Here is a 72,089-nt window from a genome sequence, read left to right on the forward strand (position 1 = left end):
ATAATCTAAACACTGGTGTGCTGCAGAACTACAGAAACATGAGTAGTAAGATCAGTATTGTTGATTCAACACAACCGACTCTCCGGTCAGACTCCTTCAATATCCTACAGAGTGGGTTAGATGACTCCTTGATAGGGGTTCAAACCTGGACTAACACTATTGTCATTCTGGAAAAGCGCATCGCCTCATCCGCTCAAAGAAGATTTCATGTAACCATCAGTCAAAAGACAGCTACCAGATGTTTAGGATCTGATTCAGATGTTCATTTAACTCAACTCAGCCTTGAGAGTTGTGGTTACCGCTGTGTCCATAACAAGGGTTGTCTGAGTTTTACATATTCACAGAGATCATGTGTGCTGCACTTCATTTTACAGCTCGCTGCCGGTTATGATGGTGAAGTGTGCTATATTATTATCTAAAACTTTTAGTTCCAATATCTATTGTTAGTAATATAGTAATATATGACTGTGATAACCTTTTCATAGTCTTTCTATAGTCTTATGCTCAAACAGTGATCAACAGTTTTGAGTTTTAGGACTGTCAATGACTCTCATCTCTTTGCTTTTCAAACTTTACATGGCAAATAAACAAGGGTTATAAATAACTTGAACTTTTGTTGGTTGTTCTCAAAGTTACTTAAAATAAATTATATTGTTTTTAAATATTTAATACAAATCACTAGTTTGTAGGGCAGTCAGTAAGCATAACTTGTTTAGACATGCAATGATTCAAAGCTTTAGATTGAAAAAACATTATGGTCAATCGATTATTGTCAATACTTTAATTAAATTTTACATATACAAAAATCACTGCATTTCTGTAATATATATCAGGCAAGACAGAATTTTTGCAACTTGGAGTTGTTTAAACACGTTGTCATCATAGGAATTGGTTCATGATCAATAGTAAGTATTATTTATTTGTAGTACAGATGAATTGTTATAAATGACTGTATTGTTGAAAAGATCTGGCTTCTGCCATTGCTTGTAATTCCTGTGTTGCTATTGACGTTTTAAACAATGTAAAATTTACCTAATAAGTGATAAAGCTTTGTCTACAAATATTTCTCACAATTTGGTAAAAAGTTCTACTTTTAGTAATCCAGTCTGTGTTCCTTATTCTCATGAGTTAATCTAGCAGCACAGAATCAACACATTATACTGTTATCTGTAGCTACTGTTATGGTTATATACTATATGGTTATATACTATACTATATGGTAGGAATTTACTGTACACAGAACAGATGTGATCAATATCATCATCATAAAGAGAAGACAACTGCTATACATAGCACTCAGGTCAAACCTACATGTTCATCCATAAAGAATGGTACAGAGCTGTTTACTTCCTTAAAGTACAATAGCTCTTATGATCAATAAGTTTCAAATCAAACTGTCTAAAATATAGAACATTTAATTATAGAACGACGGAACATAGAGATATTCATCTTATATCTGTCTAACATAGAACTGCCATATAAAGCTGTTATATTTAAAATGATAGAACATAGATCTATCAACCATAAAGGTTTCCAACATTAAACTGTTTAACATAAAGCTGTTCAACATAGAGCTATACAATATGAAGTTAGCCACTGTAGAATTGTGTAACATAGATTTGGCTGACATAGAGCAGCTAAATATTGAAGTGCTCAATTGAGAATGATAGAAAATTGAATCTATCAAGCGTAAAACTGTCAAACATAAAACGGTGTGAGTTAAAGCTGTTTAACGCAAAGTTGTACAGTATAAAGCTACTCAATATGGAGTTGTCTAACATAGAGTTACCCATTAGAGAGATGTTTGGTAACTTTGTAGGAATATGTTTGTTTCGTGAATGATTATTGTTCTCATTCAATATTTTTTATTTGGAATATATATTTAATTTAGTCTTAGTTGAACTTGCGACTCTCAAAAAAACGTAAAAAATAAAATGCATCACTTGTCTTTTGGTTCTTATATAATAATATACTGCATCAAAGATCATTACTGCTGGTATTCCTGTTACTATGTTTCTCAGCATCAAGGTAAAATATTCAAACAGTGCAGATCATTCGTATTCTTCCATCTTATTATTATACTAGTAAAAGTACCAGCTACAACATTATCTTCTAGATCTCTCACATTCAAAGTTTCTGCTTTTCAAACATTTGCAGCAAATAAACAAACGTGATAAACAGCTTGACAAATACCACATGTAACAAATACCAAAATGTAACTTTTATAGCTAATTTCTGAATGAGCTAACTGGCTGTTATTTTGATTGGTGATGACTGCTGTTACTCTTGGGTATCTGAATAGGGTAAATAGCTTATAATTAAAATATTTAAAAGTACCTGTTTGGAATCTGGTTGGTAAATAACTAGTGATCAACGAATAGGCTGATTCTAATGACAATGTCAAAGGAATAAATGTACAGAATTTAGATGCTCTCATAGAGATGCAGATAATAATCAAAGTGATAGTATATTTGTTTAATATACATAAGGGCTGTAGATGCGAGTTTGCTTAGTATATTAGATTGCTATACAAAAAGGCCTGAGTGCGTGTAAACTGTTTTGCCAATTTTTTTTGTTTTTTCCATCTAATATTTTTGTTTGTTGCTATTGTTGTGTTGGATGGGCCTATTGAGCATAAATTTATCTTTTGTGTCAAATATTAGTTGGTTAGAATATATATTGTTGTCATATTGGTCTGCACATGGTCTCTGATTGTCGCACAACGTATTCTAATTCGACACCTACAACAATTAATCACAAGTGTTACTGAGCCATTGATGAAAATACATAGTAGATGAATACAATCATATTTATATAATCAAGCTGGGTAAGACCAGACAACTTGTAATACTTGTATATCCAACATAGTAGTGTTTGTGAGTGCAGTAATCCACTATACTAGTGAGAAGCACATGCAGAGAATCACTACAAAATTATAGGACTGATGCATGAGACCTTTCAATGAATGTCAGTCAGGGATGGCTCGTGATCTGCTTGGGCAGCATTATGGCAGCACATTTAGATATGTTACTTACTTAATTATTACCTTACAGGCTAGGGGGTGCTATATTACAATAACATAGGGTGTAGAAGGTTATATTACAGAACGCTTTACAGTTGTAATGGACAAAAAATATGTTCATGTGCATGTTTTATTTTGGAATATAATAATTTCGAGCAACTTTTGATGAGAAAAAAATCCTCTTTAAAATATCCATATAAGCATTATAGTTTTTGTTGAGTCAGTGATGCAACAAATGTTAGTCATCACTCAAGGTCATTAATCAATATGCAGATTTCAAAACATAATCAGAAAATATAATATGAGAATATAATAAATATGATAAAAATAACTTTCAAATTAATAGTTCAAGCTGCCTCAAAAAACAATAAAAATGATTTTAAGTACATATATCAATAACATAACAATAGCAATAACCAATTAAGAACAAATTATGAGACTGCGAGCTCTCATCACTCTATACTATATATTATTAATGTCTATATTTATATACAGGTCAGCTAATATCTTGAGCTTTCATAGAATAGTAGACTATAAATAGAAGTACTATTTGATGACATCATATAACTGGCTGTGGAGTCACATGAAGATGCAACGTTATAACGTAATGCTACAGCACAGCCCAACAATAGAATTGTTGTGTCATATCTTAATGTGCAAGGATTTGGTGACATATTTAGCTGCGACTGTCAAAAGTTCAGCTTTGTTTTGCTCACTTAAACCAACAGATAATACTTGATAATGGAGAGTCTTCACTCTACACTAACAGTAAGTGTTGATCTATATTTTATGGTTATAGTCAGTGATGTAGATATCTATTATGAATCGTTTGTAAGCTGTCACTATCAATATTTCTTTATAAATAGAATCTTTGCTATCTACTATCAATAAAAAGCTAGCTTTAGTCAAAGTAGCATTGACAGCATTGCTTGGCTTGTTAGCTTCTTATCTTATTTCATAAAAACTTAACATATAAACAGTTTTAATTCTTTCGAGAGAAATAGAGACATTTATACCACATTTTAGATGCCCAATGCTTTGGCAATTATTGAGAAGACAATTGCTGGATACACCGGTCTCTTCTCAATACTGGTGAGTGTGTTATATCAAGTTGTCTAAATGCAAGATCTAGACTTTTTTCCATTCATCAGTAAAAATCATCATTATAATGTACCAACAAAGCACTGTTTTTTTTCCTTTTATATGACATACACATTATTGGTTCATACAATATTGCTCAAAATATTATAACTACAACTACACTTGTTATAGGAAACCAATAAAAAATGTTTACCTGCTGAAGCTATCCTTGAGGCTAAAAAAAGCAAGGAGTGTATTCTGCAGCTGGTACAACCCTGGTATAAAGCGATAGCTGAAACAGCTAAAGTCATGGCAACGGCTGCACAGGCTATAGAGGGTAAGTAAACTAACTATTTAAACTAGTAGTAGTAGATGCAGATAATTGTTATATTTTAAGTCATGTGTTATTTTTAATCTCTGAAATGGTCAGTACAAACCTGATAGAACCACACGATGTTAGTTTATTTATTTATAACCATCATGTTAGTCACTCTCATATTCTCACAGATGAATATTAATATTGAATCACTTAATCTGAAGCAAGCTTCAGAGCTTTTTGTTGCCGCTTGGCTTTATGGTCCACCAAAATTACGGGTCTGGTTTTGTTTTTTTGCACAGTCTCTAAAATGTTTACCATAAATTGTTACAGTTCAATTGTTACAAATTACGGCTCTGGATTTGTTTAAAAGCAGATTTAGTTTGTGTTTAATTGAGAGGTTCTTTCTAAATTATACGAATGATGGCACTTATTTTCACGCAATCACTAACTTGCTCACCTTCAATTGTTTCAGACTTGTTGCCTGAATGCTGCGAAGGCAGCGAGGTCAAGGGTAACAGAGAAATAGTTGATGTTGGAGATTCTCAAACAGCTCCTGTTGTAAGCTACGCTGAGACAAGCAAGTTCAAGCAAGAGCTCCCTAAAGTTACATGTGGTGAGAAAGATAACTCCTCAAAGTTAACAGTCATGGTAAACAGTGCTCACATACAGGATGATAGCAAAAGAGTGTTGAGTGGAGAACCAGACAAGTCAGTCATAGACAAGAAATACAGTGTGAGCCAAAATACAAATGGCCAGACAGAACACATGAGTAGCCAAGAATCTAACATAGAAGAAGGCACAAATCACCATCCCGTTGTTATGAAAAGAGAACCAGAAGTTGACTGTAAGTATTATATTAAACTTATAATATTACAGTAGCATGATGTACCCTATCTAATGTTTGTTTTAAAGAGAGAGAATAGACAATACTATTATTATTACTAGACTGCACATGAAATGGTCTCCTTTAACACTGCTCATAAGTTGTTAGTCGCTGATAGTAGATGTTTTTATAATTAGTATTTACTCATTTGTAGTTCTCCTTTACTAGATAGTGAACATATTTGATTTCCTTTTGATTTACGTTAGTCACTAGATTCCCTTTGTCTCACTTAACCTTCTCCTCCTCTGTAATTATTTTATATTGCTTGGCAGCCAATTATTGTTTGTTACGTTCAAGGTTAGCTATCGCTTTGATGCTAGCATCTTTTAGTCATAGCGTACATATTACTTTGTTACCATGAGAACTCCTTCGGTAGATCAATATATTAAATATATGATAAAACACAAAACTTTCATGCTTCTAAAAAAAATTTCTTATAACTATTGTGCCAGATCTGCTAACCAATCACTGCATAATAGGTTTGTTATATATCAATTGTTCTATACATGGAGTGCAGTCTACAGAGCCTTAGAAGAGATTAACTACTGCATCATCTGATGTCTATGGTTTCCCATCATACTAATAAAATAGCCAGCATTCTTAGTGCTAGACAAACCATGACAAAATATGGCAAGCAAACTTATATAAAGTTATAACATAGATAAAGTCTATGTTATATGAACAGGTGCTGTTGAGAAAGCTTTCTCATTTGGTTTCTTTATAATGAGGATTTGTCTTCTCCAACACCTGCATCATACATCAGCAATGAGTCTAATTCAGCACAAGCTGTTGAACTTGCTGACAAGAATTGTAATGACAGCTCTGGTAGGAGAAATAGCTACATGAAAGAAGAGTTAACACCTTTGAATGTTGAGAGAAACTCTATAGTAAAGTCTCAGACCTCAAGTATGTTATATTATTCTTTCATGCTGATCATTTACTTCCTTTTTTTCTTAAAACATTTTGGCATTTTGTAAAACTTATTTGTTTTAACTCAAACAATTTTAATAACCAAATTTTGTTTTTTGTTTAAAAACAAAAATTAATTTGTGTTTGTATATATTGTTTGTATACCGACTGGTATGTTTAATTTCAGGCGGTACAGACCTTGGCTTACGGTTTGGGTTCTTTGAAGGAAAAGAATCAAGTCTTCCAACATATGCTGATCACAAGTCAAAATTCTCTGCTGATATAGCATCTCAGGCAAAACCATATCAAGTCTCTGGTATGTTTGATTTTTTAATTTAAAGCTTGAACAGTTTAGTTGATTTTCAAGTTTAAAGCAAACCATCAGTGATGTTTTAAAAGAGAAGTTGGGAAAACATGGGAATACAAAGGTGAAGTTATATTGTCGTAGTTGTAGCTTAAATTAGTGTTTAGTAGATAGGGCTTAGCGCATAGATTGGCATGTAGTAGTCAGTGCTTGCAGCATAGCTTGGCATGTAGTGGGTAGTGGTTGTAGATTAAACTTGGCATGTTGTAAGTAGTAATCGCTGATTTGGTTGGCTGCAGTAGGCTGGTGCTTGCAGTTTAGATTGCCACACTATCGATAGCACTTGTTGCCAAGCAGATTACTTACATCATTTCGATTAATTGTCAACAGTGATATTTACTTGCAATAAACTACAAATTCTGTTAAAAAACAAGCAAATATTGACTACAACATTTAAAAGTGAAGCAATTTTTTGTTTTGCGTGATGACTAACATGCCTAAACTCTTAGCGTTAATTTACATTTTAGCTAGATGTTGAACAATGTTGTCTTATATATTGTACTCTAAAGCACAAGTTAAGATTTGACAATATGCTGGTTGTATATACACTTTAGAGATTGGTGAACTAGAGATAACATTTGGGTTTGATGTCCCTGTAACTCCCTCAGTCAGTGCCATAGCGATACATAACCCAAAGCGAACAACTCCATTTTCTAGTGGTGAGTTAAGTTTAACAAAAGATGTAATGCTTTGTGAACTAGTTCTTAAATTACTTCGCTGTGAGAACTCACTTGCCTCCTTTGACTAATACACAGATATGAACCACCTGCCTTAGATTGTCACTATAGTTCCGTTTATTAATATTTACACCATTACACTCGTTTACTATTGATGAGAGTAATAGAGAGCTGTTGTCAAGGTTACTAGTATTACATTTTACAGTGTTATTATATGTTAATGCATTGTTACTAGCATTACAGTGACTTTGATTGAGTTTCTGCTGAGTTTTTGATTGGCTGTGAGGTGTTGAGATATAAAAAACTGCTATATTTTAGATTGTGATGAGGTTGAATCTGAATGTACCACTGAGTCTGACATTTCTCTGATTTCAGATTTCTCAGATGATGAAGGTAAGAATAAATATTGTTTGATTTGTAATTTAATTCGACCATTTTTGTGTTTGCACTAGTAGTTAACAAACTTCATAAGGAATATGTATTGTGTTTTAGATGAGTTAACTGAGAGGAGACCATGGTTACCGGAATCGTCTAACCCTGATACTCTAGATGAATCTGACAAAGAGAATTACAATACAGTAGAGGATTACTCTGCCTATGGCTATGATGATAGTTGGGACGCGTATGTTGATGATGAGAGAGTGGAAGAGGCTATGATTTGTGCTCTAGCTAACATTGGCCATGGTTTACCACCAAATATAGACATTGAAGAACGTGAGGTAAAACCAGCATTACCTATTATAGGTCTACTTAAACGGGTTGGACTATCTCATCCTATGGATCCACCAAAAAGGTCAGAGGAGGCTGAACTAAGTCAGATGCCAAAGTTGAAAGCTCCACTCATGCCGAAGTGGGACTTGAAAGGTCTTACGTTACCCAAGCTGTCTTTTAAATTGTCATAGATGTTTTGGTCACAACAACTCTAATATACATACTTAACAAGTGTGTTTGAATGAAGTTTGTGAGGGTAACTCAAAAAAACAAGAAGTCTTTAGTTAGGATTGGTCACCAAAGGACAGTTATTATGTAATGCAGCTATGATGAATATTGTATTGCATTGGATACATTTGTATTGACAATGGAATTCTCTAGGTCAATTTTTGAACCTGGAAAATGTATTGAGTAATGCTGTAGTTGGTAATATTATTAGTATAGCAACGGAATAAGAGAGTAGAAATGATCTGCTCTGTTTGAATATTTTACCTTGATGCTTATAAATATAGTAACAGGTATACCAGCTTTATCAGTTGGTTTGTGATTTATTCTATTATTTTCTTGCAACAAACTGATGTTATATGTATTTATGTGCAGAATCAATGTTATAAGACAGCATTTACTCTTGATATCTCTTCATTTCATCTACTGATTCTCCTTTAGTTTTCTGACTATCTTATATCTGTTTATTATCCAAATTTATTCCTGTTTCTTCACTCAATCGTTATTATTACATTTCCCATTATCATAATCTTGTTTCTTCACTATTTTATTATTATATAATAGATTCATGATGTTTATTTTAAACTTGTCTTATTACTAAGGGTATTCTTAGTTTGAGCATTCAATGATTTACAAGGCGAAACAACTCTTGATCTTATGTTTTATATTCTTACAACTTCCTTAGTTACATAATCAAATTTCATCTCACAAATCGCTGCTAGTTTAGATTCAAACTGCAACCAATGTTCATCAGTATTATCATTTGCTATGTCGTACTAGCACAGATAATTTTTACATGTAAACCTCAAATCACTAATATACTTTATTAGCTGGTCTTTAGTAAGTATACTGAACAATCAACTGTCACTCACTTGACCGGCAGCATTCATCTTATCAATAATATAGATGATACGACGTTTTCTTTAAACATACGGCAGCACTGACACTTTTCTTATACCAAAAGTAAATTATTTGAAATAATTTAATTTTTGAACTAAATAAATAACTTATTTGAAGTAACTTAGTAATTGCATTGCAGAGTAGTAGTAGTGAAAGTATTGTTAGCAGGCAGTGCTAACTCAAGACTTAAGAGATGATAACTCCTACCTGCTAGCACTATTAGTACGAATTATGCTTGGTCTATTATCTTTATAACCCAGTGCACACGAAAGTTTCTACTAAGAGCTTATCTATGCTCCCTGTTTCACCTGTGTAGGCATTTACCTGTAATATTAACAGCTGAGGCGGAATCTAGTTCAGCAGCAATATTATCGGTCGCACCATTCTTTTTAGTAAATGCTTTGGTTAATTCATGTTTTTCCTTTGATTTATAAGGCTTTATACCCTATGATTCACTGCAGCTATCTAAAGTCATAAAATATGTCATAAAAATAATTGTTATATATTATATCAAACATGTGTTAGTCGTAAAAATAATCGTTATATATTATATCAAACACATGTTAGTCGTAAAAATAATTGTTATATATTATATCAAACACATGTTAGTCGTAAAAATAATTGTTATATATTATATCAAACATGTGTTAGTCATAAAAAGTGATGCAAAAAACTAACTTTTGACATCACCACAAAATTTTATTTTCATTCTTGTGGTTTTTCATGCACTAACTTAACCTGTTATTAAAAAGTTAGCCATGTGTGTTCACTAAAATATTAAGTCTGACAGGAATAGGGTCTGCTCAGCAATCGATACTTTCTGTTCGACTAACACTCTGCTTTTACTCTCTAGAGGTAAATACTTATTGAGTAACTAGCACTCTGTTTGTACTCTCCAGCGATTATAAGTTCATTTTATTTTACTATTAGCGTACACTGTAGGATAGTAATTTATGGTTCAGGTATAATTTTGTGTTTTTGTCTATTAAAAGCATCACTATAATTGGGTTTAATAAAAACCAAATCGAAACGACAGTTTTATTTCTATCCTCTCTCCGAAGCATTTGAACATAACTTGGACTACATTGAGAATCTTGGTCCAATTTTAAATACTTTTCATTATTAATAGTTTATTTATGTCTGACTTTCAGATTTTATTTTCTAATTTTATTTGTCTCCGATGTAAATTTTTTAGCCATATAGTTTCTCAAAACTTACCAAAGCTACCTATATTAAAAAGTGTAGCATATTCTAATGATGAATAAGTAAAGCATGGGAACTGACTAGAGGTTCAAAGACACACATCTATAGATAAGATATAGTAATGTGAGTAGAGAAACTCAGTGTATTGTAAAAGCCTTAGAACCTTGCTGTTGGTAGGGCTTTGATAAAGTATATCAGAGTGTTTTACTCTTTCAGCTTTTTATAATCACAACTTTTGTTGATTGGTTTCCCACCTGAACTAGTTGACCTCAAGGTCACAAACTAGAGCAGCATTATTATTGAGCTGGAGCAACCATCAAATCTTTCCACTTGCAAGTGATACTATTCAGTTTAGATGTCAACAAATATATACTTCGATTGACTCATTTGATAGTAACTATAGAATCATAATGAAGAGGCAGCAACTGTTAGGATACTCATGACAGCTCACACCAAAAATAAAACAGAACTTATATGTGGGAATAGCAGATAATGAAAATCTATCTGGGAGTGAAATTATCATCCCAGAGCAGCTGCTGGTCATGCCATTGGCTTCTCACAACAAAACACCTTCAAAGCAATCCTCTACATTACTAGCTGTGCTGCCACTTTCCTGCAGAAAGTGAAACATATTTTTGATAGAGTGCCGGGTACTTTGTGCAATAATTTCAGTTTGTAGGATTTGCCCGCATCTACTAATTTCAGATGTCTATGGATTTCTTAAAACCAAACCAATAATTAAATTTGTTTTCATAGCTTACTAAATAAAATCAACAAAGCGTAAAGTAATATGAAGGTTTCAGCTTAGATTTAAACATAGTAACAGAATACAAAACAGTTAGACTAGCTAAAAGAGTACATGTTATTAGTCAATCCGTAATGTAGAGCGTTACACTGTCTATAACTACGATGATGATGGAAACATCAGATGTGTTTCAGCAGCGTGTTTGATTTAAACATTTCAGTCTTTTATAAAATGTTACATAACCTAAGAAGTAGGTAGCAAGATGTTTTATTGGTATGTTTAATTTAGGTATCATTGAAAAAGTTTTTAATGTTTATCTGCTGTTCCATTTTGCTTTTTACTATTTAAAAACAAAGGCAATGAGCTGTTATCTAATAACTATAGACCTATTTCTATTCTGCAGGTTTTTTTCAAAAAATTTTGAGCGTTTTATTAACCAACAAATCAAGAACTAGACTATTAAATAAAACATTATTGCAAAAACTCAATCTGTATTTCAAAAAAGGAAAGGAATTCGTGAAGCATTGATAGAATTTACTAACAATACACTTGCAGCTTTAAACAATTTAGTCTATCTGTTTTAGGTATTTTCATCAACTTCTCAAAGGCTTTTGATACAATACATCACTCTATTTTGATTAATAAGCTTGAATAAATAATTTTTCTTATTCGAGTGTAGAATTAATCCAAAATTATCCATCAAACCGTCTTCAAAGTGTTATAATATCTCAAAAAATACCCCAACCATTAGTAATTAAATGTGGAGTAGGCCTACCATAAGGATCCATCCTTGGACCAACACTATTTTTGTTATATGTAAATGTTCTTGTAAAGAGTACTGATAATTTTAAAACTATTTTGTTTGCTGAAAATGCTAACTTATTATATACCGCTAAAAACTTCAATAAAGATAGCATAAAATTTTTAGGCGTTACAATAGATAGTACACTAAACTGGTCAAGACACATAGAACTATTGAAAAAACTACTGCAACAAAGCTTGGGACTTATTTACCAAGCCTCATTGATCTTACCAGAAATGCCTCTTTTGCTTTTATATAACACTCTAATTAACAGTAAAATAGTTTATTGCTTAGAAGCATGGGGAAAATGCTCCAATGAGCTACTTCAACAAATTTTAGTCATCCAGAAGCGATTGCTTAGAATAATATATCATAAAAACTCCTATTTTCCATCAACTCCTTTGTTTAAAAGATCTTGTGTTTTGCCTATACAACAACTATACCAACTAAGAATATGTATTTTAGCCTTCACACAATTTAAATCTCAAACTAACTTGTCAACACATTACAACAGTCGTCATTCGTTATTTTCATTACCTCTTCCACCCTCCTCCTCTACTGGTGGAGACGGGTGGCAATATGCGGTCCATAGACGGGTTACCTATCATGTGTCATCAGAATGGAACTCCTTGCCAATTTGGATAAGGAAAATTGGTAGTCACAATGGTTTTAGGGCTGCTTTGAAACAGTACTCGCTGAACTCTCTGGAATAGATTCGTTCTGATTTATTGGGCGTAGATTATCCATGTTTTCTTCATTAACAATCTCATCTGTCAACTCGGGCTCTGCGCCTCGAGTAGCCAAGCTACTGCGCATATCGGCCCTCATTCCATCTTACTTTTCCTGTCATCTTGTTTTGCTATGATTTAATGTAAAATCAAACAAACAAACAAACTTTTTCGCCTAATAGCCATTTGTCATTTGTACAAAAAAACAATTAAGTAGATGGTTGCAAATAAGAGTTTGTTAAAGTATGATCACAGCGGTGTGACGACTTCTAAATCTGGTAATTCGATTGTTTACGATCATCTTTCAACTCCGCAGTCAAATTTGTTCAGTGGTAAAATTTAAGAGCCTATAAACGTTTTCGCATTCAGCTGCTACGAATGTCTCTTACATTTTTTTCAACAGCCAAACACAACGGTTTGCTTATTTGTGTTTTTTCACCTCTCTTTCACCTTCCTTTGTCTCTTGTATCTAATGTCTAATTTGTCTCTAATGTATTACATAAAACCAACTGAGCGGACGACTCTTCATCTCATATTCTGGTTGTTTGCTATGGGAACTTTCATTACTAGTCATATGTTCCAAACAGCCTTCTACATCTCTCCAGTACTGCTAGCTGAAATCTACTACCTGTTTTGTGTAACAAGTATCATGTGCAGCCAAGGTAGTCGGTCTCCTTCCTTTCTCTGGAATAATTTTGACCCGCCTAGCGAAGCAGCTCTAAGTAGTTACAGCTTTACCTGTCTACCTACTGAAGAGACAGTATCTTGGAGTAATTCCTTTCTTATACCAGTCCATGGCTAATTAGTTCATTCAAGTACCTATCAGGTGCATGGGCACAGATCACTCCATATAACTGACTGAACATAGCCAATCAATTAACTAGACCTACTAGAAGAAATAAAATATATTTCACCAATTAAATGCAATTATAGATACTTTTGAAAAGTGTTTGTATAATTATGAATAACTTTGACAAATAGATGATACTGTTGCACAGACAATTATCAAAAGTAAAGTAAGTTTTTTTCTGAACTAATTGATAATAAAATTGTCTTTTTTTCGTGAAATGTTGAACCAATCATCATAGCCAGATAAACCCTTAGCCAATCTATTTAGCATCTGTGTCAGCGGCAAGGCAACAGGCAAGCTGTTACGCTGCTGTCGAAACACTCCAACCATAATAAAGAGACAACAGCTGCTAGGATATTTGTGTCAGCTCACTCTAAAAATAGAGCAGATTTATATGTCGGAATAGCGGATAGCAGAGGTTTTTCTAATAGTGAAATGGTCATCGCAGAGCAGCTGCCGGTCATGCCACTAGTTTTTCACAACAAAAGACCTCCAAAACAATCCGGTAAGTACATCGTATCAAAAATTAAACATTTCAGGTAGCCAACTCATTGTTTAGTAACAATCATGTTAGATGAATGAAAGGTTTATAGGTCATTTCAAATAGTTATGTCACTGAACTAAATGTTTTTAGTTGTAGAATAAATTTAAATTGTAGCTTTTAAAGTTGCTAGTCTTTGTTTGCTATGTTCTCAAGGTGCAGGCAATTATCTCAACTCGAACAGGTGAGATCAATAATAAAATGCATGATCTATCCATCACCATCTTGTCGAGTTTGTTATTTACCACAATTATTTACTACAAACTTTATGCCAAGCTTTTTTGATAGGAATAGAACCACCTGTTAGGTATGGTTCGTGTAGTTACAAGACATACATAACCTGACCATGGCTTCATAATATATTAGCAGCACCAGAAGCCAAACAAGAGCTGACAATTCTAATGTTATGATCGATAACTATTGTGATAAAACAAATGTCATGTCTGCTAGCAGTGTCAGGGGACAAAATTAAACACATAGCTTTTTATATTTCAACTATTGCTGGCCCTGCCAAGGAAATAAACTACTAGTTTTACTGAAATGGCTGTCACTAATATCTTAGAGAGAAAACTTTCGTGGTCTTAGATTTTTTGCTTAACAAATATTTTAGAGTTTTAATAGTGTTCAAAAATAATTTCAAAATGCGGCTTTGGAACTCATTTTTGACACGCTGGTTGCAACCGAAGTTTTAACTTTAATACGAAGAATGAAACTTATTTGTGGGAGGTCAAAAACATTTCAAAGGAACATTTTATATACGCACTCGTGAAAAATAATTGAAACTTTCATGTTAAATAGTGATTGTTTTTATTGACTGTTGGAATGGTGCTTCGAGCCTTGAACTGATATAAAATTATTTTATACAACTTCCTTTTGCTACTGTAATAGATTTCTAGATTATTCCTTTTGTGCTGATGCCATATGGCACTGGTGTTAGTAAGAGAGTTGAACGCTCTAAAGTTATAGACGTTCTCATTTTATTAAAGACTAGTACTCTAGAAGTATCGAGTACCATGAGAGATCTCCAGATGTACCAATAAAGTGTAAGAATAACTATATGAGTAATAACCATAAACCGTGGAAGGTGAATTATTGGTGCAGAGGTAGCATTCCAAGGGCTATATTGAATGTCAGAGGTTCCTATCCCACTTGGAGCAATCTTTTTCTCTGCATGTGGTCGTGGCTTCAAACAGACAGATGAACACGGCTTTTATAATTCTGAAAGGTGATTGGTCGATTGGCGGAGATGGTAGTGTTAGTCAACAAGCTGAATTTTCTGTGTTCAAATCCCATTGAAAGCAAATTTTTCTAACCTCTAGGAGTGGTGTCACATATGATGTAAACTCAACCCTAAATAATAACACATAACCACTGTTTATTAATTCTTTCGTGATAGCTGAAGATAAATTGATATTCACTCAAACCTCTACTTATAGTCACCTTCCTACATCAATGTAAAAAGCTTTTAATATACAATGTCAAAGTCAAAAACACGAGTTCGAATTCCATACTATGTAATTTTTTTCCAAACTTTCAGCTGTGGCTTAAAACAGACGAACAAACTTGACTCTGTACCAAAAGTGATTTCCAGTATGTGATATTCGAAGCTACTAGTCCACACTTTTGTTCCTATGTCTTCAATGTAAGCAAGGATAAAAACCTCATTTCAGTGATTGTTACTTCTATGTTTTTACATAATATAATCAAGTTTTTACACAGTTCTATATAATGCATTTGATGTGATGATAAGTGTAAATTACCTGCAGTATATAGGAATTATTGTAGTTTTTCAGGCTGTAAAATGAGTTACACAAATCACAGTATATTGTTATCAGACAAAAGCTTCAAAATACGACAACTTTATTATGGAAAGCAGATCTTAAAATGAATTGACTTCATATGCGGAGGTTTGACTGTATGATGTCAAAAAGCCATCTTTGTATACAACAGTATGCAATAATATTAACCAAAGGTTTGTGTGAACAGTCCAACACCAGACAACGCTTTTATTTCAATTTTGCGCCAGAATGTCCAACAAGGTTACAGTCAATGGAAGTCGACCGAGGCACAGCCATAGACCTCTCAGTGATCATTGCTGGATTCCCTTGTCCCAGTATCACCTGGTCTGTAGATGATGTCATTATTTCAGAGAAAAACAAACGATATATTTTTAAAAAAGACGAGACACAGAATAAGTACTCACTAATAATAACACACATTACAAGAGCTCAAGAAGGAGTCTACCGTTGTATAGCACGAAACTGTGAGGGATCATGCTCCACTATGGGATATATCACAGTCAAAGGTAACCACAGTATAACAGCATGAAAACCAAACTTTTTATCTTTCAAAGTGTGTCAGGGTAAAGCTAAATTTACTTGTATATTATGAGAAGATGAACAGTCATTGATCTGAATACAAGCTAGTTTTTATATTAGACTGGGGAAGATAACAACTTCAAACTTTTATTTCTCTTTTTAGTGGTCAGGAACTTGCGTGCAGTGCTACGATATTTTAGTTTACCAATTGTAACATTGTTTCCTTCAGCCTTAGTACTATCACAGCAAAGATTCTTATCTTCACTTTCTATCTATTTACTTCTGCGATATTCTACAGAGTGGGTTAGATGACTCCTTGATAGGGGTTCAAACCTCGACTAACACTATTGTCATTCTAAAAACTCGCACCAACTCATCCACTCAAAGAAATTTTCACGTAACCATCAGTGAAAAGCCAGCTACTAGATGCTTAGGATCTGATTCAAATGTTCATTTCACTCAACTCAGCCTTGATAGTTGTGGTTACCGCTGTTTCCGTAACAGAGGCTGCCTAAGTTTCACATATTCACAGGATCATGTGTGCTGCACTTCATTTTACAGCTCGCTGTCGGTTATAATAGTGAAGTGGGCTACATTATTTCATAAAATCTTTAGTTCCAATGTCTATTGTTGGTAACATAGTACTATATAACCTGTGGTAAGCTTTTTATAGTTTTTATGTTCAAAACAGTGATTAATAGTTTTGAGTTTGTAAGGTTATCGAATGTCATTTATCTTTCTGACTTTTATATAGCAAATAAACAAGGATTACAAAAGGCTTGAACTTTAATTGGCTGTTCTCACAGTTACATCAAATAGATTATATGGTTTTTAATTAATTAATACAAATTAGTTCGTTTTTAGTGCAGTCAGTGAATTTGAGTTTTTCAGGTCGATTATGTAATAAATGCCAAAATATAGCTTTTATAGTTGATTTCTGAAGGAGCTGTAACTCTATAGAGACGACTCCAAAAATAATGCAGGACTTATTGATATGGTACAATATTTTTTGGTATTCATTCATTCTGCTTTAGCCTTGATCCATACAAGCAGAGCACTAATGTTGAGAGGCGGTACACTAATCCCCAAAATTCAAGTATTACTAATGTTAATTAAGCTTTTATAACTTGTTCTGTTTATAAGTTATTACGTCTGCTATGATGCATTATAGGTAAATTACAGCAGACATGTAGGTTAATTTGTCTCTTGCTCATGTATTATCTAGTTGGCAGCATTAACATGATAATTCACATACATGTATGTATGTTTTGCCATAAAATGGCCTCTTCATGTTTCAACATGGAGCTTGTCTCGCAAGTTTCTTTGCTTACAAAACTGATTTTATGCCACTATCATTAAAATTATTGATAAAAATTAAATATCAGGGTTAAATTGCTATAAGTAAGTATAACTTTAAAATGCTGCCAGAAACTTTGAGCAGCTACTTGATGCTGTCCTCTTCTGTCAGTTTAACATTTTGTTTCAGATGTAGCTGCTCGCCTACCTTATATAATCACCATTATTGTAATTTCAGTATAGAAGGGAAATAACAAGGTGTTGTTGTAATGTCAGCAAACATGTTGTGCAGCTAAAAACAGTTTATTGTTGTCTACCATATTTAGTACTGGGTGAATATAGTAAAAGTAGTTATACTGTGAAGTATAATATATGACTGCTTTAGCAAAGAGTGTTGACCTCTGGTTATAGCTAGTAGTCAGATATCTAAAGTAGTTTAGAATTTGTGAGTTTCCCCAAAACTCTGTAGTCTGGGAACTTTATGCATTTTATGGTTCATTTTTCCAGCTACTAATGAAAATCATACTAAAATTACAAACAGATAGCTTGCTCGCCTTAACGCCTACGTTAGCAAGTATCTATGTTTTGAACTTCAGCAAATATTAACGGACTGTGTAGGTTAGCCTAAGTTCATATAAACTTGAAAGGTAGTAGATCTTTTAGCCTTAGTAAAAAAACCAAGCTTCACTAACAAGATTAATTAAATATTTATGATTTACTAAACAACTTAATTTAGAATCAATAAATTTATTAAACAGCGTAAAGTCTCAAAGTTTGCTTGTCTCCATGTAGACAAGTTAATCTGATGAATAATAGTTTAAGCCTCATTTTTGATATAGACTTCTAAAAAATATATAATTCATGAATATAGCCCAATATTCTATAAAAATATTAGCTAAAAACCGATTTTAATATTTTATAATAAAATAATATGAACAATATTGTAAATATTTACAGGAGTCGTTGACATACAAAACTTGCTGTCCGAGTAATCATCAGTTATTCCTAGATATTGAGTGCTTTTATACTCTGAATCATGAAACAAGGTAATTTCTGACTCTCTATATGTAGGGTGTATGCGTAGAGGTATATGCATGGTATTCCTATTTTAACCAAGTTACTACCATATGTATTATCTCACATATATTTTATTCGTACCTCAGAGATTAAAAAGTACAAAATTCTGAAGCTTAAAATCAGTGAGTTGATTCTAATGACAATATCAAAGGAATAAATGTACAGAATTTAGATGCACTCATAGAGGTGCTGATAATAATCAAAGTACTTGGCTACTTACATATATTCAAGTACATTTGAAAGAAGGTCAGTTTAAACACTTTGTTAAGAACCAACAAAATTAATAATTTTAATAAGAGTAGATAACTTCTGACAACAAAGTATTTGTTACAATTATAGGACTAATGTATGAGACCTTTAAAGGAATGTCAGTCAGATGTGACCCATGATCTGTGTCATCTGTCTGTTATTATTGTAATAATATTATTATGTAGACAACCTCCACTAGTAGGGTAAAATTCATTTTGGCAGCATAATATATTGTTATGCTATTGATTTTATTTTCGAAATTTCTTATTAATTAATAACCTATGGTATATTGAAATCCTAAAACCTAGAGCATGTTACGTACATACAACTCATCATACAACTCTTAATAATATTACAATCTCTCAGCTTGTACAAAGTTGTGGTCTATTGAAAAATAAGAAACATAAATATTCCTTTTAAAAATAAATCTAGCATTATTATATCTACATCTCACTTTACTAAACAAGACTAATTTGTTAAACATTTTGTTGTTACCAGAAAATGTGAAGAAGGTCTAATAATTGCATGGCTACTTTGACAGGTTCTACCAATGCTCTGACTTTTCTTCCAAACACAAAAAAATTGTTGAGCAAATGAATCCTTTTTAGGATTGTACACTTGAGTTGTTAGTTAACCAAACAACTTCTCATCTTTGTTACAAATCATAAGTAGCTGTCTCAAAACCAATATCCATTTATGGTTTTCTTTTTAGTGCAACGATCATCTTTTCACCTGGTGACTAACACGCCTAAACTGTTGGTGTTAATTTACATTTTAGCTAGATGTTGAACAATGCTGTCTTTTATATTGTAATCTAGAGCACAAGTTAGGATTTGACAATATGCTGGTTGTATATACACCTTAGAGATTGTTGAACTAGAGATAACATTTGGGTTTGATGTCCACGTAACTCCCTCAACCAGTGTCATACCAATAGATAGAGCGGAGAGAACAACTCCACTTTCAAGTACTAAGTTAAGTTAATGAAAAGTGCTCTGTGAACCAGGTCTTAAATTAATTTGCTGTGAGCATTTAATCTCATTCATCCTTTGACTAATACACAAAGATGAACCACCTGCCTTTGATTGTCATTATGATACTGTTTATTGATATCAACATCATTACACTTGTTTACTGTTGACAAGGGAAATTGAGAGCTGTTGTCAAGGTTACTACCATTACACTGAATTAAGTTGGACTTATGATTGGCTGTGAGATTTTGAGATATAAAAATATGCTATATTTTAGATTGTGATGAGATTGAAACTGAATGTAGTACAGAGTCTGACATTTCTCCGATTTCAGATTTCTCTGATTTCAGATTTCTCTGATGATGAAAATGAGTGCTAGTACTACGTCATTGTCAATTAAATTGTCATACAATGAAGTTTGGACTGTATTGTCACATTTCTTCCATAAATCTACAAGATAAGATGTGCTTGCCAATTCGTTGAACTCTATAACAACAACTATAAAACTAATATGGGACATATTATTATGATACAAACTTTTTAGGTATTTATACAATCTGCTGCAGCCTTGCTCCACATATGCAGAGAACTAATATCACAAGATGAACCACTAATCCTTTCAACTATAGACTGATAACAGTGCTAATAAGTTTTAGTAGCAAAAGTGTTACTTATCTTACTTACTTAATTCATAAGTTATTAAAGTGTATGTTAGGATGCATTATACAATGACATAAGTAACAGCAATCATAAGCTAATCTTGATGTTTTTAAGGATGGTCTAGTCAGAAGAATTGACAACGGTAATTCATGCATCTGTGCTTATTTATAAAATGGACACTTTATGTTTTTATATAGAGCTTGTCTCGCAAGTGTTTTTGTTTCTAAAACCAGTGTTTTATGCCACTAACATCAAAATCATAGATAGATATGAATACAGGCTTAAGTTAGCCAGCATCTATGTTCTTAACATCAGCAAATGTAAATAGGCTGTTTAAGTTAGCCTAAATTCATATAAACTTGAGAAGTGGGTGTTTTGATAGCCTGAGTAAAGGAAAGTTAAACCCTCACTAACAAAAGTCATTAAATATTCAGGATCTACTCCACAACTGATTTAAAATCAATAAATTTCTCAGACAGCGGTAAGTTTTGAAGTTTGCTTGTCTCAAAATAGACAAGTTAATCCAATGAATGATAGTTTTAGCCTTGTGTTTGGTGTAGATGTTTAACGAATATATAATTAATGATTGTAATTTAATATTCTATAAGTATACTAGCTAATAAAAACTGATTTTAATAATTAATAAAATTATAAATAATATAAATACTTACTAGAAGCGCAGACGATTTACTTGTTTTTAAAAGTTTGCTGTGAGTGTTTGACAGGATCCAAACAACAGGTAGTCAAAAATCAAACATGAACTGGACTAGCATCATCACCTTTATTTTAATTCTCTTTTTGACTACAGCAGCAGCTTCATCAATGAGTAAGTAACAATTTATAACTTCTCTATACAATCAATAAAAAACCATGAATACTTATGTTTTTTAACAAACTTTTACTTTAAAAAATAAAATTAACTGAAATAAAAAGCTAGCACAAATATAACAAAACAACACATGATGGTAAAGCTGATAAAACAAGCTGAATTTTTATGTAGTTACAAGACCATATTTTATACCTGAATAGCTGAAGTCATCATTGAAAACAAAATAAAGTTTTATTTGTCAATTATGCAATAATAGCACATCTCACATGTAGTTCTTGAGATGGAAGTTCCTCAATGTATATATTCTCATCACTCTTCATTTTCTTCTGCTGATGTTTGTGCTGCTAAAGAAAACAAGTGTATGTATGTAACATGCCGCTATATTTAACTAGTAAATATGACACGAATAACAGGTCGGTGAATTTAAACATATAATAAGTCATAACAACTCAGCCTTGATCAACATGAACTACCATACATCTATCAGTAGCAGATGGTCATTATAGTACATGAAAGTTTTTGTCCACATGACACAATTTTCCAAGTAACTGTGTTAGATGCAATGAGCAGATAACTCTTTAAGTAGCTGGGTTGCCTTACATGGTGACAATCTACAATCTGCCAGTGTTATAAGCTATAGATAGTTTTCTTATGACAGAAGTACGGAAATCTATGGTCACCTACATTCAGACTATCGACACCAACTCGTATCTCTTCTATGAACCACTTCCTGCAATGAATGAAATCACAGCCTGTTTCTGGTTCAATGGCTCACAAGAAAGAGATCTCTCAAGAAAACCAAATATAATCAGCATCTTTGGCTCAAATACAAGTATGTGTATATATTATTCAACTTGTAGGGTATGCTTCTGGCTGTCTTATTATAGTAGCAATTATTCTGGTAATCGCAGTAGATGAGTAGAATTTAAGCACTACTCAGTTTCTATGAATATACTTTGACTGATGATGAGTGACATAAACTTCATCTTAAGGTTCAAGATGGCTAACTTTAAGTTATTATGATAAAATCTTTAGAAAGTATTACAGTTCCTTAATATTGCTCATTTTTACTCAGCTTGAACTATTTGACAAAAAATTGCAAAAACATGATTTTAGGTCTAAATTTTAGTCGTTTCCAGAACATCATGTTGACATGTTTTCTTACTTATTTGTATGCTATTTCTAATCTGTTTATCTTACAGCTGGTAATGCCTTTACACTTCGATATCGGACATCCGGAATGTTGTATCTGGGTAGCCTCCTTCTCGAAGATTCTCAAAGTAAATCTATGTATCTATGGAATGAAAGACACCGACATTGTTTTACTTGGAGTTATGGGCGCCATCTAAAAGTAGGTAGCATATTTACATAATGCCTTTAGCATAAACTAGATCTAATCTTACTTGAACAACAATTTCTATGTGATGTGTCTACAAGAATTAGTCATTGGTTAGCTCTGGAGCAATCTTTAATAATTTATATCATTTTTAATACTTTTGGAATAAAATGTGTTGCTGAAATAACTTTTTGATAACAACTAATGTTAAAAACGTTGGATCAACTTTTATAATAAAATTTTGTTACAATAGTAAATCAAATTAAAATTGTTTTGTCACTTTTAAAGTGTGTGCTAATTGGTTAATTCGTGATTTTAAATTTATGATATAAAAAAAAGTAAACTAGATCATATTTTTAGTGGTACACTGAGAGCGGAATGCCAGGTGTGATGGAGCTCTTTTTAGAGCAGTCTCTACAAGATCAAAATGGGATAATTCCTGCCAATTCAGCCCTCACCCTCTTGACTGACCAAGATAGTTATCGTAAGTGAAGCTATGTATATTTTACCATGGGCACCCTCATAGCCTTCTTCTCCAAAGTTCATAGCTGCTGTACATTATTCAGCGTGTTTCTAAATCCATAGCTAGAGTTTGCACGCTAATGTCAGCTTGCCAAACCCATAGTCATGGTAGCGCAACTCTCATTCTTCAAGGCTAAAATTAAAGTAGGCAGAGCTTCAGTGGTCATTTGACATATGGACACAGGTGTCTTATTTTAAATGTCTAAATTATAACGACATGGCAACCTTGTATCATATAAAGTTCATGAATTTCCTAAACATTCATTTTTAGCTTTAATAAATAATAATTTCAATACAACACATTTGAGATAGCTGTGAATTGAGGCTTACGTTAGCAAGCATCTATTTCTTTAACCCCAGTAAATTTAAATGGGCAGATTAGGTTAGCCTGAGTTCATATAAACTTGAAAAGTAGCAGATCTCATAGCCTTAGTAAAAAAACTAAGCCTCACTAACGAGAGTCATTAAATATTTATGATTTACTGAACAACTAGTTTTAAAATCAATAAACTTCTTAGACAGCATAGTCTCAAAGTTTGCTTGTCTCAATGTAGACAAGGTAATCCAATGATTGATAGCTTAAGTCTTATGTTTGATATAAATTTTTAATAAACATATAATTCATAAATATATCTTTATTGAATATTCTATAAATATACTAGCCAATAAAAACTACATTTAATATATAATTTTAATATTTAATGATCTATTTGCTAGTTAAACTGGAGGAGACAACTACAAATTTAGATGTAAAACTTTATGCAAGCGATGAATACTTGTACCTAGTTTGGCTTTTTATAATTTTGACTTTTGAATTTATGTTTAGTTGCAAAGCTAAATGCAAAAATGATAATAGTATTTTAACTAAATCTTTTCTAATTGCTGTTTTGACGAATAAAGGTATTATTTTTCATGTTTTATTTGTGTATCAAATTGCTTAAATATAGATATTAGAGTATGCAACTATGTAAACAGACTAGCAATCAGGCAATATAGGTTTTTAAAAATTTACGAACCGTTGAAATTTGAAATTCTGCTTTCCATTTTTGGTCAAACTTTATCTTGCAGTAAATGATAGTAAGCCAGTTGCCTGTTAAAGTATTCAAACTGATTATTCAAAAAGTCTGATAGATATTACAAAAATAGGATAACTCCTTAGCACTTGAAGCATAGATGCCAACATGCCAACTAATATTTTTTTTAAAACATAAAATTAGGTTTAATATTAATTTTTTGATAATATCAATAAATATTTTGCTTTTTATCACAGGAACTTCTTTTAAGGTATTCACTTAAATTCACTTATGAAATAGCAGTAAGGTGAATACTGGCACAGACGTTTTAAGTGAGTTCAAATCTTTAGTTGTAGTTAAAGAAATTATTTTTTGTGGTTAGATTGCACCTTTGCACTGGCTATAGTAGGAATTAAGACCGGATCAATGATTGGTGATGTCATTGGAACCAGCCTATCAAAATTAGAAATAGTCGAAAATCAATGATTGGCAAATATTCTTAACTCTACTTCAAACTTATAAATATATAAGCATATACATGTATATGGTGAGTATAACATACCATTATACTCACCATATACATGTATATGGTGAGTATAATGTTCGTGTAACATACCATTATACTCATTGTTAACTATTACTGCAAGGTTAGTGTGGATGATAGATGCATGTTAAGTTCCTAGCATTGCTTATACTTTTTATTATATATCAATATCAGTTGATTAGATCAAACTCAATAATTTGGATCATCAAGAGTATTTTAATATCTGTTTTAGTTGGAGGCTTTGACATTGACCAAATAATGCCTGGAGACTTGGCTGATTTCAACCTATGGGACTATGAGTGGTCAGCAGAAGCAATACTTACAATGGGCTGTGATTCAGTAGCAGGGAATGTAGTGAATAGTACAGTCCTACAAATAGAAGGCTCACTCGCTGTTATCACTCAGAACTATCAGTGTGGACGTAAGTTTAGCCTTCTATACAACTTTGTAATACAATTATCATTATGTACCAGCAGAGTAACAACTGTAAATAAACCATCCAATTGCTGGAGTCCTATAGTAGTAAATTTGTAACATTTTGTTATGAAAATATAGCTTGCAACTCAGCATCGTAATATGCAAAGAGATAGTTGATGATTGTTTTTAAAGGTTTACTGGTACCTGTACTTAGTTGATCTGTTATGACTAAACCATACCCAATACCTGCTTGTATAATGTTTGCAGACCTTGGCAGCATAAATCACTGGCATAAATCAATGGCAATAAGTTAGTTCTGTGGCAGCACTTTGACAGCCTGTCTGCTTCATAATACTCAAACTGAGCCTAGGTCTAAGATATTAAATAGATGTTTTTATATTTTGTTTATTATCAATGAGTACATCATTATAGATCTCTCAAAGAAATAGTTAACTAGATCACAAACAGACCCATTTAGACGTCAAATATTCAGGCTTTTTTTGCTATAGATTAGTGCAATGTGTTGATGTTATTATAAATTTTTAGTTTTAGATTATACAACAGACTTTGAACTGTCTGTAGTATCAAAGATAATCTACCCGAGACATATCACACCCACAAAAGTTCTAAAGATTTCATCGTTTCCTCTCACAGTCATCGCCGTTTCCTCTAACGAAATCACTTCAGTTCAAGAGGATGGTAGTAGCATCACACTGCTGAGTAGTAACCAGATATTTAATAATGATGCATCTTGTTGGAGTCATGTATCCTCGAATCTTTCAAATATTAGGCAGTTGTTCCAAAGTGAATTTATACAAGACACTGTATATTTCCTTTTACCAACAATGATTTGGAGGCTAAATCTAACCAGCTGTGACTATAAGAAAGTTTATGAGTTTCCGAGTGGGTTTTATGGCCGACAAATTCAGCAATCGTGTGAAGACACGTCAGCTGTAGAAGTTCTATCCTTTGATTACTCAGAGTACCTGCTTGTTAATCTTCAGTCCAACAGTTCAATCAACAGAGTTTCAGTACCACAGTTTTTAGATAAGTACCGGTTTATAATGAACAGCCATGACTGCACTCAGCAATTAGAAGTGCCACTTACCAAGGTTCACTGGCTGCAGGAATTCTTTTGGATTGGCTCGATGCTTGTACAACATAATCTAAGTACTCTTGTACTACAGAACTACAGAAAAATGAGTAATAAGATCAGTATTGTTGATTCAACACAACCAACTCTCTGGTCAGACTCCTTCAATATCCTACAGAGTGGGTTAGATGACAGCTTAATAGGGGTTCAATTCTCGACTAACACTATTGTCATTCTCAAAAAGCGCATCACCTCATCCGCTCAAAGAAACTTTCATGTAACCATCAGTGAAAAGCCAGATACCAGGTGTTTAGGATCTGATTCAGATGTTCATTTTACTCGACTCAGCCTTGAAAGTTGTGGTTACCATTGTGCCCGTAACAGGGACTGTCTAAGTTTTACATATTCACAGCGATCATGTGTGCTGCACTTCATTTTACAGCTCGCTGCCAGTTATGATGGTGAAGTGTGCTATATTATTTTATAAAACTTTAGTTCTAATGTCTATTGTTAGTAATATAGTAATATATGACTTTGGTAACCTTTTCATAGTATTTCTATAGTTTTATGCTTAAACAGTGATTAACAGTTTTGCGTTTTTAGGTCTGTCAATGTCTCTCATCTTTCTGCTTTGCAAAACTTTACACTTCAACTTCAACTTTTCACGGCAAATAAACAAGAGTGATAAACAACTTGAACTTTTGTGGGCTGTTTTCAAAGTTACTTGAAATGGATTATATTGTAATTAATTAATTAAGACAAATCACTTATTTTAGTGCAGTCAGTAAGCAAAACTTCTTTTGACATACATTTGATTCAGATTAGATAGAAAAACTCGATAACCAATCAACAGTCAACATTTAAGTAAAGCTTGCATCGACTCAAATCAATGCATCTCTGTAATTTATATCAGAAAAAAACAGGTTTTTCATAATTTGGATTTTTTCTACGCCGTGTAATCATAGGAATTGGTTTATGGTCAATATTGAATATTCTTTATTTGTAGTACAGATGAATTGTTATAAATGACTGTTGAAGAGAACTGGCTTATACAATTACCCAAAATTCCTGTGTTGCTATTGACGATTAAACACTGTAAAAGTTAGCTAATAAGTGATAAAGCTTTGTCTACAAACATATCTCACAACTTAGTAAAAGGTTCTAGTCTTTAGTAATCTAGCCTGTGTTCTTTATTCTCATCATGAGTTAATTTAGCAGCATTGAATCAACACATTATGCGGTCATTTTTAGCAACTGTGTAAAGTTGTATACTATACTGTGTGGTAGGCATTTACTATACACAGAACAGATGGGATCAATATCTGCATCATAAAGAGAAGACAACTGCTATACACAGTAGCACTTATGTCATACATGTTCATCCATAAAGACTAGTACAAAGCTGTTTACTTCCTTTAAGTACAATCTTTCTTATGATCAATAAGTCTCATATCAGACTGTCTAAAATATAGAACGTTTAAATATAGAACTATGAAACATAGAGCTACCCATCTTAGATCTGCCTAAAATAGAGCTGCCATATAGAGCTCTTATAGTTAGAATGGTAAAACATAGATCTCTCAACTATAAAGTTGTCTAACATAAGACTATTTAACATAGAGCTGTTTAGCATACGGCTGTACAATAGGGAGTTATAACCATGGTAGAGTTGTTTAACATAGATCTGGTAAACATAGAGCAGAATAATATAGAGGTGCTCAATTGAGATTGGTAGAACATATTAACTATCAAGCATAAAGTTGTCAAACATAAAACTGTGTAACTTAAAGATGTTTAACCCAAAGCCTTAAATAAAAAGCTACTCAATGTGGAGTTGTCTAACATTGAGTTTTTCATTAGAGAGATGTTTGGTGACTTCGTAGCAATATCTCTGTTCTATGAATAATTCTTGTTCTTATTCAACATTTCTTATTATAGATATATATTATACTACTGTCCTGACCGTATCGTAATTAATCACAAAGCATTGGAGAGAGCTTTTGTAACCTTCTCATGACCTTTAAAGTTACAACAATTTGATTCACGATGATGGAAATATAATTGTAAGTATTTCGTATTAAGATCTACAAGCAGAACATTTTGGTATAAATTTATTTTAAAGTTTTTAAAGTTTATTATGTAACAAATTTCAAAATATAACTTCTACATTTGATTTCTGAATGAGCTTACTGGCTGTTTTTCTGGTTGGTGATGACTGCCGTCAATATTGGGTGTCTGAATAGGATCGGTAAGCTTTAATTAAAATTTTAAAACTAGCCAATTGAAAACTCCAGTAGTAGATGATAATTGTTCAACTTCTTAAAATCAATGGGCTGATTCTAATGACAATGTCCGAGGACAGTGTCAAAGAAGCGAATGTATAGAACTCTGGCACTCTTATAGAGATGCTGATAATAATCATAGTAGTTGGTTACTTACATATATTCAATCACATCTGAAAGAAGGTCAGTTTAAACACTGTGTTAAGAACAAACAACACTTGTAATTTTAATAAGAGTAGATAACTTTTGAGAATCAAATAGTAAACATTTGATTGTAACAAATATTTGTTAAAATTTTAGAACTGATGTAGGAGACCTGTTGATGAATGTCAATCAGAGGTGGCCATGAGCTGCTTGGGCAGCATTATGGTCAAAAGTTGAGATTTAATGGTAGAAGTTGTAAGGATACCAGCAGAAAAGTTTTGTTACAAATTTCTTTCACTCTTTTATTGAGAGTATGATAACTAAAACAGTTTACAGATGATAGTTTTAATATACCAAATATTGTTATTATTCTCAGAACAGCTACCTGCTGTTAGTAACAGAAATCAGAGACTGTTGGACTTGCTAATGTTTAAAGTATACAATCCTGGAAAAGGTTCCCCAGGTTCTAAATACGGGTTCTGTTAATTTAGTTATGCATTCATTAGACCTTTTTATTAGACTGAATTTGGAAGCACATCACAATATTTTTTTATTTAATGGAAAATCCACTGATATGTCATGTCAAACACTGTTTAGAACTTAATTTTCCAAAAGAAAGTCTTTTGCAAATTATTTATGTCGAGCAAATTGAAAGGTAGAGTTTACGATGCAAGATTAACTTTGAAACAAAATACTTGAGTTTCCTATGTTTCCATAGACCACAATATTGTACAAGTTGAAAGAATGTATTACTATTAAAGGTTGTATAATGATTTTTACGAGCTAAAAATTTCGGGAGTGTAATTTAGTATCTTCGACAATTACAATGGAGCAGAAACATATTCATCTGCATAATTTAATTTTGAAATAATCGATTTCAAGCAACTACAAGTGAGAAATAAAATTCTATTGAAAATAACCATACAAAAGTTATCGTTTTTTTGTTGAGTTGATGAAGCAACCAATGGTAGTAAACGTTCAAGATCATCAATTAGTATGAAGTTTTGAAAATATATTCAGCAACATAATATGAGAATATATATGATAAAATAACTTTCAAATTAATAGTAGGCTGCCTTGAAAAAAATTAAAATCATCTTTACACAAATATAGCAATAATAAATTAGAAATCTATATGTAGCCTGAGAACCATTATCAAGCATTTTATAAACCAGTGATACAAGACTACGAGCTCTCATCACTCTATACTATATATTTTATATATGTCTATATTAATATACAGGTCAGTTGATAGTTTGAGTTTTCATAGAGTATTAGACTATAAATATAATTACTATTTGATGACATCATACAGCTGGTTGTGGAGTCACATGGAGAGGCAACGTTATAACGTAATGCTACAGCATGGCCCAACAATAGAATTGTTATGTCATATCTTAATGTGCAAGGATTTGGTGACATATTTAGCTGCCACTGTCAAAAGTTCAGCTGTGATTTTGCTCATTTAAACCAACAGATAATACTTGATAATGGAGAGTTTTCACTCTACACTAACAGTAAGTATTGATCTATATTTTATGGTTATAGTCAGTGATGTAGATATCTATTATGAATCGTTTGTAAGCTGTCACTTTCAATATTTCTGTATAAATAGACACTGCAATTTACTACCAATAAACCGCTAGCTTTCGTCAATGTAGCATTGACAGCATTGCTTTGTTTGTTAGCTTCTTATCTTAATTCATAAAACTTAACATATAAACAGTTTTAATTCTTTCGACAAAAATAGAGACATTTATACCACATTTTAGATGCCTAATGCTCTGTCAATGATTGAGAAGACAATTGCTGGATACACCAGTCTTTTCTCAATACTGGTGAGTGTGTTATATGTATATAGTTATTTAAATGCAATACTTAGATTTTATTCAATTGGTCAGTAAAAGTCATCACTATAACATTATCAACAAAACACTACTTTCTTTTAAATGACATGCACATATATTGGTTCATACAATACTGCTCAAAATATTACTATTATAACTAAACTTGTTATAGGAAACTAATAGTAACTGTTTACCTGCTGAAGCTATCCTTGAGGCTAAAAAAAGCAAGGAGTGTATTCTGCAGCTAGTACAACTCTGGTATAAAGCGATAGATGAAACAGCTAAAGTCATGACAACAGCTGCACAGGCTATAGAGGGTAAGTAAACTAAATATTTAAACTAGTAGTAGAATATGCATATAATTGGTGTATTTTAGATCATGTGTTATTTTCAATTTTTTAATTGGTCAGTACAAACGGGATAGAACCACATGGCATTAACTTATTTGGTCATTTTAGGCATGTTAGTCACTCTCATATTTTCATGGATGAATCAATTTAGTATATTGATACTGAATTGTTTCAGCTAAAGCAAGCTTCAGAGCTTTTTGTTGCTGTTCAGCTTTATGGCTCACAAATCTTACTGGTCTGGCTTACTTTAAAAACAGACTTACTTTGTATTTTATTAAAACCCTTTTTCTAAATTATAAAATTGATGGCAGCGTCTGTACCATTTATTTTTTCATGTAATCACTAAAATTTTAATCATGAATTGTTACAGACTTGCTGCCTGAATGCTGTGGAGGCAGCGAGGAAAAGGGTAACAGAGAAAGAACTGATGTTAGAGATTCTCAATCAGCTCCTGTTGTAAGTTACGCTGAGACAAGCGAGTTAAAGCAAGAGCACCTTAAAGTCACATGTAGTGGTGAAGATAATTCCTCAGAGTTACCAGTCATGGTAAAGAGTGCTCACATACAGGATGATTGTAAAGGAATGTTGAGTAAAGAACCAAACAAGCCAGTCATAGACAAGAGATACGGTGTGAGCCAAAATACAAATGGTCACACAGAACTCATAAATAGCCAAGAATCCAACATAGAAAAAGGCACAAATTACCACCCCATTGTTATAACAAGAGAACCAGAAGCTGACTGTAAGTATTATATTAAACTTATAATATTACAGCAGTATGATGTACTCTATCTAATGTTTGTCTTAAAGAGAGATAATAGACAATACTATTATTACCACTAGACTGCACCTGAAATGGTCTCCTTTACCAGTGCTCATAAGTTGTTAGTCACTGATAGTAGATGTTTTTATAATTTGTATTAATTCATTTCTATTTCTATTTTACTAAATAGTGAACATACTGATTTATGTAAGTTACTAGATCCCCTTTGTCTCACTTAACCTCCTCCCCCTCTGTACTAATTATTTATTGCTCGGCAACCAGTTATTGTTGGTCATATATAAATTTAGCAATAGCGATGATTTTAGAATGTTTTCATAGTGTAGATATCACTTAGTTTTTATGAGAACTCTTTTGGTAGATCAATGTATCAAGTATATGATAAAACATTGAACTTGAATACTTCTAAAAAATTTCTTATAATTCCATATGCCAGATTTGTTAACTAATCACCAAATAATAAATTTTTGTTATATACCAATTGATCTAATACACATGGTGTAGCCCTAGGAAAGCTTTATTATCACATCATCTAATGTCTATGGTTCCTCATCACGCTAAGGAGATAGTCAGCATTTTTAGTGCTAGACAAACAATAACAAAATACGATAAGGGAACATGATAAAGTCTTTACTATATGAACAGGTGCTGCTGACAGAGCTTTCTTCTTTGGTTTCTTTGATAATGAGAATTCGTCTTCTCCAACACCTGCATCATACATCAGCAATGAGACTAGTTTAGCACAAACTGTTGAACTTGCTGACAAGAATTGTAATGTCAGCTCTGATAAGAGAAATGGCTACATGAAAGAAGAGTTAACACTTTTGAATGCTGAGAGAAACTCTATAGTAAAGTCTCAGACCTCAAGTATGTTATATTATACTTTCATGTTGATCATTTACTTCCGTTTCTTCTTAAAACACTTTGGCATAGGTAAAACGTATATTTTTTAATTCAAACAATCTTAATCACTTAATTTTGTTATTTGCTCCGGTTTAAAAACATTTTTGTTTGTATATTTTGTTTGTATACCGACTGGTATGTTTAATTTCAGGCGTTACAGACCTTGGCTTTAAGTTTGGATTATTTTATGAAAGAGAATCAAGTCTTCCAACATATGCTGATGACAAGTCAAAATCCTCTGCTGATAGAGCAGCTCAGACAAAGCCATATCAAGTCTCTGGTATGTTTGATTTTTTAATCTAAAACTTTAACAGTTTAGTTGATTTTCAAGTTTAAAGCAAATCATCAGTGATGTTTTAAAAGAGAAGTTGGGAAAACATGGGAATACAAAGGTTAGGTTACATTGTCATAGTTGTAGCTTAAATTAGTGTGTGGTAGATAGGGCTCAGCGCATAGATTGGCATGTAGTAGTCAGTGCTTGCAGCATAACTTGGCATGTAGTGGGTAGTGGTTGTAGACTAAACTGGCATGTTGTAAGTAGTAATTGCTGATTTGGTTGGCTGCAGTAGGCTGGTGCTTGCAGTTTAGGTTGCCATGCTATTGATAGCACTTGTTGCCAAACAAATTACTTACATCCTTTTGACTAATTGTCAACAGTGATATTTACTTGCAATAACTTACAAGTTCTGTTAAAAAACAAGCAAACATTTGACTACTACATTTAAAAGTGAACCTAAACTGTTTATGTTAATTTACATTTTAGCTAGATATTGAACAATACTGTCTTGTATATTGTACTCCAGAGATAAAGTTAAGATTTGACAATATGCTGGCTGTATATACACCTTAGGGATTGGTGAACTAGAGATAACATTTGGGTTTGATGTCCCTGTAACTCCCTCAGTCAGTGCCATACCGATACATAACCCAGAGAGAACAACTCCATTTTCTAGTGGTGAGTTAAGTTTAACAAAAGATGTAATGCTCTGTGAACTAGTTCTTAAATTACTTCGCTGTGAGAATTTACTCGCCTCTTCTGACTGATACACACATATGAACCACCTGCCTTAGATTGTCACTATAGTTCTGTTTGTTAATATTAACATCATTACACTTGTTTACTACCGATGAGAGTAATAGAGAGCTGTTGTCAAGGTTACTAGTATTACAGTGAGTTTAGTTGAGCTTCTGATTGGCTTTATTATGTTGAGATATAAAGAGATGCTATATTTTAGATTGTGATGAGGTTGAATCTGAATGCAGTACAGAGTCAGACATTTCTCTGTTTTCAGATTTCTCAGATGATTAAGGCAAATATTATTTAATAAATAAATAGTATTTTTTTATTTGTAATTCAATTCAACCTCTTTTGTGTTTGCACTAGTAGTTAGCAAACTTCATAAAGAATATGTATTGTGTTTTAGATGAGTTAACTGAGAGGAGACCATGGTTACGGGAATCGTCTAACCCTAATACTCTAGATGAATCTGACAAGGGGAATTACAATACAGTAGAGGACTATTCTCCCTATGGTTATGATGATAGTTGGGACACGTATGTCGATGATGAGAGAGTGGAAGAGGCTATGATTTGTGCTCTAGCTAACATTGGCCATGGTTTACCACCAAATATGGACATTGAAGAACGTGAGGTAAAACCAGCATTACCTATAGGTCTACTTAAACGGGTTGGACTATTTCATCCTAGGGATCCACCAAAAAGGTCAGAGGAGGCTGAACTAAGTCAGATGCAAAAGTTAAAAGCTCCACTCATGCCGAGGTGGGACTTGAAAGGTCTTACTTCACCCAAGCTGTCTTTTAAGTATTCATAGATTTCCTTGTCACAACAACTCTAATATACATACTTAACAAGTGTGTTTAAAGGAAGTTTGTGAGGGTAACTCTGAAAAACAAAAGGTTTTCATGTTAGGGCTGGTTGCCAAAAGTGGGATATTTTTTAGCTCAACTGCGATGAATATTGTACAGAAGCATTTGTATTGATGATGGGGTTTTCTAAGTTAATTTTCGAATCTGGAAAATCTATTGAGTAATGCTAGTAGCTGGTAACATTACTAGTACAGTAATATGATAGAAGATTTGAAACGATCTGCTGTGTTTGATTATTTTACCTTGATGCTTATAAATATAGTAACAGGTATACCAGCTTTAGCAATTAGTTTATGATTTATTCTATTCTACTTTTACAACAAACTGTCGCTATATGTATTATGTTCAGAGAAAAAGTTATAAAACAGCATTTACTCTTGATATATCTTCACTTCATCTACTGATTCTCATTTAGTTTTCTTACTATCTTATATCTGTTTATTATCCATATTTATTCCTGTCTCTTCACTCAATCTTTATTATTACAATTCTCATCATAATCTTGTTTTTTCACCATTTATTATTATATAATAGATTAATGATGTTCATTCAAACATGTCTTATTAATAAAGGTATTCTTAGTTTGATCATTCAATGATTTACAAGGTAAAACAACTCTAAATCTTATGTTTTCCATTCTTACAACTTGCTCAGTTACATAATCAAATTTCATCTCACAAATCGCTGCTAGTTTAGATTCAGAGACCAACCAATGTTCATCAGTATTATCATTTGCTATGTTGTACCAGCCCAGATATTACTGTTTATATATTGTGTTTATACTGTTTATATTAGCCCATAATATACTGTATTAGCTGGTCTTTAGTAAGTGTACTGAACAATTAACTGTCACTCACTTGACCGGCAGCATTCATCTCATCAATAATATAGATGATACAATGTTTTCTTTAAACATACGGCAGCACTGAAACTTTTCTTATACCAAAAGTAAAATATTTGGAATAGTTTAGCAATTATTAGAGTATTGTCAGAAGGCAGCACCAACTCAAAATTCAAGAGATAAAAACTCCTTTTTATTATTACTATTAGTATGAATTATGTTTGGTTTATTATCTTTATAAACATCTGCACATAAAGTCTATACTAAGATCTCAACATCTGCTCACTGTTTTACCCTGTGTAGGCATTTACCTGTAATACTAACAGCTAAGAAAGAATCTGTTCCACCAACAATCTCATCGGCCTCATTACATGAAGGCTAAGTGAAACCATTATTTCTGGTAAAATTTTTGGTCAGTTCATGCTTTTTCTTTGATTTATAATGCTTCATGTATGTATGAGCTAAATCTATGAATAAGAGTGTTGTCTTCTCCTGTCATTATTATCTCTCAACTTAATAGTGTTTAGCAGTATCAGTGTTGCTCCCTTCTCTATTTATTTTCTACTAACTAATTGAAAGCTATTACTAAATAAGGACAATTAAGGAAAAGATACAGTCACTTAGGGGCAGACTATAAAATTACCTTTTATCCAATTTTAATAAGTGCTAAAGTTAGCTATGCTTAACGTAACAGGTCAGCTGTTACGCTGCAATCAAAACATTCCAACCATAATAAAGAGACAACAACTGTGAGGGTATTTGTGTCAGCTCAAGCCAGGAATAGAACATATTTATATGTTGGAATAGCGGATAGCGAAGGTTTTTCTAATAGTGAAATGGTCATTGCAGAGCAGCTGCCGGTCATGCCACTAGTTTTTCACGACAAAAGACCAACACAATCCAATAAGTACAGCATATCGTATCAACAATTAAACATTTCAGGTAGCCAACTCATTGTTTAGAAACAATCATGTTAGATCAATGAAAGGTTTATAGGTCATTTCAAATAGTTATGTGACTGAAATAAATGTTTTTAGATGTATGATAAAGTTAAATCGTGATTTTTAAAATGTCTAGTCTTCGTTTGCTATGTTCTTAAGGTGCAGACGATTACCATAACTCAAACAAGAAAGGTTGATAACATTATCGATCCATTCTTTACTATCCTGTCGAGTTTGTTAATTACTAGAAACTTTCTGCCAAGCTTTTTTGATAGGACTAGAATCACCTGTTAGGTATGGTTCATGTAGTTACAAGTAAAACATAAATAATCTGACCATGTCTTCATGATATATTAGCAGCACCAGAAGCCAAGCAAAAAGCTGATAATTCTAATGTTATGGCAGATTACTATTTTAATATAATAAATGCCATGTTCACTAGCAGTGTCAGGGAAAAGACTCAAAGCATAGTTTTTTATATTTTAATTATTGCAGGCTTTACAAACAAAAGTAAGCTACCAGTTGTACTTAATTTGGTTGTCACTAATGTCTTAGAAAGAACTTTTTTACGATCTTAGATTTTTTGCCTAACAAATAATTTAAAATTTTAATAGTGTTCAACAATAAATTTCATAATGCAACTTTAGAACTCATGTTGACAGGCTGGTTGCAACTGAAATTTTCACTTTAATACTAGTAATGAAACTTATTTGTGAGAGATCAAAGGCAGTTCAAAGGAGCATTTTATGTAAGTACACGTAAAAAAATAGTTCAAACTTTCATGTTAAATAGTGATTGTTTTTTATTGACTGTTGGAATGATGCTCAGAGAGTCTCGAACTGGTATAAAATAAATTTATCAAACTTCTTTTCACTTCTTTTTGCTGTTAACGATTTTTAGGAATAATCTAAAAGTCTTTAACATATTTCTAGATTATTCCTTTTGTGCTGATGCCATATGGCACTGCTGTTAGTAAGAGAGTTGAACACTCTAAAGTTATAGACGTTCTCATTTTATCAAAGACTAGTACTCTAGAAGTATCGAGTGCCATGAGAGATCTCCAGATGTGCCAATAAAGAGCAGAGAATAACTATATGAGTAATAACCATACACCGTGGAAAGTGAATTATTGGTGCAGAGGTAGCATTCCAGGGGCTATTTTGAATATCAGGGGTTCATATCTCATATGGAGCATTCTTTTTCTCTGCATCTGGTCGTGGCTTCAAACAGACGAACAGACACGGATCTTATAATTCTGAAAGGGGATTGGTCGATTGGCGGAGATGGTTGTGTTGGTCAACAGGCCGAATGTTCAGTGTTCAAATCCCATTGAAAGCGATTTTATATAAATATAATATAGGAATATAAACTTAGAATAATAACACATAACTACTGTTTATTAATTCTTTAGTAATAGCTGTAGTCTAGTAGATATTTAGTTCAACCTCTTTTAACACACAATGTTCACAGATGTTCATTTTACTCAACTCAACCTTGAGAGTTGTGGTTACCATTGTGTCCGTAACAGAGGCTGACTAAGTTTTACATATTCACAGGGATCATGCATGCTGCACTTCGTTTTACAACTCGCTGCCGGTTATGATGGTGAAGTGTGCTATATTATTATATATATATGTTTTAGTTCCAATGTCTATTGTTTATGTCTAACGCTTTCATAGTCTATAGTTATACGCTCAAACAGTGATCAACAGTTTTGAGTTTTTAGGGCTGTGTCATCTTTCTGCTTTGCAAAACTTTACATGACAAATAAACAAGGGCGATAAACAGCTTGAACTTTTGTTTGGCTGTTCTTTAAGTTACTTAAAATATATAATATTTTTATTAATTAATACAAATTAGTTTGTTTCTAGTGCAGTCAGACAGTTTAAGTTTTTCAAGTCTGTTATGTAATAAATGCCAAAGTATAGCATTTTTATTAATTTTTAAATGAGCTGTAACTCTATAGAGATGACTCTAAAACTAATGCAGGACTTATTAATATGGTACAAACTTTTCTGTTCTACTAACATAAAAATCATTGATGAGCAATGGAGTATCAGGATTAAGTTGCTATAAGTATGTGTAACTTTAAAATGCTGCCAATTAACTTCAAGCCACTACTTGATGCCGTTAAAATTTAAAAGAATGTCAGTCATAAGTGACCCATGATCTGTTTGTTCTGATTGTAATAATCTTGTTATGCAGACAGCCTCAACTAGTAGGTTGAAACTCATTTTGGCTATATAATATTATATTGTTATATTGTGTTATTGTCTTAATATATGTTATTAATAAATAACATATACTGCAATACATCAACATCCTAAAATATTGAGTCTTTTATTTATATACAACTCAGTGTACAACTCTTAATAAAATACAATCTTTCAGCTTCTACAATGTTGTGGTTTATGGAAACATAAAAAACCGAAATATTTACTTTAAAAGTAAATCTAGCATTATTAATTTTACGTCTCACTCTACTAAACAAAATTACTTGTTAAACATTTTTTGTTGCAAATCAAACTTTAAAAGTTATAATAAATGTATGTCTACCTTGACAGGTTCTAACAATGCTCTGGTTATTTGTCCAAACGTACAAAAAAGTGTTTTGAGCCAACAAATCTTTTCTAGGATTGTATACTTCAAATTCTAGTTAGCCAAACAATCTCTTATCTCTGTTACAAATCACAGGTAGCTGTCTCAAAACCAATATCTATCTCTAGTTTATTTTTACTGCAACCATCGTCTACGAGCTGTATTAGTTATCACACTCTTACCATAGGAATCTATCAAAATTTGCATGTTTGTTTCATCTGGTGACTAACATGCCTAAACTGTTAATCTACATTTTAGCTAGATATTGAACAATGCTGTCTTATATATTGTACTTCAGAGTTAAAATTAAGATTTGACAATATCCTGGCTGTATATATACTTTAGAGATTGGTGAACTAGAGATTACATTTGGGTTTGATGTCCCTGTAACTCCCTCAGTCAGTGTCATACCAATACATATAGCGGAGAGGACAACTCTACTTCTTAATGGTAAGTGTAGCTCATAGAAGCTGTAGTGCTATGTGAAGCAGTTCTTAAATTAATCTGCTGTGAGTACTTCTTCTCACCCAACTTCTGACTGATACACAAATATGAACCACCTGCCTTAGATTGTCACTATTGTTCTGTTTGTTAATATCAACATCATTAAACTTGTTTACTCTATATGAGAGCAATGAAGAGCTGTTGTCAGGTTTTTGAGTATTACAGTAAATTAAGTTTGTGATTGGCTATGAAATGTTGAGATATAAAAAAGGCTATATTGTAGGTTGTGATGAGGTTGAGTCCAAATGCAGAACGGAGTCTGACATTTCTCTGATTTCAGATTTGTCAGATGATGAAGGTAAAAATAAATAATAGCATAAAGTGAGCGCTGTTATTATGTCATTGTCAATTTAATTGTCATATAATGAAGTTTAGAGTGTTCTGTCACATTTCTGCCACATATGGCCAATTGTGTCACATTTTTCACTTTTCTTCCGTACATCTACAAGATGAAATGTATTGGCCAATTAGTGTAACTCTATAACCACAACTATAAAACTAATACAGGACATATTAATATGATACAAACATTTTTAGGTATTTTTACAATCTGCTTCAGCCTTGCTCCACATATGCAGAGAGCTAATATCACAAGTTGGACCACTAATCCTTTTAACTATAAACTGATAACAGCTTTCATAATTGTTACTAGCCATAATCTTATTTATACTACTTACTCCATTTATAAGTTATTAAAGTGTCTGTTATGATGCATTATCTGTATATATATTTTTCAACGACTGAAGTATGTCGTATGTCTGTTTGCATTCCGGCTATAGATATATCTATAGCACAAGCTGATTATTTTACCGATACAGCCACGCGTTATGACGCTCCTGTTAAGAAATATTTTTTGTAAAGCTCAATTACTATATCCATGAAAAGCTACTAAAGCCATGAAAGATTGGCAGGTGTAATATTGTGCAATTTATTCCATAGTATAGCAAGCTAGACAGCATAGAGTGGTGTATGCAGAACTGTGTGCAGAACTGGAGGTTCTGAGTTCCAATCAAGTGCGTGGAGGATATTTCCCTTTAGAAATTTTGTCGCTATAACTGGACAAACAGACAGATGGATGAACACACCGATTTACTTATATAGATGTATCACATAAAATATTACTTACTTTTAGATAGTGCTCATAACTCCAAGTAAAACAATGTTGATGCCTTTCATTCCATATATACATGTATTCATTCTGTGTATTGATGAGACCAAGCCGTTTAAGATAGAACATCCCGGTTGTCCAATAATGAAGTATAAATACATTTTCAGCTATAAAATAAACAGATTAGAAAGCACATATAAATATATATATGCAAAAACCTTGAAATGTTGTTTTGGAAACTTCTAGAATTCACCCCTTGAAATCGGGTTTTTCCTAGCTTTTACCAAATAGTTTGAGTTTAGCGAAAATGAGCAATTTCAAGTAGCTATATAACTTTCAAAAGATTTTATCATAATAACACAAAGCTATAGTCATCTTAAACCATCAGCCAAAGTATATTTATAGAAGCTGAACAATGATTCAACCATATTCTTCCACTGCTATTAATAGAATTCCTGATACTACAATAAGATAACCAGATGCATGCCTACAAGTTGAATAATATATACACATACTTAGCCAAAGATGCTGTGAAGAAAACTCTTAGGAGTTGGGCTGAGACACCTCCTATTTCTAACGTATCTGCGCTGAACTGAAAGCTACTATACTGTCGACACCGTGTAGAAAACTTTCAGGAGTGGAGACAACTCTTACTTCTAACGTATCTGCGCTGAAACAAACGCTGCCGAGATACAGCCTGCTGAACTCAATAGGAAGAAGCTGAAACCAACTCACTTGTTATCTAATTATTGGTTGTGATATTCTCTGAGCTTGCTGATAAGTCTTCTAATAACTGTCACAAATAGTATCATATGTTGTAATCTTGTCCGAGCTTGCTGTTAGTCTTTTAATAACGATAGAATAATGATATCGATCCAACAAATAAACTATTTTATTACAGTAATTATATTATATTTCTTTTGAAAGTAAAACACCAGCTGACTGTTTCAAACCAAAATCTAACAGTGCTCCTTATAAGCGGAACAGCTTGACATTACGTTCTTATTCAAACTCGCCAATCACATCGATTGATGTCTAAACTAGTATTGATGGAAAACTAGTTATTGTAGTCCAATAATCTAAACTCTTATGAAATTCTACATATACTATGTAGACAATAACATTCTTTGAAAACAGTAGGACACATCTTAATAACGAAAACAACTAAATACACAATGTTATCACGAAAAACAGTAACAAAAACAAAAACGGAAATATATTACTTAAATGGCTTTAACGACTAGTGCTTGATTGAAGCAGATAGATTATTCTGATAAAATATTATAAACATAAATAAATCCTTCAAACATGTGAACAGTAAAAATTAAATTTGTTAAATGTTTATTGCGTACAAATTTTATACTAATCCCCGTTAATGACGCCTATCCTCTTTTATTTAGTCTATTTTAAATAAGGGCTTATGGAGTTGCTCTCTCATGGCTCTTTGTAAAATCATTGCCCATTTTATAATTTGCTCGCTAAACTAGTTAGCGATTATTTTAGGTTTACTACAGCTGATTATATTTGTTTTTCTTGAGAGATCTCTTTCTTGTGAACCATTGAACTAGAAACAGGCGGTGATTTCATTCATTGAAGGCAGTGGTTCACAGAAGAGATACGAATTTGTGTGAATGACTTGATTGTAGGTGACATAGTTATCTGCTCACGGCATGCAACGCAGTTACTTCAAATAACTGTGCCATGTGCAGAAAACTTCCCATGTAGAATGATGACCATCAGCAACTGATAGATGTATGGTAGTTTGTGTTGATCAAGGGTGGGTTGCTATGATATAGGTTATATATGGTTCCTATATATATATATATATATATATATATATATATATATATATATATATATATATATATATATATATATATATATATATATATACATATATATATATATATATATATACAGTGAAACTCGGATAACTCAAACTTCAAGGGACCGAGCAAAAGTGTTCGAATTATCAGAGTGTTCAAGTTATCAGAGCACTGTCACAAGTCCATGTATTTACTTATTAGTAGATACATGAACATATACAAACTATAATATAAATCAAAAGCACAAATGGCTTGTTTCAAATTAAATGCTTCTAATGTAAAGTATAAAACGTTTTTATCAAAAAGTATAGAGATTTTTCTATCACTTGAGATTGGTTAGTTGTTTGAGGTGATGTTATTGCCAGGACGTTTTTAGATTGACATTGGCAAAACTTGATCGTTGCTGAAATGCTCAAAGAAAAGACATCTTTTTCTTTTGAGCGTTTTACCCACGATCAATTTTGCCGATCTTTCTTGAAGTTTATGCAAAGATTACCTTACTTTACCTGGGATTCGTTAAGAGCAACACTCCGAGGCAGTTCAATTAAAAGTTTTACGAGGTTTTACGGTACATTGTATATCACTCACGCTTTCTGAATGGATACTTATTGAATGTACACACGTATTTTGTGTTTAGGTCAAACGATGAATAGTTTTTTTTAGCTAAGACAAAGTATACGTTTGATTTCAACAATTTTTAAGACGTTTTAAACATTCAACATTCCGACGTTAATTCAACACGGAATCAACGTCGGAAAACTATTCATCACGGGCTAGCCGGGTCACGCACTCAAGGAATTTCGCCACGCAAATACAAAACAAAAACAACATGCTGTTTTTGTTTTGTATGTGCGTGGCGAAAATCCTTGCGCCCGTGACCCGGCTAGCCCGTGGTATTCATCGTATAGCAGTATAAATCAAATTTCACCAAACCTTTAGAACAGTCGTTGACAAAAATATTTTGCCGATGGAGGTAATAACGACGCTTATGAATTACGAAAAGTTGAGGTTTACCTTTATGGCTTGGAATAAAGTGATTTTCTAAAGCGATAGCAACCGTTTCGGTAGCCGTTGGGCAAAAAACAGTTCGTTATAACAGTGTTGAATTCGAGTTATATAGAGCTATTTATCATTGCGTGGGAACGGACCAAGCAAATCCAGTCGAGTTAACCATGTGTTCGCTATATCCGAGGGCGAGTTATCTATGTTTCACTGTATATATATATATATATATATATATATATATATATATATATATATATAACAGCGGTGATAAGGTGACTCCTTATCACCGCTGCTCTTCTGCATATGCCTAAACCCTCTAAGCAATATGCTGGAGGAGACTCAATATGGGTACCAGTTTAAGAGTGGCACCAAGATCAACCACCTCTTCTACATGGATGACATCAAGCTGTACGCTAACAAAGAAAGGGACATTGATTCGCTAATACACCTCACTCAGGTATACAGCAAGGACATCGGAATGACCTTCGGTATTGAGAAATGTGGAAGGCTAATTCTTAAGAAAGGCCACTCTATGCTCACAGATGGCCTAAGAATGCCAAATGGTACCATCAAAGATATAGAAGAAGGGTACAAGTACTTGGGGATTATGCAAAGCAACATCAACCACGAAGCCGAGGTACGTCACAAAGCCATTACCGAATACAAGAAACGCCTTTGGCAGGTTTTACGGGGCCAGCTCAATGCCAAGAACTAAATCACAGCAATAAATACCTACGCACTGCCAGTAATAAGATATCCAGCAGGCATAATAAAGTGGACTGAGGAAGCCATCAAAGAAACAGATATAACAACTCGTAAACTGCTGACCATGCATGGAGCACTCCACCCAAAATCTGATACTACTAGATTGTATCTTGATAGGAAAGATGGCGGTGGGGGACTCAAAAGTGTACAGCAGACAGTGAAAGAGGAGGAGCAAAGCATCAAAGCATATGCAGCCTCCATGGCCATTTCAGATAAGTTGCTAGCTGAATTTCAATCGGCTGCTCTTACAACGGACCTACGCCCTGATGATGAGGAAATTGACTGGCACACGAAACCTCTTCATGGTGCTTACCACCAACAAATATCTAAGGTTGGCGATCTTCACCAGACATATATGTGGCTGAACAAAGGAAACCTAACGGCCAATACAGAGTCGCTAATCATGGCAGCCCAGGAGCAAGTGCTCCCAACAAGGCAACTCCAAACGAAAATCTATCACACTAGAGACGATCCTAGATGCAGACTGTGCAAAGATGCACCTGAGACCATCCAACACATCATCAGTGGATGCAGGCAGCTAGCAGGGAACGCATACACTGAGCGGCATAATCATGTCGCAGGTATTGTGTATAGAAGTCTATGTGATGAGTATGGCCTTAATAAACCACAACACTGGTGGGAAGCTCCTGGTAAGGTGAATGAAAATGACTGCGCTAAAATCCTCTGGGACTTCTACATCCAAACTGACAAGCATGTCCTAGCAAACCAACCAGATATAGTGGTGGTAGACAAGGAGAACAAGAGGGCTACTATAATAGATATAGCAGTACCCAATGACTACAATATAGCCAGCCAAGAAAAAGAAAAAGTAGAGAAATATCTCCCTCTTGGAGAAGAAATTGAAAAATGCTAGAATGTAAGAACAACTGTAATTCCAGTAGTCATTGGGGCACTGGGCGCAATAACACCGGTGCATAAAATGTGGCTTGCCCAAATACCAACAACAATCAACTCATGTGAGTTGCAGAAAAGTGCGCTATTGGGAACAGCTAAGATCTTGAGGCGAGTGCTCAAACTCCCAGGAGACCCGAGTTAGAGCAGAATTTACCACCCATACGGGGTATCCGGGGTGAGGAAACAATTTTTTTTATATATATATATATATATATATGTATTGAAGAACTTCCATATCTTAAACTGTAAGAACTATGTGTGAGATCTGTTACATGATACATCTGTTACTGATAGATGTATGGTAGTTCATGTTGACCAAGAGTGGGTTGCTATGACTTATCATATGTTTAAATCCACCGACTTGTTATTTGTGTCATATTTACTAGTTAAATATAGCAGCATGTTACATACATACACTTGTTTTCTTTAGCAGCACAAACATCAGCAGAAGAAAATGAAGAGTGATGAGAATATATACATTGAGGAACTTCCATCTCAAGAACTACATGTGAGATGTGCTATTATTGCATAATTGACAAATAAAACTTTATTTTGTTTTCAATGATGACTTCAGCTATTCAGGTATAAAATATGGTCTTGTAACTACATAAAAATTCAGCTTGTTTTATCAGCTTTACCATCATGTGTTGTTTTGTTATATTTGTGTTAGCTTTTTATTTCAGTTAATTTTATTTTTTAAAGTAAAAGTTTGTTAAAAAACATAAGTATTTATGGTTTGTTTTTGATTGTATAGAGGAGTTATAAACCGTTACTCACCCTTGGATGAAGCACTTGCTGTAGTCAAAAAGAGAATTGAAATAAAGATGACGGTGCTAGTCCAGTTCATGTTTGATTATAAACTGCCTGTTGTCTGGATCCTGCCAAACACTCAGCAAACTTTTACGAACAAGTAAATCGTCAGCGCTTCTAGTAAGTATTTATACTATTAATAATATTATTAATTATTAAAATCAGTTTTTATTAGCTAGTATACGTATAGAATATTAGGTTACAATCATTAATTATACATTATATTCGCTGAAAATCTACACGAAACATTTCTTTTTGAAAGCCAGCAGACATTTGTGTGATCCAGCAGTACTTGGTAATCCACTTCCATATCTTCACACAGTTCCTTGAGCAGTTGGGGGTTGAGGGCACTGTTTTTAAGTAGTTCACTATCCACATTACATGAGTGTGGACTGCTGACAATGATTCAAGAAGTGTTTTGGATGCTAGAGCCTATCTGTGTATCGTACGATGCATGCCTTTCATCGTTGGAACTATTTGCTTAACTCGTGTCAAGAGTACACATACTGAGCCTAGCATTGCATCTGTACTCTTGAAAGGTGCACCATCTGTGCAGCAGAATGGTGAGACTTTTTTAAGGGTCTCAGGGTTTTTGTCGTAGTTGCGAGTGGTTTGCAAAAAGCAACTCCTTTTTGATGATTTCATTGCGGCCATAAACATGCATAGCTAAAACCATAAATCGCCCACATGATTCCACATCTGTTGGATCATCAAGTGGAATTTAAAAAAAAAACCAAAAATGGATGCTTAAATTTCACCATTATCGTGTTCCTTAATGTCACTACTCATCAAAGTTAGCACAAAATTAAAACTTGTTTTTAAGTGTGTGTTTACTAAGCCAAGTTCATTTAAGTTAAACGTACAGTTTATGTTATGTAGCGTCACAAGTGTCGCGTACCGAATGTGTTGCTGTGAAGTTTCTCTCAGGCCCCCGTTAGCTGGTATATCTGTCTCGAAGATAAGAACTCCAAGCAGTACTGCGCATAATAATGTTACAATTTATAGCAGATTATAACCACTAAATGGGTTTTTGTTACTTGATTACTTTCCTTTTATAGCTAACACCATAAACTGCACATCTGATTTTACATCTGATGGATCATCAAGTAGGATTAAAAACAATATAAAAATTGATGTTTGAATTTTAGCTATCACCTGCTCCTTAATGTCACTATTCATTTCAACATTTCTTTGAATTGTATTATGGAACAGCGGTACTACAGATTATTTTCTTTTGATTTTTGCCAAACATGAGTTCAACTATTTGTTGATACCTGGCTTCACTAGCTGTTCTGCAGGTAAATATCATCGCTATTGGGGTTCTCTCTTTACCATTGGTACATGTAACAAGTGCGCGGAGAAACCAATAGGCCCACGATTTTTCACACACCACTGTATTGCTGGAAATTTTGTGTGTAACCTATTGTAGCTTTGGTTTTATGAAAGTTGTCTACTCTTGCATTTTCTTTGTCTACCCAGCATGCACTGTTGTTGTTGCTTAGGTCATTAGTAGTAATACAGTCATCATTAAAATAGCTGATTAAAGAGCCAAAAACAAAGTAACAACATGTTATAGGCCTAGAGCCGTTATAAAAATGAGCGCTAAGGCACATTTACCCAGCTCACCAAGGAGAACTACACTATGTAAAAATTTAAAGCTAAGCACTATTTAGTAGAGTTGCCCCGATTTTAATATCGGAATCGGTATCGGTGCCGATATGGGTGCTAAGTATCTGAATCGGTATCGGCCGATCTTTTCTTAAAAATCGGATAGTTCAGATACTTTTTTTACAGATCAACTATTTAGCAGAAAACCGTATTTTAGCCTGCAACACCAATAAAAAATTATTAGTTGCAAGTTCCTTACTTTTACCTAATGAATTCCGAGCCTGTCACACAATCTATTTCATGTCTATAGCCTTATAATCATCCAAACAGCTGAGGAATCTTTTGGCTTTAGTCAGGATGTAATCACAAAGTGCGGTATTTCCCAATTACAGCGATATGATTTATTGCAGCCAATCACGAACAAGAGAACAATGATGAGCAACAAGAATGCGGTGGAATGTTTCTATTTACTAGCATTACGAAAGAAATTTGAGTAGTCGATGCATAAAGTTATCCATCTCTCTCTCTCTTGATCCTGACGATATGATGTACCATATTGTTTGTATTGCTTAAAATAATCTCAGTGGCTTATCGGTATTTAGCCTGTCTTCCATCATCTGTGGCTAGTGAGTCCTTCTTCAGTACGACTGGCTAAATCGATAGTGATAGAAGATAAAGGCATCTCACTGAGATAATTGAATCACTAACGGTAATTGGAAAAAACATTTATTTGAACTAAACTTGTACAGGCGCAGCAGTTCGTTCAGCAGTAGAAGAGAGACTTCATTATCACAGAGAAAGTCGTACCACTAACAGTAATTACCATTATTAATAGGTAACAGATTTCAAGAAACATGGACTGTTTTGTTACTAGATGCACGGTATGGCAGTATGTGAATATATATACACGTATATCTTTTTTCCATAAATACAAACAAATAAATACATCAATATTTATATTTTCTTTGCATTATATTTATATTTGCATAATAAAGTTAACAATTATCTATGCAACACAAAAGATCTGAATCGGATTATTTTTCAATAAGAATCGGTATATCTAATCGGTATCTGAATCGGCTGGTGAATTTAGAATCGGGGCATCTCTACTATTTAGTAGCTAAAGGACTATTCGATCATGTTAATGAATTAGAGACAGCATCTGCAGAAGCAGCCTCTGATGAAGATAAAAAAGACTTTCAAAAGTGATAGCGCTAAAGAAGACAGTCTTATTGTGCTCTCGGTGAGTGATGAACCTTTTTATTATATCACAGAGTGTGAGACTGCAAAAGACACATGGGAGAAACTACATTCCCATTTTTGAATGCTGGCAAATCATTTATTTCTCAAAAAATAATTTCAAACAATAATAAGTGCGGAAGAATCTATTGAGCATCCCTTAAAATATATGAAGGAAATAACCAACAAACTAGTAGCGATTAAGGCACCTGTCAGCAAAGAGGATCAAGTCGTGACTCTTCTAGGTAGTCTGCCAGAAATTTACAGTACATTGGTCATGGCTCTGCAGGCTCAAGGTGATCATTTTACTCTAGATTATGTTTCAAATGCTTTGCTGAATGAGGAAGAGAAGAGGTCGGAGAAACAATTGTCACAGTCACATGCTGGCATCCTGAGCGGCAGGAGTCATCAAGCTAATTCCGATGCCGCTCTATTAGCTGAAATCAAAATTGCTAGGCTAGGGGGTGCTACACATGTGGTAGTTCTTTTCATTATCCAAATTCTTGTCTCCAGAATATACGTAGCTAGCATAAAGGTTGCGGGGGTTATACTCAACACAATGCATCAGCTGCCTCTGATTTAGCAGGCGATGAGATCGCATTCATGATCCCAGTAAGCAAATCTATTGACAACAAGGGTGCTACATCAAATTCTCTACTCTGGGCTATAGACAGTAGGGCAAGTAGCCACCTGTGTATGGGTAAGGTGCTATTCACAGACTACACTACGTTCAAGAATCCATAATACATGACTGTTGCGGATGGTACAAAAGTTCATGGGGTCATAAGAGGTAGTGTAAAACTCGAAGTGTGGGTTAGTCAGAACAAGCAACAAACTGTAACTTTCAATAATGTACTTCCTGTACCTGCTCTAAATGACAACTTGTTCTCAGTCAGAGCTGCTATCCAGAGAGGATATATAGTTCAATTTGGTCGCGATAGGTGTTGGATTGAAAATCATGGGAGTATGATTGCTGCAAAGGGCACTCTCATAAACAAACTTTATCCCTTAAATCCGGCCTATGTCAGCCATACTGTAAATGTAGCCTCAGGTATAGATATAAGGCATAAGAGGCTCGCCTATGCAGGTGATAGTACCATAAAGCATATTCATAATTAATTGCTAGTAGATGGTGTAGACCTATCTAACGTTAACTTTGGTCTTTGATAACTTTGACTAAAGCAATCACTCCACTGCTAGAACCAGTTATAAGATGATTATCTAAAATCACTAGGTTTTTCTCAATCTTCAGCTAATGACTGTTTACATACGAAACAATGGTGATCAACAGATTCTTTTAGCTGTTTATGTTGATAAAATTATGTTACTGAGTGATAGTGAAAAGTCAATGCGTGATATCAATTCGTCACTAACTACGTGACTAACTATTGTATATGAATTGACAATATGTCTGTCATATGCACTGTAAGCAGTAGTGCAACAACAAAGGGGTCTAAACATATGGATCTGTGATAACATGCGTGTGAGGAAGCAGAGAATCAGCACATCCAAACATGCTACTGCCCTACTCAGTTAATGATTGCAGACATCTTTACAAAACCTTTACCAAGCTCTCAATATGATGAACCCCGCTTAATGTTAGGTGTAACATAGATTACCAGTATAGGGTTAGCTTAAATTAGATTTAGATGTATTGTTTGTTTTGTCCATAAAACCCTGCAGCTAAGGAGTGTGTTGGAAATGCACTGTGTAACCTATTGTAGCTTTGATTTTATGAGAATTGTCTATTCTTGTAATTTTTGGTCTAACCAGCATGCACTGTTGTGGTTATCGTTAGAATATCTGATTAAATAAGGTTAAAATAAAATAACAACATGTATATGACCACGGGAAGCAATTGGAAATTTTAAAATTGTCACCAATTTGTATGATTTTATTTACTTTTACATCAGTAACTGACAGTTTCTCCTTAATTCTTCTAGACTAGATGCACAGTACACTCAATTTAATTTTACTCCATGTTTATGCATAAAATTGTTTGGGTAAGTGCGGCGTAAAAATAATAATTAGACAATTCTGATTCAATATTGAGAAGAAAAAAATTTCTAAGTTTGCACATTCATTTGTTCATCCTATGTCATTACACGTGTGCAAGTATATTTTTACCATTATTTGTACCAATTACATTGCTACTACCACTGCGATTCATCAAATTTCTCATGGGTTGACAAAATATATTATCAAAGTTCTGCTCTGTGGCAGTGTTTGAAATATATACCAGCATTCGCTTCAGCATTTAAATACCTGCTCAAAATCTAACAGATGTATAGCTCTATACCTGTACATTTCGTCATATCAGGCTGGCAATCAGTAAGATACATGAGTCATGCTCCAATGACAACATTCAAAGTGTAAAGTTGGAGTTGCAACTTGACATCAAGCTAATCATAAATGCATGCATACTTTCTCAACAAAACAGTAGTGGAATGTAGCCTGATATTATGGCAAGCTAGGTGAATGACGTTGCATGAGTAAAGGCTTTTGCAAAGGAATTTTATTTTGATTGGCTAAGTTGCTTTGACCAATGGAGGTGAGTAACTTAGACTAGTATAAATTTTGACTCAAATTCATCCCTCTGAAGCCAGTGTTAGGAAAGAATATTGCATCATGATCTCTCATGCAATCATGATCTTCAAGTGCACTAGCTGAAGTGTAAAGTGTGGTACTTTAAGCAATCAGTGTTAAAGATAAGCAGCTGAATAAGTATGTACACAATTAATTGTAATGATGGTCTGATAGTCTGATGGATAGCACGCCTGTCTGCAGAACTAGAAGTTTAGAGTTCAAATCCACTACGAAACATATTATTCGTTCTTAAAGAATAGAGAAAGCATAATATTATTATGCTTTATTATTTATTTTGAGGTGTTAACTGATGTTCAAAAAAAAGAATCAAAGAGATTGACCAACCAGAAGCTGAGATATAGCCAGCCAAACACAGGTCTACCAAAAGACATAAGTGTTTTGGTAATCCTCATATTAGCATCAATATATGACGTATGAAATCGACTAGTGTGCCATTGGTCAATTAAGCCAATTAATGCGCTCTCCTATAACAATCACGGCGTTTTAATTGGTTTAATCCCTGGAAGTATAAAACAATCAAATTGGGCCTAACAATCATTGCTCTGAGAATTCCGAACGAGTCCCTCTGACGTGTAGATTAGTTTTAGCATGAAATAATTACACGCATCTATTATTTTGCAATATTTCGCTATCTTGCTAGTTCAGCTCAGTTTTGTTGTTCTTCCACTTAGCTTCCCCATTCAGACTCATCTTTAGCGCTGTTCAAATTTTTTTTATCTATAGCTAATAAATAGAATCAATTAAATCAATCATCAATCTCGGTTATCAGTTGGAGTTTTCTACAAATTATATTAGTTGCATAATTTATTCTATGCACAGTTATATTATTATTCTGTATAATATGCATTATGATTATTATATTAATCATAAAAAATAATCATAAATAAGATAATAGATAAATAGAAGAATCAAAGCAAAAGTTATTGTTTTCTTTTCTTACAACAAGAGCAGCACGGTCAAGTTATTCTTTTTAAAATTATGGCTGTAGTGAACTTACAGTCTGTTAATAGTGACGATAATCATGCAAATCTACTGAATGCTGCAGTAGGTACACAGCAAAAAGATGATGCATAAACAAAAATTCACATTCCCATTTCTTATTCTAAACAAACTGCAAATCACCGATATCGTATAATATAGACTATACACGCGCCGTTCGTTGAACAGAGGATCTTCGGAGCATATCCTTGAAGATCGAGTTAAAATTTGAGGTACAATAGTGAAAATCTGCTCTTCTGTTTTGAAAAATCATGGCAAGGGGTTGTGGGCAAATGCCTTTACCACACAATGTTTGCTTGGTTTTTCTGAGAAACCAGAGCTAGTCTGCAAATTCCTTACTATCACAAGAAGTGTTTAACATCTCGCCTAAAACAATCAGTATACGTAATGGTGGTAACGGTGCGCAACTCCGGCACATCTCCAATAAGTCGATTTCATACGTCACAATTCTCGAGATTTTCGAAGGGTATTTCCTCGTGATTTGTTATTAGGTAGACCTGTGTTTGGCTGGCTATATCTCAGCTTCTGGTGGGTCAATCTCCTTGATTCTTTTTTTAGAACATCAGTCAACACCTCAAGATAAATAATAAAGCATAAAAATATTATGCTTTTTCTATTCTTTAAAGCTGTATAACTGTAACTGGGCACATGAATGACAGACTAACATAGGACAAACACAGAGATTTACATACATAAATCAGTCTGATTATAGAGGGTAAAACAACTTCTAAATATGCAAAATAAATTAATCGCTATTTGCATTTCCATATGTACATAAGATGTAACCAGCAACTGAGGCCAATAGCAAACCAAAAACGGTAATATCATCGTTGATGCATGAAAAGGACAATATTTCGATTATCCTTTGACAAAAATCTCTGTAAACCCTCAGAGGTTCATGGATCATCAGTTGAGAACCACTGCTATAGACTGATAACTTATAACAGCGCTCAGTAAGTATTACTAGGATCATCATGCTTTTATTATTTATTCTGATTATCAGTTATTTAAATACTTTTAACAACATAAGCTAATCTTTGTGTTGTCTCGAATGATCTAGTTGGCAGCATTGACCTCAGTAATTCATAAATCTGTGATTTGTCATGCAAGTGGCCACCTTATATTTCAACATAGAATTTGCTTCGTGAGTGTATTTGTCTCAAAGACTGAATTTTTGTTCCACTAGAATGAAAATCATTGAAGAAAAATAAAGTATTAGGATTAAGTTGCTACAAGTATGTGTAACTTAAAAATGCTGCCAGTTAACTTCAAGCAGTTACTTGATGATGTCCTCTTCTTTCAGTTTAACATTTTGTATTATGTGTAGCTTCTCTATTACATTCTCTAATCACCATAATTGTGATATCAGATTCAAAAGGAAATAACAAAGTGCTGTCTGCAAAGTCAGCAAATATCTTCTATAGCTAAAGACTGTTTATTGTTTTTTTAGCTATAAAAAGTAGTTTCACCGTAAAGTATAATATATGGCTGCTCTAGCTGTAATCTGGGAACTGTATGTATTTTATGCCTTATTCTATTACCTACCAATTAAAATCATACTCAAAATTACAAACAGATTGCTATGAACTGAGGCTTACATTAGCAAGTGTCTATTTTTCTAATTTCAGAAAATAATGATGCGCAGTTTAGGTTAGCCTAAGTTCATACGAACCTGATAAGTATTTGTTCTGATAGCCTGAGTGAAAATCAATGAAACCTTGTTAATGAGAGTCATTAGATATTTAGGATTTACTGAAAAACTGGATTTAAAATCAATAAATCTCTTCATGAAAGTAAACGGTTCAAGTTTGCTTAACAAATAAATTTGTTAAACAGGGTAAAGTTTCAAAGTTTGCTCGCTCGTCTTAAATCAACAAATTAATCCAATGATTGTTAGTTTTTAGTTTCAGGTTTGATATTGGTTTTTTAAAATACATAATTCATGAATGTAACTTAATATTCTGTAAATATACTAACTAATAAAAACTGATTTTATAATTTTTTAGAAGTCCTGACCATTGACTTATTTTTAAAAGGTTTGCTGAGAATGTTAGACAGGATCCAGGTGGCAGGAGTTAATAATCAAACATGAACTGTAATAGCACAGTCACCTTTATTTCCATTCTCTTTTTATCTTCAGCAAGTGCTTCATCCAAGGGTGGGTAACAGTTTATAATTTTTCTATATTATCAATAATAAACCATGAATTCTTCCGTCTTGATCAAGCTTTTAATTTAAAAATTGCAATTAAATAAATACTATTAAAACTGACAAAAACAACAGGTAAGTGACTTGAAACATATGATAAGTCATATCAACCCACTCTTGATCAACATGAACTACCATACATCTATCAGTAGCAGATGGTCTTTATACTACTCTGAGAAGTTTTCAGCACATGGCACAATTGTCTGAAGTAATTGTCTTGCCCGTTACGAGCAGATAAGTCTTTAAGTTGCTGGCATGCTTTGTATAGTGATAATCTACAATCTGCCAGTGTAATAAGCTACAGATAACTTTCTTTCTTATGACAGAAGCATGGAAATCTATGGTCACCTACAGTCAGACCATTGACATCAATTCATATTTCTTCTATGAACCACTTCCTGCAATGAAGGAAATCACCGCTTGTTTCTGGTTCAATGGCTCACAAGAAAGAGATCTCTCAAGAAAACCGCATATAATCAACATCTTTGGCTCAAGTATGTGTATATATTATTCGACTTGTATGGTATAAACCTGGCTGTCTTATTGTAGTCTCAGGTATTCTGGTAGTAGCAGTAGATGAGTAGGATTTAAGCACTACTCAGTTTCTATAAATACAGTTTGGCTGATGATGAATAACATATAATTATTTTATCTCAGGATTCAAAATTAAAGCTCTTATGATAAATTTAAAATCTTTAGAAAGTGTTATAGCTGCTTAAAATTGTTGATATTCACTAAACTTACACAATTTGGCACAAGCTAGCAAAAACAAGACTTTAAAGATATAAATTAGCAGTTTTTAGAACAAGTTTGTAAAGTGTTCTTTACTTATTTGCATGCTCTTTCTAATCTGTTAATCTTATAGCTCAAAATGTATTTACACTTCGATATCGGGTATCCGGAATGTTGTATCTGAATCACCTCGGTCTCGAAAAATCTCAAAGGGAAGCTATGTATATATGGAATGAAAGGCACCGACATTGTTTCATTTGGAGTTATGGGCGCTATGTAAAAGTAGGTAACAATAATATAATACATCTAACATAAACTAGATCCAATCGTATTTGAACAATGATTTCTATATGATGCCTTTACGAGAATTCATCATTGGCTAGCTATGGAGCAATCTTTAATAGTTTGTATTATTTTTGATATTTAAAAAAATGTGTTACTGAAATAACCTTTTGATAGCAACTAATTTTTAAAATCTTGGAACAATTTTTACAATAAATCTTTTCTGCAATAGAAACTTAAATTAACATAAATTCGTCACTTCTAAAGTATATGCTAACTGGTTGATTCCTAATTTTAAAGTTATTATATAAAATAGAAATAACTAAATCATGTTTTTAGTGGTACACTGACAGCCAGATACCAGGGGTGATGGAGCTCTTTTTAGAGCAGTCTTCACAAGAACAAGATGCGATAATTCCTGCCAATTCAGCCCTCACCCTTCTGACTGACCAAGATAGTTATCGTACGTGAAGCTAAGCGTATTTCAAAGGTTTCTCTAGCGTAGATCACATAGCCTCCTTTTCAGAGATTAATGGCAGCTTAATTCACATTATTCAGCCTGTCTCTAAAACCATAGCTAGAGTTTGCACGCTCATATCAGCTTGCTTAAGTTATAGTCATGGTATCATAACTCTCATTCTTCAAGTCTCAAACTAAAGTAGGCAAAGCTTTAGCGGTCATTTGACATGTTGATACAGCTGCTTTATTTTAAATGTCTAAGTTTTAATAGCATCGGCAAGTTTACATCATATAAAGTCTATGAATGTCCCAAACATTCATTTTTAGTTTTAATAAGTTCAAGACAACACATTTGATTTGATGATACGGATCACAAAACTTAGACAAGAGGAAACAAATGCAAACTTGAATGTGAGACTTTACGCAAGTAAATATATATTTCCATCTCCTTTTGGTTTTAAGTCTGCTTTATTCTACATTTTTGACCTTTGACCCATTAGGATAATTTTAGTATTTTAGCTAAATTCCTGTTAGCTGCTGTGTTGGCTAACATTGGCTTTTATTTGATGGCTTACTGGTTTTAGTAGAGCTGCACAATGATCGCGTTAATTAAACGATTAAACGGCCAATACAAATAAACGATTAACTGAGTTGGGCCAATTATTCTTCAATTAAAATGCAACCGAGGTGATGATCTTGATGTGGTTCCGTTCCTTTGTACTGTTTAGTACCATACGTTAGTAATACTAACATAGCAGGTTACTACCATTTAATTTACTAACAAATAAATATTATGACAAGCAACACTTTCTTACCAATAAATTGCAACCACAATTATTTTGCACTCAACTATGTAAACACATTGAGCCGCTTGTTTATACAATACAATGCACAAGCACCGTGCCGATCTAGCTGTAAGCAGCCATGTTGTTAGTTGTTTGAACATGTTTCTAGGTAATAGCAACAAAAGTGGTTTCAGTATTATTTAATACATATCTTACAGTTTATTTTGTTTATTTCTAAAAAGTATCTTAAGTAAATTATACATGTATTTTCATTTTTTCAAAAAATTCACAATCATATTTCAGCTTCAGAATATTAGTAATATAAGATGGACACTTTATTGGAACATGAAAGCGGAAAAATGTCTTCCACCCTAGGTAGCGCATTTCTGTAAGTTGTTGGAAGCGTAAACGAGAAAGCGAAGTGCATTATATGCCAGAAGGACTTTGCTTACCACCACAGCACATCATCATTAAGATATATTTTAACTATTTCTCATCCTACCAGAAATCATCACCAGCTGTCACAGACAACAACTAATACTAGTGACTACCGTCACTAGTATTAGTAACGGTAACTAATACTACTACTGTCCCTTGTGAGCGGCTATTCTCTAAAGCTGGCGATATTGTATTGTATGTAGGAAGAGGGCATATCTTTATTCAGATAATCTGAATAAACTGTGCTGCCTCAACTCTTGGCTGACTTAATTATATACTTTCGTAGACAGTTTTTATACTCATAATAATTATTACATTGTAACTTATGTACATTGTACATAACATGTACTACTGCTAACAATTGTCTAAAGTATAATTAATTTATATGTAGCTGTATTATTTGTTTTTGAATATGCAGGTTTTTGCTAGATTAGTTCTAAGATTAATCGAAGATTAACTGGTTCAGACCAGTTATTAATCGCGATCAATTTTTATCATCGTTGTGCAGTTCTAGTTTTTAGTAGTTAATGGTTATTAATGGCTTTTATTTATCTACCACACTATTTGAATATAGATATGAGTGTACACAAGTATGTAAAACAAACAGCATTCAGAAAAAGTGACAAACTTTTAAAATAGCATGAGCTAGTAACATTTAAAATTGTGCTTTCAATTTTCGATTAAACATGACAATTTTGTGAATAATAGTAATTCAGTTGCCTGTAAAAGTATGCTAACTGATTTTTGAAAAGCGTCCAATAATACAAAGATTGGACAACTCCTTACTACTTGATGCATAACTGTCATCACTTACAATAATTGAAGTTTAACCAAAACACAATAAACAAATAGGGTGTATTTATTATTTTTACGTTATTTCAATAAATATGTAGCTAATTATCCCATGTGTAGTAAGTGACGTCTTGAGTTGGTTCAAGTATTTAGCTATAGTTAAGGAAACAGTTTCCTTGGCGTTTAGATTATCAAATGCCCATTGGTTATTGTTAGTGATGAGACCAAATCAATGATTGGTGAGTTCATTGAAACCAAGCAATCAAAACTAATATTGATGGATATAATTGACTGCTAAATCTATTGTCACTGACTGTTAATTGTTTTTAATTAGGTTTCAACCTTAGAATATTTAGATTTTAATGACATGCACCATCTCCCACCTTCTCATACAATATTCTAAGGTATCCCTTCTGTACTCTCTATATGAGATTACATGATGTGGTCCCAGGTACATGACTACTCTGTCTATTATATCTCTTCAGTGTTGATAAACCTCAGTCTTCAGCAGACTCTAGTTATCTCCCCTGACAGTGCATGTATACATATACCATACAGGGCCATAAAGTTAATGTAACATACCATTATACTCATTGTTGACTATTACTGCAAGGTTAGTGTGGATGAGAAATGCATGTTAAGTTCCTAGCATTGCTTATACTTTTTATTATATATCAATATCAGTTGATTAAATCAAACTCAATAATTTGGATCATCATGAGTATTTCAATATCTGTTTTAGTTGGAGGGTTTGACGTTGACCAAATAATGCCTGGAGACTTGGCTGACTTCAACCTATGGGACTATGAGTGGTCAGCAGAAGCAATACTTACTATAGGCTGTGATTCAGTAGCAGGGAATGTAGTGAATAGTACAGTTCTACAAATAGAAGGCTCACTCACTGTTACCACTCAGAACTATCAGTGTGGACGTAGGTTTAACCTTCTATACAACTTTGTAATACAATTATCTTTATGTACCAGCAGAGTAACAACTGTAAATAAACAATCCATATGCTGGAGGCCTAGTAGAAAATTTGTAACATGTTGTTGTGAAAATATAGCTTGTAACTCAACATCACAATATACGTTGAAATAGTTGATTTTCGTTTTTGAAAGGTATACCATTACGTGCACTTAGTTGGTCTGTTGTTACTGAGCCACACCTATTTTCTGCTTGTATAATGTTTGCATAAAATGACAGCCTATCTGTTTTATAATATTCAGACTGAGTATAGGTCTAGCATCTTAAGTAGATGTTGTTATATTCTGTTTAATATCAATGAGTACATCATTATAGATCTCTTAAATAAATAGCTCACCAGATCACAAACGCACACCCAATTAGACGTCAAATATTCAGACCTATTTTTGCAATAGATTAGTGTGATGTCTGTTAATGCTATTATAAATTTTTAGTTTTAGATTCTACAACATGCCTTGAACTGTCTGTAGTATCAAAGATAATCTACCCGACGCATATCGCTCCTACAAAAGTTCTAAAGATTTCATCATCTCCTCTCACGGTCATCGTCGTTTCCTCTAATGAAATCACTTCAGTTCAAGAGGATGGTAGTAGCATCACACTTTTGAGTAGTAACCAAACAGTTAATAATGATGCATATTGCTGGAGTCATGTATCCTCTAATCTTTCAAACATTAGGCAGTTGTTCCAAAGTGAATTTATACCAAACACTGTATATTTCCTTTTACGAACAATGATTTGGAGGCTAAATCTAACCACCTGTGACTATGAGAAAGTTTGTGAGTTTCCAAGTGGATTTGATGGTCGACAATTTCAGCAATCGTGTGAAAACACGTCAGCGGTCGAAGTTCTATCCATTGATTACTCAGAGTACCTGCTTGTTAATCTTCAGTCAGGCAGCATGATCAACAGAGTGTCAGTACCACAGTTTTTAGATAAGTACCGGTTTATAATGAACAACAAAGACTGCACTCAGCAACTGGAAGTGTCACTCACCAATGTTTACTGGCAGCAGGAATTCTTTTGGATTGGCTCGATGCTCGTACAACATAATCTAAGTACTCATGTACTACAGAACTACAGAAACATGAGTAGTAAGATCAGTATTGTTGATTCAACACAACCAACTGTCTGGTCAGACTTCTTCGATATTCTACAGAGTGGGTTAGATGATAGCTTAATAGGGGTTCAATTCTCGACTAACACTATTGTCATTCTAGAAAGTCGCACCACCTCATCGGCTCAAAGAAGTTTTCACATAGCCATCAATGAAAAGCCAGCTACCAGGTGTCTAGGATCTGATTCAGTTGTTCATTTTACTCAACTGAGCCTTGAGAGTTGTGGTTACCATTGTGTTCGTAACAGAGACTGCCTAAGTTTCACATATTCACAGGGATCATGTGTGCTGCACTTCATTTTACAGCTTGCTGCCGGGTATGATGGTGAAGTGTGCTATATTATTATATAAAAACTGTAGTTTTAATGTCTATTGTTAATAATAATTATAGTAATATATGACTGTGGTAACCTTTAGGCTCAAACAGTCATCAACAGTTTTGAGTTTTAGGACTGTCAATGACTCTCATCCATCTGCTTTTCAAACTTTACATGGTAAATAAACAAGAGTGATAAAGTTACTTAAAAAGGATGATACTGCTTTTAATTAATACATTTAATTTAGTTTTTAGTACAGCCAGTAAGCATAACTTGTTTAGATATGCATTGATTCAGAGCTTAAGATGTAAAAAACCATAGTTATTTCTTAAATAGTGCTTACACAGACAAAAATCAATGCATCGCTGTAATTTATATCAGAAAATACAGGCTTTTTATAACTTGAAGTTTGTTATATGCCGTGTAATCATAGAAATTGGTCTATGATCAATATTCTTATGACCAAACACGATCGAAGCGATTGGTTGAGAGATTTATGATAAATGCATATGTGCACACAACTCACGAAAATTATTCATAAACGGCCGTCGTAAAGCCTTGTACCGAAATCTCAACAAGTTTAACAATGGCAAACGATACAAAATTAACCCTTACCCACGATGCAAAACGCATACATGTATAAACCTATTTAAATATGTTACCAAGTCTTTGAAAAGTGTAGACAATATCCTAAACCTTACCCATCTGATCGGATTATACATAAATAGACAGATTAATTCAGCCTAAAATCGTTATTAAAACTTGCCAAGCTTTACTTTTATCAAAATTAAGACCAGCTAACAAAACGCCGAGCAACAGAGAATAGAAATATTAAACCGTGCGCATTTCACACAAAAAGATCGTGCACATTTCAGCAGTCTATGGCATTGTCAAATTGCCGAAGGTTTCTGTAATTAACGTAGAAGTACTGAAATATAATCGTTTCTTTTTTTGCCGATTTCAAAGTAACTGACATTTTGGACACTTGAGTACTTGGGTATTCTAACTGATGTCCAAAGCAGTGAAAGTAAAGGAAATGACGATGATATTTTTTCTAACGATTCTTATGACATTATTACAATATTTAATTATAAGAACAATTATTCGATTTTATAAGATTTAATTATAAGAATAAGCATTCCAATTTACAAGATCGAGGTATATAGTGATCGATGTTGGGCAATATGTTACTGTTATTACTTTTTCTAAGTAGTTTTGTTAAATAGATTTTCTAAAAATCTATATAAATATCACGACTTCTTGATATTGTTAGCTATGACGTTTTGAAATGTAAACAAAATTGTTCATTGGTTTTCTATTATTACTGTATTACTATATTAATAATATTGGTTATTCTAATAATATCAGTGCATTTTACTTCTAATATTGCATTTCTCCTATTACAGGGGAGAAATATAAACATATAATCTTTTCCTTTCATTATTGCTGTTTGTTGTACATAATAACACTCACACCCAGTACATTACAGCTACCATTGCAGTTATCTTATCGCACTGCAGTGCCATTTGACTGCTAATATTGCATTTCTCAACCATCAGTACCCTTTCTTTTTTCTAATACCACTTTGGTCATGGGCTGTATGACAGTGGAATTTCTAGTTATGTCAATATATCAATATTAAGTATTCTTTATTTGTAGTACAGATACAGTAACAGTGTTACATATGACTGTACTGCTGAAGAGATCTGGCTCATACCATTACCCATAATTCCTGTGTTGCTACTGATGATTAAACCTTGTAAAAGTTAGCTAATAAGTGATATGATTCTGTTTATATCTTGCTCATAATTGTAAGTATTTTTACTATAATCTACTAGCAACACATTTTGGTATAAATTCATTTTAAAATTTTCAAAGTTTATTATGTAACAAATGCCAAAATATAGCTCTTATTATATTAATAATAGCTGATTTCTGAATGAACTTACTGGCTGTTTTTCTGGTTGGTGATGACTGCCGTCAATATTGGGTGTTTAAATAAGATTGGTAGGTTATAATTAAAATTTTAAAATTAGCCAATTGAAAATCCAGTAGTAAATGATTATTAACTATTAATTATTATTAGAAATGATTATTATTATTATTAACGTCTTAAAATCAGTGGGCCGATTCTAATGACAATGTCTGAGGACAATGTCAGAGGAAGGAATGTACAGAACTCTGACACTCTTATAGAGATGCTGATAATAATCATAGTAGTTGGTTACTTACATATATTCAAGTACATCTGAAAGAAGGTCAGTTTAAACACTTTGTTAAGAACCAAAAACACGTGTAATTTTAATAACAGTAGATAACTTCTGAGAATTAAATATTTGTTACAATTGTAGAGAAGCTATGTGGTCAGGCTATGCATTAGCGAGCTTTCAATATAACACTTTGTCAAATGCAGGTCTTTGCCTTTCCTAATAGTTATCTTCTTATGGAATCTTTCAAAGCTATTGATAGCCTGTGTTCCGCATTTGTTTATTAACTGTAAGCGATGAAGTGATGATTGTTCTTTATGAAAAAGCTAAGGTTAAGGTAATTAGAAAACATATAAAGGCTGTGGCTGTGAGTTAGCTTAGTATCTGAGATTGCTATACAAAAAGGCCTGAGTGCGTGTAAACTGTTTTGCCAATTATCTCAGTTTTCTCAATCTACTATTATTGTTTGTGGCTATTGATGTGTTGGATCGACCTATCGGGCATAAATAAATCTTTTGTGTCAAATATTGGTTTGTTAGAATATATATTATTGTCATATTGGTCTGCACATGGTCTCTGTTTGTCACACAACTTATTCTATTTTTGTACCTACAACAATTAATCGCAAGTGTTACTGAGCCATTGATGAAAATACATAGTAGATGAATACAGTAATATTTATATAATCAAACTGGGTAAGATCAGACAACTTGTAATATATCCAACATAGTAGTGTTTGTGAGTGCAGTAATCCACTATACTAGTGAGAAGCACATGCAGAGATTCACTACACAATTATAATAGGACTAATGTATGAGACCTTTCAATGAATGTCAGTCAGGGATGGCCCATGATCTGCCTGGACATCATCACGGCAGCACATTTAAATATGTTGCTTACTCATTTATTACCTTCAGAGTTAGAGTGATAGCTTGTCATCACTCCATTAGAAGTCTCATGAAAACTAGACAAATAGGAAGTTACGATCACGCTGCCGAAAGCAGGAGATTTAATGGTAGAAGATATAAGAATGTCAGCAAAAAAGCTTTTTTGCAAGCTGTGATTTACTCTTTGATTGAGAGTATAATAACTAAGATAGTTTACAGATGATAGTTGTATTGTAATATACCAGATACTGATTCTATTCTCAGAACAGCTACTTGCAGTTAGTAAGAGATCAGAGGTTAATGTGTTAGCATTTGACTTATACAATGCTAGAATAGTTTCCCAGCTCAAAACACTTCTCTGTGAGTTTAGAAGACAAACCAGAGCAGTGTCAAAATCTTTAGACCTAGCCATATATTCATTAGAATGATTAGATCTTATAAATTTTGAAGCACATCACAATATATGTTTACAAAAAAATGTTTTGCATAGAAAAATCACTATCAAATTATTTTGGTTTAGTAAACTGAAAGGTAGATTTAATGATGCAATGTTAACCTTGAAACCAAATATTTAAGTATCTTATGTTTCCATAGACCACAACATTGTACAAACTGGGAGATTGTATTATTATTAAGAGTTATGGGATGAGTTGTATGTACATATCATGTTTAAAATCTGGAGGTTATTATACACAACGCTTTACAATTGTAATGAACAAAAATGTTCATGCGAGCGTTTTATTTTAGAGATTAATAAATTCAAGCAACTTTTATTGAGAAATAAAGTTCTATTTAAAACAACCATATGAAAATTATAGTTTTTGTTTAGTTGGCGATGCTACAAATGTTTGTCAACACTCAAGGTCATTATTTAATATGCAGATTAGGAAATATAATCAGGAAACATATAATGAGGATATAATAAATATAATGACTAGAAATTCTCCTGTCATACAGCCCACGACCAAAGTGATATTGGAAAAAAGAAATGGTACTGATAGTTGAGAAATGCAATACTAGCAGTCAAATGGCACTGCAGCGCAATACTATCATAACTGCAATGGTAGCTGCAATGGTAGCTGTAATGTACTGGGTGTTATTATGTACAACATACAGCAATAATGAAAGGAAAAGATTATATGTTTATATCTCTTCCCTGCAATAAAAGAAATGCAATAGTAGAAGTAAAATGCACTGATATTATTAGAATAACCAATATTATTAATATAGTAATACAGTAACAATAGAAAACCAATGCACAATTTTGTTTACATTTCAAAACGTCATAGCAACCAATATCAAAAAGTTGTGATATTTATCTAGATTTTTAGAAAATCTATTTAACAAAATTATTTAGAAAAAATAATAACAGTAACATACTGCCCAACATAGGTCACTATAGACTTCGATCTTGTAAATTCGAATGATTATTCTTATAATTAAATCTTATAAAATCGAATAGTTACTCCTATAATTAAATATTGTAATAATCTTATAAGAATCGTTAAAAAAATATCATCGTCATTTCCTTTACTTTCACTGCTTTGGACATCAGTTGGAATACCAAAGTACTCATTATTAGTGTCCAAAATGTCAGTTCCTTTGAAGTCGGCAAAAAAGAAACAATTACTTTTCAGTACTTCTACGTTAGTTACAGAACCTTCGGCAATTGAACAATGCTATAGACTGGTGAAATGTGCATGTTATTCTTGTAAAATGCGCACGATTTAATGGTTCTATTCTTTGTCGCACAGCCTATCGGCGTTTCGTTGGCCAGTCTTAATTTTGATTAAAAAAGTCTTGTCAAAGTTTTAATAATGATTTTACGCTAAATTAACCTGTCTATTGATGTCTAATCTGATCAGATGTGTTAGTTTTAGGATATTGTCTACAATTTTCAAAGACTTGGTAACATATTTAAATAGATTTATATGTGTTTTGTATTATACTTAAACAACTTCATTGAAAAATGGTTAACTTTGTTGATGAGATTTCGGTACAAGGGTTTGTGATGGCAGTTCATGAATAATTTTTGTGAGTTGTGTGCACATATGCATTTATTATAAAGCTCTCAAACAACCGCTTCGCTCGTGTTTGATCGTGGGAAAAGTTTTTAAAGTTCGTTTCATTATCGTTATTATTCAATTTTCATTTTTTAAACATAGTTTGAATATCGTGTTTGAAGTTTAAGCATTATTCATTATCCTATCGCTTTAATTATTACATAGTTATCTTCCAATCTTTATAATTAATTTTAACTTTTCATTTAACCATATTTTGCTGACATTATTCTAATAATATTTCAGTTACTAAATACTACCATATTCTGCCATATTTTGTTTAATTAATTTATTAAATATTCCCAGAAGTTACACATTTTCTAATTCCTCCAAAGAAAAGAATGTGCAATGATTTATCAGAAGAAAGGGAAGAAAGATTTAAAAAGACAGAATGAGGAAAGTTGCTGCTAGAGCTTTGGAAACTGAACAGCAAAGAAATGAATGTTTAGCAAAGGCCAGAGAAAGGACAGCAAACTTGTAGCATACCAGAATGATCAGGAACATCAAATAAGATGAGCAATTACCTGAGAAAGCATGCCAGCAAAGATTCTCTAGAGACTGATGAGCAACGTGCACAAAGACAAGGGTTTGATCGATAGAGGATTGCCACGGTAACATCTTTAGAAACAGATGAACAACATGAACAGAAGCAGACATGTGAGCAAGATAGGATTGCTGCAAGAGGATGTACATCTTAACAAAAAAGTTTAACGCAGCATTGTTTATGACTGCTCCTTTAACTATGAGAGTAATTATTTTTGCTTGGTAGGAAGTATAGATAAAATTTGTCGCCATTACCAAGCACTCAAGTGAAAAGATGAAGCTCCAGGCATGTGTTGCGCCCATAGAAAAGTCGAAATACCAGTAATTGCTGAACCCCCTAAACCATTGAAAAGTTTAATTTTTAGAGATAGTGCATCTTTTCGCCACTTTCTTTCTAATATTTGCAAATATAACCATTTTTTTCAGATGACGTGTTTTGGAGCTTTTTGGACATAATTTTACCTTATAAGGAAGTTTCAGTGATAAGTAGCAAAATATTTATTAAAATTATTTGAACATAATTATTAAACATAAGTTTATATGTTTGTTTAATATTAATTGGCATGCTGGCAGCCATGCTTCAATCACATTTCAAGTACTAAGGAGTTATTTAATCTTTGCAGTATCTATCAAATTTTATGAATAATCGATTTGCATACTTTAACAGGCAACTAGCTCACTGTTATTTGCTGCAAACTAAACTTTGATAAAAAATGGAAAGCAAAGCTTCAAATTTCAGTGGCCTTTATAGTTTCAAAAAGTTTCTTTTTTTCTCCAAATGCTGTTTTTTACGTAGTTGTTTACACTAATATATTTATTTAATTTTCAACCAATTGATGAACAAACAAAACAAAACAAATAAAAGCCTTTATTAGCCAAAACAGCAATTTGAAGGAATATAGGTATAATACTGTTATCTTTTTTGTAATAGCCTTGTAACTAAACATAGATGCAAAGGTCAAAATGGAAAAAACCAATCTAAATGTATATATATATGTATTTGCTTGCACAAATTATTACATTCAAATTTGCATTTGTCTCCTCCTGTTGAATTAGCATCCATCTCATTAAATCATAAGTGCTGTATTGAAATTATTAACACTTGGTGTGCTACCAAAACTATTAGTAGAGCAGGAGGGCATCTAAAAGCTGTCAAAAAGGGTGATTTATTCCTTTTGAAGGTTGGCTATGTGATAAGAGTGGGATCTAGATCAGAATTTCAAACTGATTTCAAATATCTGGTTTCTACACCTCTCAGAGTGTTCATTTTTGAGCAATATAATTAATATATTATTTTAATTAAATAAATGTATGTAATGTTTTATGTGCTTTTACTAACGATGTGATGATGAAAACGGCATATAAATACTAAATATTTAGCAACGACCTAAGCTGGAATCAATTCTGATAACACTAAAATATTTATTGTTCAAATATTAGAATAATATTAGAATTTTATTATATAATATTTTGTATTCTCTGTGTGGTTGATATTGTGGCAGTGTTACAGTTTGTCCTTGCTGTTCCACAACTCTTACATTATTACAGATCTGCAAAACAATATAAAAAGTATTTTTAAAGACTCAGACCATGTATATATAATATTTTAGTATACATATATTCATCATTAATACTTATTATGTTAAACCGTGTACTTTATAACGCAAATGAAATCGTAATTAGTCAGTCTTTTATACGGTATGACACATATGTATATGTACTCTAATCAAACATGAAGCACACCTCTGACTCTGGTTACAATACCACTTAAATACTAACATTCTAATTCACAGTCATCTGAGTCTTCTGCATTACTACTTTCATCTCCATCCTCTTTATTCCTATTGCTACAGCAGCTGCATCTGCACATGTCCGTACATTTGAGATCTGTATTGTTGCACTGACAGCGACGAGACTGGCACCTAGTTTTGCATTGACAAAACATGTACATGAGCACATCGGGAGGTGCTGGTTGTTGTGTCATCCATCTAGCTTTAAGCTCTCCACCTTCCATAGACCATCCATGTTGCTGGAGAGATGGGGCATTGATGGTGATTTGCTTGGCTCTTCCCCATATCACGGCGTAATAGGCAACCCTATATATATGAAGATTTACCTCATCTAGTGTGGGTGGTAGGTTTGATTGTGATGTGCGAGACGGTGAGCGGAAGATCTTATGCCGGGTTTCATTGATTGAATTTGTCTCTTCACCATATAATCTGCATATTAATGTCTCAATAGATTATCTTATTGCACCATCAACTTCAAAATCTGTTCCCAATGATTTCAGTGCGTTACAAAATTCAGGATTGTACTTTAGCAGCTTGAAGAAAGTTATCTTGCCTTTGGAATAGAATGCGCTTACACAGTCGCATCCACTTGAAGCATGGAGCCCGAGCAGTGCTCCGCATCGTTTGGGTGTGGGGACGGTAGACAGACAGCCTATGTTTACATATCTCAACTGTTCCTTACCACAGCAGTAAACGAGCTTCGGTGATGGAAGCTCATTCACTAGAGATAGACAGCTTAGGAAAACATCTGCGTCCTGGCACTTGACTATAACTTTTGAGCTGGTTTTGTTTTCCATTATTTTTGCGATATGTGATAACATGTGTGTATCTGCCTCCTCGTGGTCTGATGTCAAACTATCTAATTGGTTTACAGCTGTTGATCCATCAAGATCATAGCTGATCATGTAGCGTTTTTGAGAAAAAACTGTTACAAGATTTAGTTTCTGCTTCACAGTTGACTTGCTCTATGTATCCTTCTGTATTCCTAATTCTGATGCCGCTCTATTAGCTGTAATCAAAACTGCCGATAACCCACAGGCTAGGGGGTGCTACACATGCGGTAGTTTCTCTCATTATCAAATGTCTTGTCCCCAGAATAAAGCTAGGGGTCAAAACCAAGGTTGAGGTAAAATGTACAGATGCCAGAGTGGTTATACTCAACACAACGCATCAAATACCTCTGATTTAGCAGGCGATGAGATCGCATTCATGACCCTGGTAAGCAAATCTACTGATAACAAGGGTGCTACATCAAATTCTCTACTAGGGGCTATAGGCAGTGGGGCAAGTAGCCACATGTGTATGGGTAAGGCGTTATTCACAGACTACACTACGTTCAAGAATCCATAATACATGACTGTTGCGGATGATACAAAAGTTCAAGGGTCGTAAGAGGTAGTGTAAAACTCAAAGTGTGGGTGAGTCAGAACAAGCAACAAACTGTAACTTTCAATAATGTACTTCCTGTACCTGCTCTAAATAACAACTTGTTCTCAGTCAGAGCTTCCACCCAGAGAGGATATATAGTTCAACTTGGTCGCGATAGGCATTGGCTTAAAATCACAGGAGTATGCTTGATGCAAAGAGCACTCTCATAAACAAACTTTATCTCTTAGATCTGACTGATGTCAGCCATGCTGTAAATGCAGCCTCAAGTATAAATATATGGCATAAGAGGCTCACTCGTGCAGGTAATAGTATCATAAAGCATACTCATCACAAGTTGCTAGTAGATGGTGTAGACTTAACATTAGCTTTGGTCTTTGATAACTTTGACTAAAGCAATCATCCCACTGCTAGAACCAGTTTTTAGATGATTATCTAAAATCACTAGGTTTTTCTCAATCTTCAACTGAACACTGTGTTTACATACGAAACAATGGGAGTCAACAGACTCTGTTAGTTGTTTACGTAGATGAAATTATGTTACTGAGTGATAGTGAAAAATCAATGCGTGATATCAAGTCGTCACTAAGTCAGAAGTTTAAGATGAAGGATCTCGGCCCTATTCACTACATTCTAGGAATTAGCATTGCAGCTAGTGAAAAAGCCTTAAAGCCATATCAGCATAATTACAACTCTCAAACTCTGAAAAGTGTGACGTGTTCCACTGTAACCCTGTCAGCACACCTATGGCTACAGATGTGAAACTATGTAGCCAAGATGGCGGTAAGCTAGCTGACAAACCTCTTTATCTTTATCTTTACTCTATCCATCTACAGCAACACACCCTGATATTGTATACATTGTGGGAGTTCTCACTCGATTCACAGCCACGCCGACTGAAACTCGTATGACAGCAGCCAAGTGAGTTTTCCGCTACCTAAGAGTAATGCAAAATTAGGTATAAACTACTCAAAAACCGGCTCATCACTTGTCTCCTACGTCAGATGTTGTGTTCATGTACGCTGATGGACGAAATTATAGTCGCTCTGTCAACTGCTGAGGCAGAGTACATAGCAGTTTTTGATTTTTGATCCCACAAAAAGCTGCTTGGCTCAGGCACTAACTATATGAATTGACAATATGTCAGCCATATGCATTGTGAACAATAGTGCAACAACAAAAAGGATCAAGCATATAGATCTGCAATATCATGTGTGTGAGGAAGTAGAAAATCAGCACATCCAAACATGCTACTGCCCTACTCAGTTTATGATTGCAGACATCTCTACAAAACCTTTCAAGCTCTCTATATGATGAACTCTGCTTAATGTTAGATATAACATAGATTACCAGTATAGGACTAGCTTAATTTAGATTTTGATGTATTGTTTGTTTCGTTCATAAAACCCTGCAGCTAAGGAGTGTGTTAGAATTGCACTGTGTAACCTATTGTAGCTTTGTCTACTCTTGTATTTTTTTTGTCTACCCAGCATGCACTGTTGTCGCTGCTTAGACCATTAGTATTTGTTCTAGTATCTGGTTTGGCACATGTGGATGGCGACAATGAATATGTGTTCTCGTAGGTTGAGATTTGCTTTATTCGTTTAATTGTGCCCTGTATACAGAAAAATGATGTTCACAAATGTGACCCCGGCCGTCAGAATGTTTAGCACGATTGTACATTCTGACGGCCTCGGTCACAAATGTTAAGAGAATATACAGGGTGATTAGTAAAAGACAAAAAACAGGCAAATGCATTAGTTGAACTGAACATACATGTATGGTACCAACACTCACAATAGTTGGGAGATCCGCTCCAAATAATAGTACAACTTGTCCACGAAGGTGAGATATATTAGCTGTTGTGATAGATAACTAGCTGTTGCTGGAAAATAACAATTAAGCTCACTTTAGCACGTGTACAAAAAGTCATTAAAAAAGTTCAATATTACATGTAGTAGAAAAAAATGAACTTACTGTTAACGCAAGTGTTCTCACTCTCAAGTGATTCTCAGAAACTAGCTAATAAACATTGTTTGACTATAGACTGCTTATATTAGCTGATGTTAGAAATAACCCCACAGCTTTTGATGAAATGCTTTGCTTGTTAGTTTGAGCAGAGATAAAACTATTGCTTGTTGTAGCAAACCTGAATCGGCAGTAATACAGCTATCGTTAAAATAGCTGATAAAGAAAGCTTAAAATGGAATAACAACATGTATGTTGTATATGCAGATGTTTCTTGTGCGTCTGACTATGTTACAGAAACTTGGGCTAAGAAAGCCAGATAGGTTTTGAGATGCAAAGCCTCTCACACAGGCTTGTAGGTTTATGTAGCTTTTTCAGCTTATTGATAAAGCTAAAGAATAGCTAAATAGAGAGAGAAGAGTGTACAAGGAGGCATTCTTCCTCCTGCTAAACGAGAGTAAACTTGTGGTGAGTGAACACACAAAAATGTATATGACCACGGGAAGAAATTGGAAGGTTTAAAATTGTCACTAATTTGTATGATTTTATTTATTTTTACATCAGTAACTGAAATTTTCTCCTTAATTCTTCTAGAGTAGATGCTCATTACACTCAATTTAATTTTACTCCATGTTTATGCATAAAAGTGTACATGTTTGGGTAAGTGCGGCGTAAAAACAATAATTAGATAATTCTGATTCAATATTATGAAAATAAAATTTCTAAAACTGCACATTCGTTTGTTAATCCTTTGTCATTACACATATGCAAGTATATTTCATGCAGCTGACTCATCTCAATGCCAATTACATTGCTTGTACCAGTGCGTTTCATTAAATTTCTCATGGTTTGACAAAATATGTTATCAAAGTTTTACTCTGTGGCAGTGTT

The sequence above is a fragment of the Watersipora subatra genome, chromosome 3, assembly GCF_963576615.1.
Source record: "Watersipora subatra chromosome 3, tzWatSuba1.1, whole genome shotgun sequence".
NCBI lineage: Eukaryota > Metazoa > Bryozoa > Gymnolaemata > Cheilostomatida > Watersiporidae > Watersipora > Watersipora subatra.